The 72,089-nt window shown below is 40.1% G+C and overlaps 1 protein-coding gene across 1 annotated transcript; it reads left to right on the forward strand.

Moving 5' to 3' along the window:
- Positions 1–30,747: 30,747 nt before the first annotated feature.
- LOC122647320 lies at positions 30,748–31,125 on the forward strand. The gene has a single exon (XM_043840744.1). It carries the CDS (start codon positions 30,748–30,750, stop codon positions 31,123–31,125), a length of 378 nt encoding a protein of 125 aa, XP_043696679.1.
- The last annotated feature ends 40,964 nt before the right edge of the window (positions 31,126–72,089 follow it).

Here is a 72,089-nt window from a genome sequence, read left to right on the forward strand (position 1 = left end):
TAACTCCCCTTTGAAGCCCTAAAGCCCTCAAACCCTTAGGAGATGAAATCCTAGGTGAAAAACCAAAATCTCAGACTTAGTATTGGGTGGTTTTACATGCGGTTTTATATTCTGGGTAAAACCACCCATAAAATCGTCAGGGCTTAAAGGCCTTTGTTGGGAGTGGTTTTACCTGTGGTTTTAGGAATTGGGGTAAAACCAATAAAACCGCCCATCCCCAGAATTGCTGACAACTTGACCTTTGCCAGCTGTTTTGACTATAACTTGGTCTACTTGATATGTAAACTAGACTCAAAGGGCTACAATTATTATGAAGAAACATTGGACCCAATCAGTGAAGAAGGCCCTCGAAAGTGGGCCCAAACACTGAGGATATGTTTTGACAGCAACTTTAGAGCAGGATTTGAATTCGGTGGCCTCGCCCACGTCGTGGCTATTTGAGTAGGACTTGCTAAATTTTAATGGGACAATTGCAACCTAAGGTGCCCCTTAATTATACTAAGTAACCTATTGTGGTGCCAAGGTCTACCTTTGATGCCCTTAAACCCCCTTTCCCCTCATTGGTTTTAGCTTGGGAAACTTTGAAAATTGAAGTTGGACCTTGGGTTTCCACCTGAAACCCAGGGGGTGACCTTGGTTCAGTGTTGGACCTCATTAGTGAGGCATTGCCTCTAAGTACAACCCTAAAACCCCCTCCATGCAACCTTATTACTAAGTTTGGGTTTCATTATTCAGAACCCTAGAATGTGACCTTTAGGAGTTCAATCACTTAAATTCTCTAGACCCAATGAATTGAATGATGTAACTAGGCCTAGTGTACCCTAGGAAACCCTTCTCTTGTCCTTGAGATTTAAAGATCCAAGTGGGACAAATTGGGTTAAAGAACACCTTCAAAATTTGTATTTTACCTTGATCGAATACAAGGGCGGATACAAGGACTTGCTTGAAACTGCCCTTGGATCTGATGAATCCTGCATAGGCATATTGGATCGGAGGTAAGGCCGGATGCAAGGCCCTGCCTACAACCGGGCTTACTTTCTATGCTACCCTAAAGGCCTGCAGCCTATGTAATTTATGGGGTTTCCATAGGGGACTTTTCCCCACCCTTTCTAACACTCTTGTACACTATCCTAGGCTTTATTAATTATATAAGAAGAAACACTTAGCGGACATCGAATGACGAATCAAATCAACGAAACATGAACTATATTGTGAGTGGGGATTGGACCTTATCTTTATCTTAAGTATTTCTATGCTTAAATGATATGTCTGATGTATTCCTGTTATTTGCCATATTTCCTACATGATGCATATTTGCATTATTTAACTATGAATGTGTTCTTGTGTACGCTTGATGGCTATATGTTATGGTTGTGATTGGAAATGGATGAGATGATGTTGTGGTTTATTTGATGCCTTCATCATGTTCTATAATTGGTTTGTCATATGCCATGTCTTCTTGGTACCCGGGTGATAGATGGTATGGAACATCGACGCACCCGAAATACCTCTTGATACGATAGTTTCATATAACATTTTGCATATTGGGTTTATAAAAAAGGTGATTAATAGAGGTACAATGTGGGGAAAACCTTCCCTATCTCCATGATTGTTTTGATGATAACAAACGTGTTGGCACAAGCCATTGTGTAATAATATGTTAACAGGTTTGATGATGGAACCAAGAAGATCAAGCCAAGAAATTAAAGGACTTAAGCACAAGGATGTTCAAGACAAAGCTTGAAAGATCAATGCTTTGAAGACACCTCACCATTCTCACAAAAGAATAATTGAAGAATGAAGATTGAAGAACATCACATGAAGAAATCAAGTTGAAGACCTTCATGAAGATGCTCATATGCACATTCACAAATACACATTGTAGATGCTGGATTTTGCCACCCCCCAATGATGAGGACAATCGGACACGAAAGACTGGCAATGCCTTTTAATAACTCTTTTCCTTCGGAGTGACTCGGACACCCCCTATTCCACCTCGTTTCCACCCGCGGTTCCCCGCATCCCCGGAACAACCCTACTCAACACCCATGCCTGAAGCCATGATCAGGCGGCACCATGCACGGCCGTGACACTGCACGGAAGCACCGCACCCGGTTGTGGCACAGCACCCAGCAAACCCTGATCCCACGCCACCGCACGATGGCGGTGCGCCCCAAGCCACTGTGTCGTGGGGGACCAGAAGTGAAATTTTTTTTTAGTCCGGTGGCACCGCAACACGAAGATTTTGCCTATAAATACCCTCACCCCTCATTTCAACAAGTTCCAAATTGAGGAGAGGGGGGACCTCTAGAGCTTCAGTTTTTAGTTTTTTTCCTTTTCTTCAGTTTCGAGACCCTGCCGCACTATGATTTTGAGTTTTCGAGCCTCGTCCCTCTGTCCGGAGTCCGAGTCCCCAGACCCACCTTTCCTAACCCATTTCCGCCCAAAACCCCGAAGTCTCCCATGGCCTAGTCACCCTGCCCGATGTCCTAATCCCTAGTTTCAGAAGCTTTTCAATGCCATTATTCTGTCTGAGGTCCTAGTACCCGATACCCGTACGCCGTTACTCAGCCCGATATACGAGAAGCCTAGCTTCCAAAGCTTTCCGACACTGCTATTCTGTTCGAGGTCTTAGCACCCGACACCCGTATGCCATTATGCTGCCTGACATCTGGGTGATTATTCTCTGAAGGTTTTTCGACGCCGTTATTCTACCTGATATTCAGCCAATTACTTTCTAACGCCATTATTCTGTCCAACGAAGGACAAAGCCAGTCTTTTGCCTCCACCTGAGCTGGGGACGCGATCTGTCCCATATTGCATTGGTTTAAAGCATATAGGTATCTAATACTTTCATCGCATTTTAATTTTGTAATGATGTAGACTTTTAAATAATGCCCGTGTAGTGTACAGTAGTTAATTTAATTAAGCAGTTTGTGCATCATTTTAGCTATACATGTGAAAATAGGACATTTATGAAGGTAGAATATTCAAAAACCAGCATATAATAGAAAGACCGATTTACCTGGTCGAGGTGGGTGCCTAATACCTTCCCACTCTCGTAACCTGGCCTCTTACCCCGAATCTTTGACCAGACCAAACGAAGTCCCGTAGCCCTTCATAGGGCTACACCAATGGGTCCTAGGCCCTAATCCTAGGTGGCAATTCCATTTCATTTAATTGTATGACCTCCATCCCCTGATAAATCATGAACTTTGAGAAGACGCATTCCTTCTCTCTCTCTCCAATAGAGGAGCATAACCTAACTCACATCTGGACCAAGCGCTGTTTGGAATGCGCACGTTCCCAAAACGGAATGGATCCTCACAGTGGCGACTTCACTGGGGAATGATGGTCAAGCTTTCAATACTAGATGCTACCGTTGAACGCAAGAATATTCTTCCTTCTGCATTATTGATTGATAAAATGTTCGACTAACCCCTTTTGAGTACTAACCACATCATGCATTGTGTTCGAAGTGAAATCAAATGACGAGGGTACTCCCTATTGTGCCTCTACCGCTGGGGAGGTGGGACACATCATACTAAGTACTCTAAGATCGGATGATACCCGCTTCCGCCACCACTATCATGCACACACAACACTGCATGGAAACACACAGCCCCGTGGTTAGTTGTTGGGCCCCATATGTAGATATGGGTAATTTGTAGTGAAGCCATAGCCCTTGATATTTACTGTATGAGTTTAGAATCATCGACGAGGGTAATCACTAGTGTGCCATGGGTTACTTCGCTACTCAAAAAGGGCACTAGTTGGATTACTCTGAGATCATGCGACCTACTCTCCAGGTACATTAAAAGCACCACATGCCAACGATTCATGACCACGAGCGATAGGTATATCGGTTCTATCAAGGATAACCTTTTTCTGTCTTATCAACCTACCCATTGCATGCATCATGTAGGAAATTAGACCATATATGATTAGGATATGCCACAAACTAACATAGCAACCTTTTGGGGCCAAGAATGAGATTCTTGGCAGTATATCCTCCTTAATGTAGTTTACTCATCACGGGAAAGACCTCCATTTGTCCCTCGGATATCCCTCAATAATCCCTCTATAGTCCCTCGATGAAAGTGACACAATCGTCCGGGATGGTGTATCAAAAAAATTGTAGCCTCGATAGTCCCTCAAAAAATGGTATACTGCCCAGGATATTATGTCAATGATAGAGCTCTGGTTATCCCAAAATGGAAGGTACTCTACATTAACTAAGGATAGACTATCAGGAGATCCTTGAGAAAGCCTCCTCGTGACGATCCTAATTCAATCACTGGTAGCCATCGAATAAGGAAGGATTTTTGGCGAGATTGTATAGACCTATAAGGCCATAAGAGGCATTCCCAGGTCATTTTAGAGTCTGATGAAGATACCACCACTAATTACCTGAGTAAGGTGGGGCAAAGAGGTTAGAAACTGATCGTCACGCTACCCAACCATTGTTTGTATATTTGCTTTGTAAACCAGAACATAGATATGTATATATACATATATAAAGAAATAAAAAAAAGATCAAATCGATAAAAAAAATGATAATTTGTTTGTCACTCAAAATCTTAAAGCAATCTTTTGCCCTTACAAGGCACAAATCCACAACGAAAGAACCCTTTATTACCTGCTTGGGACCGTCAGGCTGACCGATTAACTCCGGCCCATCTCCACCAATCTCCATCCCCTTTGTCCAACAGAAATCCCAGCCCATTTTCTAGTCCCGCGAGGCAGAGTCTAGTACAGTCACCTCCTCTTACGAGTAACATGGATCCGCTGGAGGCCGGTTCTTCGAAAGAAGTTTTGAGTCAAGAAATGGTTAGCATGAGAAGAGAGATGACTGAGATGAGGCGCTAGTTACACAGATGGTTCAGGAAATGCAAAGTCAGTCTCGAGGAGATAATGCACAAATCCCCGAAGAACCTAGGGTGACGCTGATACCCAGGGTACAACCCAAAGTTGTGATAGAGGAAGAGGAAGTTGTGGTCCTTAACACCCCACACATCCCCCTGAGACTGAAAGAGAGAAACATATGAGGGAGAAAGTTGAAAAACTAGAGATTACTGTGCAAGGGAAAGCAGTAGCGAAACCAAAAGATGATTTGGTCTTCTTCCCGACAGGGAGAATACCTGAAGACTTCAAAAGGAAGCTTGACAAATTCAACGGGACAGGGGACCCCAAAGCCCATCTGAAGATCTTCATTACTGTGGCCATATCATGGGAGCTTATAGAGAATCAAATGGGTCAAGCCTTCCTTTACTCATTGGCTTGATCAGCTATGAGGTGGGTCACCCAGTTGGACCAGACTCAAACTCAAACCTTGTCGACAGTGGTGAAGGAGTTCACCAAGCAATATTCTTATAAAATTGAGTTAGATATTACTCGACGTGAGTTGGAAACCTTGAGGCAAGGAGCCGACGAAGGATTTTCCAATTTCATTATGAGGTTTCGTGAGAAGGCATCTAGGATATGGAAACGTCCGAATGAAGCAGAACAAGTGGAGATGATACTAGAGAACTTACATGGGGAGTACCATGACCGCCTCTACCTGTCAGCACATCAAAACCTTTGAAGCACTCATAGCTATAGGAAAGTGAATTGAAGATAAGCTCTTCAAAGGAAAGCAAGCCCAGGCTTCAACAAAAGAGGCCTCTGGATCTTACCCAACCAAGAACAACGAAGAAGAGGGAAGGGTCCCGAAGTGAACACAGTCACCATTGGTCAGTACACCGAGAAGAAGATTTCACCGATGGCCACTACATCGTTCGTTATCCAACCAGAATAGTTAGCTTATCCTAGATAATTCACTTTTGGTAATATGACTCCCACTTGCTTCTTCAAGCTCAAGAGGGAAGGGATGCTGGATGTCATACCACTGAGACATGTAGATTTGGCCAATCCACCTCCAAGATACAAGCCAGAGTTACATTGCTACTATCATAATTAGAAGGGTCACCAGACCGATAGATGCATACACCTCAAGCATGCCATACAAGACCTGATCGATGCAGGGAAGATAGCGTTGAAAGTGAAACAACAGCCCAATGTAACTACTAACCCTTTGCCAAATTATGGGGTGAATATGTTGTAAGAGGATGTCACTTGTGAAGGCCCAACATTCATAATCCAACCTATGAGACAAGGGAAGAAGTTAATGGATTCTTGAATTTACAGGGCTATCCTAATAGCCCAAACCCACGAAAAATGAGAAGAAAAGAAAAGAGTTGGAGGCTCTAAGGCAGAGGCTGAATGAAGGATTCTCCAACTTTGTCAAAAGATTCGTGAAGAAGCAGACCAGATGTAACCTCGCCCAATGAAGGAAGATCAAGGGATAATCCTGGAAAACCTGCATGGAGCATATCATGAGTATCTTGACCCCCAGAGGCGTGAGATACTGGAAGAAGTCGCCACCCTGAAGGGGTTGCTTGATGAAGATTAATTTGACTCCCCGAGATCATCTATTGAATCTGTAAATGCCTTGGAAGAAGGGATAATGGGTTTAGACCTAACCACTCTAATTCGGCCCATAGGGAGCTCCTTGAAGGAGTTAAAGAGAATTTGGAGGGATGAGGTGCATCTCATGTGGTAGATGGACCTCCCAGTAGAAGCCAGAACCAATATCAGCAATTTCCTAAGAGACATGTGCAGAAGAGAAATGATTGAAGCTCAGCCAACACCTATTCACGGCAGAAGCCGATACGCTTGAAAGAGGAGAGCGAAAAGGATGATGGTATGTGTCTATTGTGCAAGAACCAACTGCAATAGAAAATTCAAAGAAGGTGGACAGCAGTGTGATCGAGGGAAGGGAATAGCTATCGACCATTGAACGATGAAGCTGGAATATCTAGAGAATGGGTTAGATAACTTTGGGCCTCATACGCAATTGAGAAAGTTCGGGTTCACCGATTATGAGATCAGCCACATGAAATATGTGGAAAACTCAGAAGATGAAGAAGAATGCGCTAACTCGATGGTTCACATTCAACACATTGCGGGAGATCCACCTGAAGGTAATATGAAAATCATTGAAGAGGTCACACCAAGCTTGATCCAAACCGTATCTGTGCTGGCCATTGGTGAGACTCTCTCTGGAGACACTTTCTTTATCCAGATGGGAGGAAGTACCGATGACAGTGATGAAGAAGACTTCTAGTCATACTCTGAAGATGAGTTCTTCGTTGAAACTGCAATAAACAATATCAGAGCAAACAATGATGGGATGAATCCAACTGATCTTATCCAACCCATACCTCTGAGAAGTACCCTTGGGAAGTGGAAAAATGACTATGGGCTTGCATTCCAGCTCATTTCTGACCCATTATCCTTTCTTGGCCTGAAAAGAATAATCAACTGCATGGAGGCCTAAACGAATGCATACTTGCAGTCTGTCATATCCATCTTGCTCAGAATTTAGTCCTCTTTATAGCCATGGAAAGAAAAATGGTGACTTTACGTGTAAATTTGGACATGCAGCTCCTGATAGTCCAGAATAGCACAAAATAGCCCAAAAACTTGAAAAGCACAAGAAAGCACCAAGTAACTCAGTCCAATGTGGTAAAATGCATGCTTTATGCCCTAAGATTTCACACATAAATGTGCTCATCAACCGCATCTTCCAATTCTTTTAGGACTTGAGGTAATGGCTATTTCTCATTTATTGGTTGTTATTGTTATATTTCTTCCAGATAGCTTTTGTCTGAAAGTACTGCCTTAAAGATCATTTGGTGATCTTATCGACCATTCTATGGATCCCCTTGCTTCAAATGGAAGGGACCAAGCCCTTGGCCCACAGATTTCCTCATACTGGTTGACAGTAGGTTCTTTCTCCATTTCAGATGCTTCGCTGGGCAGTTCACTACCAGTGCCTTCATTCATTACTTCGTCGTTCAGACTTTCATTGGACATTTCTTCATCTAACTGTCCTTCAGAACCTTGATGACCTGGATCCTCTTCTTCTTTCCTATTGCTATCATTAGGGTGAATTCCTTTTGTTGGATCAAAGTATGGATCGTCGGTATTAACATTACCGACCCAATTTTCCCATTCTTCCATCATTCTTGGTAGACCTGCGTAGGGGAAATCATCCGAGTATAACATAGGATCTTGGGATGGATTCCCAAAGAAATCGTTTGTTAAGGCAAGATTCAACTAAGCCATGTTCCTCAGCTCATGCAACAGTCTCTGAAGCACATCTTCTTCTACTGATAATTCTATCTTTTCCATTTGTTCTGCCAAATGGCCACAAACCATGTTCGGGAAGCTGGAAGTAGGTTCGTAAATGATGTCATGGGTCGTGGATATTAGCTCAAGGATGTCTTGCACTTGATGGAAGATGCTCATGCACCATCTATCAAAGTCTTCTTCTTTGATGAACCATGCTCTTCTTGGATTTTCGGGAGACCTTTCTCCCTCACTACTGCTAGTTCCCTCAAAGAAGGCATTTCTAATCAGTGGTGGAGATCTACTGCAAGTATAGGACTATTTTGGTAATTTTCCAATCTTGAAGAGAGAGAAGAGCTGCTACCCACATGGGGGGAACCCACACTGTCAAGCTTCCACGATTTTTTGGGGTGCACCAGTGTTCCACGATTTTTAAAGGGTGCACCCTCCACGATTTTTAAAAGAGGACAGCTTGGGTATTTGATTTATTGTTGAGAGGAATCCTAGTCATCACCCTTATTCTCTCTCTCCTCCAACTTTTCAAGGGCACTTTTGGGATTTGACTATGGATAGATTTCTTTTGAAAAATATTCTCTTATCCTTGGAAGGTTGAAAAGTCAAAGATGTCTTGATCTCATTGCTTGGAGAAGACACCTACGAAGAAAAGGAAGCACATGAATAAATTAGAAAGTTACTTTTTGAAAAATAGAAAGTTTATGTAGCTAAGATTTATCTCTCTCCTTTCTATTTTTTCTCTTTTTTTTTGGGATTCAAGTAATGTAAAGGAGGAAGGAGAAGATAATATTCTATTATCATTGGATTTCTCTCTCCCATACTCTCTCTCCTCCACATTTTTTATAAGGAGAGAGGCCCCAAAACTGTGGAGGCCTCTCTCCCTCTTCCCTCTTTTCCCTACTCCTCTCCTTCCCCCTATAAATACCCTATCCTCTTGGGTTATAAGAGTGTGTTCAGCTTTTAACTCAATTCCTTAGTGAAATTTTCTCTTCTTCTCCTTCTAATTTTTGGCTTTCTAAGTTTCTAGTTTGATTTATGAGCTTAGTTTAATGGTTGTAATAGGTTTAATTCATGCTTTAATTTCAATTTATGTCTTCAATATGATTATAATATTTTAATTCGAGTTTAGTTTTAAAGCTTTCTAGTCTAAGTTCCTAAGTATGTAAGAAGACTAGGAGATTTAGAAGAGAAAGCCATGCAAGGATTAATCAAGTGTTCAAGCTTCATCAAATTACATTCATGCAAGGCCTAGTTAATTCATGCACTTTCAACATTGGTAGAAGGGAGTATCAAGTTCTTATTTTTATTTTTATGTTCTTCTTCTTAACCTCTTAATTCTTCTAGTTTCTAATTTCGTCTTCTTATTCTTTACCTCTTTCTTCTTCTATTAGTTTAATTTTATTAGTATTCTCATCTCCATTAATCCCTCCGTTCTATTAGGAATTTTCATTCTCCATTATTTTTTTTTCTCATTCTCTACCTCTCTAATTCAATCATGCTTTTAGGATTTTATTTTTTAATTACTATTATCATTATGCATTATGTTAGGATTTTAATTTAATTATTTTTGTTCTAATTTCAGATTTGGTAGCGCCATTTCAAGTGTGGTAGAAGCAAGTAATTTCAGTCCGGTTCAAGCACCTTCGGGTTTCAACTCTTTAATCTCTTAATCTCATTCTTCCTTTATTTTTTTTCATGTGGTTGTGGTGTGTGGCTGCAATTTATTCCTTCGAATCCGCGTTAGTATTGATAGATTAGATGCTTATGTGTTAGGACGCCAATTCAATTTGCTAGATGCTTGTGAATTAGGATACATTAATTTAATTATCGTTAGTTTAGTTTAACACTTTAATTTGGTTCACTTTGCATTGCTTTAAAGTAAGTAAAATAGAGTGGCGTACATCTCCTTGAGTTTGACCCGTAGCTACGATTGATCCCTACGCTTGCGGTTAATTATTTTTTACAAACAAGTTTTTGGCGTCATTGTCGGGGAGATTATTGTCCACTTTATTTTTCTGATTTTTAAGTAATTCAAAGTGCTTTATTTTCTTCTCCTTCTCCTCTTCTTCTTTAAAAAAACAAAAAAAGTTTTTGAAAACCTCATCTTGTTTCTCTTCTGTTTCAAAGACTGTGTGCCCAATCTAAAGTCCTTCATATGCCAAAACCCTACTTCTTTTGGTGTCCCTCATAGGATTAAGTTACCTATGACGCTACATCTTGACTTGGTTGGGTGGATTGACATGTGACTTATCTTTGGAGGTGACCAACTTTGATAACAGGAAAGCGACATAGTGAGTGCTATTGGAAACAGAAACGTATAGTAGTCCTCCCTCTACATCAGAATCCATTTGGAGTCACCCGTAGGTGGCTCTTGAAGACTATACGGGTTCCCTTGATGTCAACCTATATGGCAACCTTACAGCTTTGGAACCACTGTTTTGATTCTTAAGGGGCAGATGCACCATCTACCTTGGACTCCCTCTTGTTCTTGGTGATTTTCTCTAGTCTTTTATTTTTCTTTAATTTTTCTAAAGGAGACCTCATATATGTTTAGGTGGCTACAGTGTGGACTTGTGATTTATCCAACCGTCTTATTAGAATACCACCTTCTTCACCACCTTTGACCCAACCTTTAACCATGGGTGACCAACAACCCAAGACTCTTAAGGATTGGTTTTACCCTACCATGCTACACAACCTTCTTGCATCAATTTGCCAATTGCTACAGGGAACAACTATGAACTCAAGACCCACTTCATCAGTATGCTACCCCACTTCCATGGGATGGCTAATGAGGATGCCTATCTTTTCCTTAGGGAATTTGAGGAGGTCTGTGTTCTAATTAAGGTTCAAAATTTAATTGATGATGCAGTGAGGCTTCGGTTTATAACCTTTGCCCTGAAGGACCATGCCAAGAAGTGGCTCTATGGACTGCCAACTAATTCCATTTCTACATGGGATGAGTTCACCATTGTCTTCTTGAGAAAATTTTTCCCTCTTCACAAGACCAATAAACTCAAGAGTGACATACTCCAGTTCAGGCAAAAGCCACATGAGTCCTTCTCTAATTTCATGGAAAGAGTCAAGGACCTCCTTTTAGAATGCCCTCACCAAGGTATTGATTTGTGGCAACTCTGCCAAATTATTTATGAGGGCATAGACTTTCAGACCAAGCAGATTTTAAAATCTATGTGTCCTGGCTTTACCTCTTTTACTGATGGGAATGAGGCCTGGACATTCTTGACCAACTTGGCTGAAAAGACTAGGGAATGGAAATCCACCCAAGAGGCTGAAAGGACCACTAAGGGTTACAACATTGATGATATACCGGCCAAGGAAGCTAAACTGGATAGCCTCATCAAAAGGTTAGAGTCCATTGTCCCTATAAAGCCTATACCGGTTAACCTGGTCAACCATGTGTCAATATACAGTTTGTGCCATACACCTGGACATCTTTTGGAGGAATGCCCCAACACCTTTGTGGGTAATTCCAACACTGCGAATGTAAGTGCTCTCTACCAACATGATCTATATAGCAACACTTACAATCCAGGATAGAGAAATCACCCTAATTTCTCCTGAAATTAAGGGAACCAAGCAGGCCCACTTTCACAATCAAGGCCAGCTTGGTCTCCAAAGGCCCAACTTTGCACCACAAAATCAAGGTATGTCTCCTCACCCCTTTCCCCCTCATCCTCATTTAGAACCCACTATGAATTCTGCTAGGCCACCTCTCCTTGCACCTTATCAGCAACCCCCCAGGATTTATCAATACAGGAGAAGTAATAAGAATGAGTGAGATGAAAAACAGGATAGCCCTTCTCATGACAAGCCATAATAATATGGAGAAATAACTCACCTAGCTTGTCACAATCCTACATGAGAGGGAACCAGAGTAGTTGCCTAGCCAACCTGAGCCAAATCCTAGACATCAGGCTCTAATACAGCAAGGTACCCAAGCTCCTCAGCTCAATGTTGCACTAGGCCAAAAACATCAAGGGCCCTCCAGCCAGGTAAATGCAATATATACTTTGCGGAGTGGCTTTGAGTATCAATAGGTTAGTACCGCTCAGTCTTTACCATCTCATACTCCTATTGATTCTCTCCCTTCTAAAGAGGCCGTTGTAGTGCATTTTGTTCCTGGTTCGTCTGATGAACCTGAACAGATTCCAGATGATTTGGTTGAGGAAACCAAAGATGATTCTATTGAGAAAGAGAAAAGGACCACCCCTAAAAGGGTTTATACCCCACCTACCCCATTCCCGAAGAGGTTGGTTAGCAAGAAGTCTCCTTCTATGGAGAAAATATTGGATGTTTTTAAATAGGTTCAGGTGAATATTCCTCTATTGGATGCTATAGCCTAGGTCCCCACTTATGCTAAAGTCCTCAAAGACTTATGCACCCAAAAGCGGACCACCAATGTGCCCAAAAAGGCATTCTTGGCTGCTAATAATAGTTCTCTCATCGCACAGCCAATAGCAGCCAAGCATAAGGACCCAGGTAGCCCCACCATCTCTTGCACTATAGGCAACATCACTATTGATCATGCCTTATTGGTCCTTGGTGCAAGTGTGAACCTAGTGCCTTATCTTGTCTACCAACAGTTGGGATTGGGAGAGTTGAAACCCACTAGAGTCACTCTTCAGCTAGCAGACAGGTTGGTAAAAGTTCCTAAGGGGATGATTGAGGATGTCCTGCTAAAAGTTGGGGAATTCATCTTTCCTGTGGATTTTATTGTGTTAGATACCCAACCTACCGCCAACTTTAAAGACCAAATCCCAATTATCTTGGGCAGACCATTCCTTGCTACCAGTAATGTCTAATCAATTGCAAGAATGGTCTCATGAAATTATCTTTTGGCAATACCTCTATGGGCTTCAATGTGTTCAGGTTGGGCAGGCAACCTGATATGGATGAATAGGTACATGTACTTCAGGGATTCCCCGATGAGGTTAAGACTTTTTTTGAGATTGATTTTGATTCGGGATTTCAGGACTGTACAAAGGAATTGGAAGGTGTTGATGATACCACCTTATCTGAGGTCTGGAACATCCAGCCCCTTGGATCCCTATCCACCTCCATTCCTAAGCCCTCCAATATTGATCAATTCCTAAGCCCAGATAATTGTCATTCTGAGGATTGTATTGTCCTGTATGTTGATTGGTCCAAACTTCCTAGGTTTGATGATTTTATTGAGGAGGACAATGTTAGTCGTGATGCTCTTCAAGCATATTATCGTGATCCTTATTTGGCAACCCAAGTTATGGAAAGGGCGGATAAATTTATTGCTAGGATTGATTTGAGTAAACCTCCCATTTTTTATGATTATCTTGATGAGGTTACTAATATTCATGATCCTTTTGATGCTTACTGCGACCCATTCTTGGTTGGTTTTTGCGATAATGACATACATTCTGCATTGACCATAGGAGGGAATGGGAGGATTTGTCTATATGGACTATTTTTCATTGCCTTCATTCTCCACAGTCCCATGAGGATAGATTTTCTTGTTGGATATTTATCATTTGTGCTTAACTTCCATGTTATTTCTCGCTTTACTAAAATTCATGGTTGAATATTTTCTGATTCTGAAGCTCTTTCTACATTTACCGGCCATGGATTGAGATTTCTGTTGCGGCCCCTAGCACTTTTTGTAGAGCTCATGACTCTTCATGATCCTCCTTGTTGATTATATCTGGTAAGCCCCTTCATCTCCTCCCTTGTCCTTCTTCTTTATTTTTTGCATGCATTGAGGGCACTGCATGAATTAAGTGTGGGGGGGTGTTGGGCTTAATTGGTGAAAGAGGGAATTAGGTGCCCTAGCATGCGAAATAATAAAAAAAATCCCTTTTCAAGGACGGTAATTGGTATGTATCCGATGATGGGGATTGAGTTAGAAAATATGAGCATTATTTCATTTGATGGCTAGATTCCTCTATGTGTTTTATGGCCCCTTTGATCTTTTGGCTAGTAGTTGAGACCAATTTATTTGTGACAAGGCAAGGCAAGGCATGAAAGTGAAAGTGAATGAAAAAGGAAAAAAAAAGAAAGAAACAAGAAAAGAAAGTGGAATTCCTTGGGACTAGATAGGGCACTGTTGCCTTAGGAAGCAGGGTGACTTGTTCGAAATTCCTTAGAAGAAAACTCTAAAAACTCTGCATCAATGTCTCAAAGTCTTTATAGATATATGTAAAAAGCAAAGCTACCAAATATTAGGGTGTCTGGTGTATGCTCCACCATGTCATTCAGGGAATAGTAGTGGAGTATAAATAGAGTTTACTGTTGAGAAAGAAAAGCTACAGCCTTAATGCCTGAAAAGAAAGTATGGTAAAAAATGCTCAAAGCCTACGTCTTTGGTTCCATCGATGCTATGAGTGGTTTACCTGAAGGTGAGTAGTGTTTAGAAAATATGAGAAGATCCCTTAATCTTGATACACGCTTGTTGCTTGAATTGATGTGGGGTGATAAAATTCAAGTGTGGGGGAACCTTTGGCTCCTTGATCTTTAGTTGAGCACTTTTAGGGCTTCTGTGCACTATCCTACTTATGCCATGATTAAAATTTACGGCATTCTTTCTTATTGAATTTTGGGTGTACATTCACTGCAAACACCCATGAGACTAAACTCGTCCATTAAGGGTAACCTAGGGGTTCAAAGGCTTATTGCACATGCTAAGTGCAACCGTGATTCCTACGAAAGTGAGTTAGGATTTTTTGCATTTTAGATTAGTTTTTGTTTTTGTTTACTTGAGGACAAGTAACTTTCAAGTGTGGGGGAATCTAATGAGCACATTTATGTGTGAAATCTTAGGGCATAAAGCATGCATTTTACCACATTGGACAGAGTTACTCGATGCTTTCTTGTGCTATTTAGGTTTTTGGGCTATTTTATGCTATTCTAGACTATTGGGAGTTGTATGTCCAAATTTACATGTAAAGTCATCATTTTTCTTTCCATGGCTATAAAGAAAATTAAATTTTGAGCAAGATGGATGTGACGGATTGCAAGTATGCATTAGTTTTGGCCTCCATGCAGTTGATTATTCCTTTCAGGCCAAGAAAGAATAATTGGTCAGAAATGAGCTGGAATGCAAGCCCATAGCCATTCTGCCACGTCCCAAGGGTACTTTGACATTAAAGAAGGCATTTCTAATCAGTGGTGGAGATCTACTACAAGTACAGGACCATTTTGGCAATTTTCCAATCATAAAGAGAGAGAAGGGCTGCTACCCACATGGGGGGAACCCACACTGTCAAGCTTCCACGATTTTTTGGGGTGCACCAAGGTTCCACGATTTTTAAAGGGTGCACCCTCCATGATTTTTGAAAGAGGACAACTTGGGTATTTGATGTATTGTTGAGTGGAATCCTAGTCATCACCCTTATTCTCTCTCCCCTCCAACTTACCAAGGGTACTTTTGGGATTTGACTATGGATAGATTTTTTTTTTTAAATATTCTCTTATCCTTGGAAGGTTGAAAAGTCAAAGATGCCTTGATCTCATTGCTTAGAGAAGACACCTACAAAGAAAAGGAAGCACAAGAATAAATTAAAAAGTTACTTTTTGAAAAATAGAAAGTTTATGTAGCTAAGATTTGTCTCTCTCCTCTTTGTATTTTTTCTCTTTTTTCTTGGGATCCAAGTAATGTAAAGGAGCAAGGAGAAGAGAATATTCTATTATCTTTGGATTTTTCTCTCCCACACTCTCTCCCCTCCATGTTTTTTAGAAGGAGAGAGGCCCCAAAACCGTGGAGGCATCTCTCCCTCTTCCATCTTCTCCCTTCTCCTCTCCTTCCCCCTATAAATACTCTATGCTCTTGGGTTGTAAAAGTGTTCAGCTTTTAATTCAATTCCTTAGTGAAAATTTCTCTTCTTCACCTTCTAATTTTTGGCTTTCTAAGTTTCTAGTTTGATTTATGAGCTTAGTTTAATGGTTGTAATAGGTTTAATTCATGCTTTAATTTTAATTTATATCTTCAATATGGTTGTAATATTTTAATTCTAGTTTAGTTTTAAAGTTTTCTAGTCCAAGTTCCTAAGTGTGTGAGAAGACTTGGAGATTTAGAAGAGAAAACCATGTAAGGATTAATCAAGCTTCATCAAATTACATTCATGCAAGGCCTAATTAATTCATGCACTTTCAGCTTTGGTAGAAGGGAGTATCAAGTTCTTATTTTTATTTTTATGTTCTTCTTCTTCTTAACCTCTTAATTTTTCTAGTTTCTAATTTCTTCTTCTCATTCTCTACCTCTTTCTTCTTTTATTAGTTTAATTTTATTAGTATTCTCATCTCCATTAATCCGTCCATTCTATTAGGAATTTTCATTCTCCATTATTTTTTTTTCTCATTCTCTACCTCTCTAATTCAATCATGCTTTTAGGATTTTATTTTTTAGTTACTATTATCATTATGCATTATGTTAGGATTTTAATTTAATTATTTTTGTTCTAATTTTAGATTTGGTAGCGCCATTTCAAGTGTGGTAGAAGCAAGTAATTTCAGTCCGGTTCAAGCAACTTCGGGTTTCAATTCTCTAATCTCTTAATCTCATTCTTCCTTTATTTTTTTTCATGTGGTTGTGGTGTGTGACTGCAATTTATTCCTTTGAATCCGTGTTAGTATTGATAGGTCAGATGCTTGTGTGTTAGGACGCCAATTCAATTTGCTAGATGCTTGTGAATTAGGATACGTTAATTTAATTATCATTAGTTTTGTTCAACACTTTAATTTGGTTCACTTTGCATTGCTTTAAAGTAAGTAAAATAGAGTGGCGTACATCTCCTTGAGTTTGACCCATAGCTACGATTGATCCGTACGCTTGCGGTTAATTATTTCTTGCAAACAGCGGTCTCGCTCATGTTCGCTCTGGCAAAAGATTTGTGCGAAAGTCCTCCAGCATCTCCAGACCATGGAAGTGAGGAGTATCACGAATGGGCACAAGCACATGATAGGTTGTACCTGTATAAGGTTCCAAAAGTTAGCCAGTGAAATCTTTGAAATGATCCAGTAGATGATGCCAGTCGGCCTGCGAAAGCTTGATGTTGACCAACTTATTGGACACCTCTGCAGAAAGCAAGAGGCCCTGTTTAAGATCTTGCAAAAGGCCCAAAGGACGATCGTTGCCTTGAAGGCAGAAAGCAAAGTCACTCATCCAAGAAGGAAGAGCCCAATGGTAGGAACCCTTGTGATAACTAAAAGTAACCTAGAAGATGACGAGCTGTGCCTAGTAGAGCTCATTATCAAGGGAAAAGAACCTGAAGTATCAAAGACCTGGAGTGGAAGAAATTTCAAAGATAAATGTCTGATTGTAGAGAAACCGTATGCACCTGCCTTACTGCAAAGCAAGTACGAGCTAGAAAATCAAGTGTTGAACCAACTAAAGAAGATACAAGCCAACATCTCTGTCTGGAGGATGTTGATGGCCTCTCCGCCACATCAGGAAGCAGTCCTGAAAGCACTCAACAAAGTTCAGGTACTGATAGAAATGGGCCCAGAAGAGCTTTCAAACATTGTGGGGGCTACCTATACCACGTATTCTCTCTCATTCTCCGAAGATGATCTGCCACCTGGAGGGAAGAATCATAATCGGGCATTGCACATTACCGTAGAATGCAACAGGAACTGGGTCCCCCAAATCTTGATAGATAACGGATCAGCTCTCAACGTCATACCTCTCAAAGCTGCAAGCTGCATGGGGCTAGACCTTACTCGTATGAAACCCTTCGCTCAGACCATCTGAGCCTATGATAACACAAGAAGAAAAGTTCTGGGAGTTTTGACCACTGATATCTGAGTCGAACCTATCCAGTTCACAGTAGAATGTCAAGCATTATTCAACATGTTATTGGGGTGACCCTGGCTACATTCTGTAGGGACAATAGCCTCAAGCCTGCATTAGAAAATGAAGTTTATCCATGAAGGGAAGATGATCACTATCTTTGGTGACCCAGATTTAGTCCACACCTTAGCAAGCATTGAGGTAGGAGTAGAAACTCCAGAAGATACCCAGCTAGGTGGATTCGAGATTGGGGTAATCGGTGTGACAACCTCAGAAGTAAGAGAGATAATCCCATTCGGATACCCATCCACATGGAGTCAGTCAACTGTGAAGATGATGAACATTATGGAATATTTCTCAGGGCTTAGACTGGGAAAGAATCAGCAAGGGATTCCAGAATTCCCTGAATTTCCAACTTACAGCAATCATTATGGACTGGGATATGAAGAACCAAGAAAGAAAGGCAAACTTGAAAATAGCTTGAAATGTGAGAAGGCGATCACTGCCATGGGACCATCTCCATATTTCAAAACTCTAAACAAGTATTTTGTCAAGGAAGGAGAGAACTTCCCATACTGTGGCAACATTGAGCCGTGGTTTGATCACGACAAAGGAAGCCTCCAACCGGGATTTGAAGTATTCTTTCAAGACAACATCGACTGGGTGGCACTAGAAGTGGAACAAGTAAAATTGAAAGTTGCTGAAGAAGATTTGAGCATCAGAGAATTGTTCGAGATAGGCATGATTTCTGTAGGGGATGAAGAAGGGCCGAAACCATTCCGAGTATGTCTCTTCTTCTTCTTTCGATTCATCTTCCGATGATGAGGATATCCTTGAATACCATCACTTAATAAAACAACTAAAGCAAAGAAAAGCTGAGCCAGTCCAAGAGGACACATGTCTCATAAATTTGGGAACAGAATAGTATCCTCGAATGGTTAAAATCGGCTCCTCACTCGATAAGGAGGAAGTTGGTCAGATGATAGCCCTGTTGAAAAAATTTCAAGAAGTGTTCGCATGGTCCTATGAAGACATGCCAGGCATCGATCCAAGGATAGTACAACACCAACTGCCCACTTATCCAGACGCTCGGCCTGTCAAATAGAAGCCCAGAATAATGCGGCTTGAATGGAGTGAGAAGATCAGGGAGGAAGTCATCAAGCAGTGGAATGCAGGATTTCTCCAAGTGGCACAGTACCCTCAATGGTTGTCCAATATTGTCCCAGTCCCCAAGAAAGATGGAAAAGTACGAATGTGCATGGATTTCTGAGATCTCAACAAAGTCAGCCCCAAGGATGACTTCCCATTGCCCCACATTGACTTGTTGGTAGATAACATAATAAAACATGCCCTATTGTCATTTATGGACGGATTTTTTGGGTATAATCAGATCAGCATGTGTCCAAAGGACAGAGAGAAGAGAGTGTTTACCACACCATGGGGAACCTATTGTTACTGTTGGAAAACACATTCCTCCATAAACTAATTTTGATGATAACAAACATTAAGAGTAATACTAATAATCCAATCTTTAAGCAAAGTTCATAGTCAGACGTTGGGAGCATCAAGCATCCAGGAAAGACTTGATCAACGGAGCTCACAACAGAAGAGTTAAGGAAAAGAAGAAATTTGAAGATTGAGGAACATCTTCTAAAGGAAGCCAAGACAAAGACTCTCCAAGAAGATTCAAGTGCATTAGAACACATTTCATTACATGTGCATATCACATTACACACACATTGCATTCACATGTAAGAGACCCTAGGAGGAACTCATTCCCATGCCCTAGACTCAAGAAACATGGCCATTAAAGTGTTAGACAAAAACCTATGAAGTCCCCAAGCAAGCTGGACCAAAAATCCCCTTGACAGACAATCAAAAAAATAGGATGACTATCTGTCGGTCGACCTACAGACTCTGTCGGTCGACCTACAGAATATAAAAAATACAGGCCTGTTTCCAGTAGCCTGTCGGTTGCAACCGACAGATCTATCGGTCGACCGACACCTGTAGGTCGATCCATAGGTCGACCGACACCTGTAGGTCGATCCATAGGTCGACCGACAATTGACCTACAGCCCCAAACTTGGGCTCAACGGCTAGTTTTCAACGGCTAGATTTTTTATGGTCGACCGACAACTTTTATAGGTCGACCGACAGTCTAAAAATATGATAGTTTTATATCCGTTGGAGAACAAACAAACTCCAACTTTTGGCTCTATAAAACACATCCAAACAAGGAACAAAACACATCTTTTTGATAGAAAAAGTGCATTGTACATTTGAGAAGGTACAAAAGTGAGAATTTGTCATTGAGCTAAATTATTCAATTCAAGCTCTTCAAAGAGATATTACCAAGCTCTTAACTCTCCACTCTCTCCAACTCATGCCATCAAGGAGAGTCATCTAGGAGACTTAAGGTGCATCACTCTCATTCATATCATTGAGCACCATCACTCAAAGGGTAAAAGTGTCACTACTCTTTGATAGGTATTTATACCAAACTTCAATTGTATTTACTTGTTTATACTTTTGATTTGATAAAGCATTGTTGTATTAATCTAGACTGTACTTAGATTAGTACAAGGACCCTCTCATCCTTAAGAGATTGAAAGGATACTCTTGTCCTGAAACTAAGATTGTAAGGACCCTCTTATCCTGTTAAAAAAAGTTGTAAAGGTGTCATTTCCCCACCTATTGTATTGAAAGGGAAATACTAGTGGAATTCTCTCAAGGTTGAGAGGAGTGGATGTAGGCTAAGTTAGCCGAACCACTATAAATCTTGTGCCTCATTTACTTCTACTTTTTGTATTTAATATAAGTGTGCAACCAATCGAAAAAGAGGCAAAATCCACTAGTGGTAACCTATTCACCCCCCTCTAGGTTACCCAACAATTGGTATCAAACCGGGAGCTCAAAACTAAGACCATATTGTCTTTATATTGTGCTAAAAACGATCCATGACATCATCATCATCTACACACCAAATTGAGGGGCTCAACACTTCTAGGCCACCATACTTTGATGGTGAAGGATTTGCCTACTGAAAGTGTAGGTTCAAAAATTATGTGTGTGCTCATGATATTGATGTATGGACTGTGATTGAGGAAGGTCCCTTCCAAATCACAAAAGAAGTTGGAGGAAGAATTGTACCTAAGGAGAAATCCGAATGGACACCATCGGATAAAACACACATACAACAAAACTACAAAGCTATTGCATTCCTGCAATGTGCTCTTAGTGAAAAAGAATTCAATAGAACTAGTATGTGTAACACAGCTAAGGAGATGTTTGATACTCTTGTGGTTACCTATGAAGGAACATCACAAGTTAAATAACTCAAGATTGACAAACTTGTTCATGAATAAGAATTGTTTAAAATGCTTGATGATGAAAGTATTTCTAACATGTTTACTAGGTTTACTAACATTGTTAACAAGTTGAAAAGCTTAGGAAAGGAATACACCAAAGCGGAGAATGTAAGGAAGATCTTGAGATCACTACCCTCCAAGTGGAGACCAATGGTGACCGCCATCAAACAAGCAAAAGATCTAGAGGTTCTACACATGGATGAATTGATGGGTACTCTACAAACCCATGAAGTTGAACTCCTTGAAGATGATAAAGTCATAGAAGTAAAAGAACTAAGGAGAAAGTCCATCGCACTCAAGACCTCTTGCGAATCCGAAGAAGAAGAAAGCGATGAAGAGGATATAGAGAAAGAAATCTCTCTAATCACAAGGAAGTTCCAAAAATTCCTAAGAAAGAGAGGAGGAAAATTCTACAAAGGACAACCATCAAAAGAAAACAAAGGTAAAACATACACAAAGGAAAAACCCTTCAATACTAACAAGGCCATTGTGTGTTATGAATGTAGAAAGCCCGGACACTTCAAAACCGAGTGCCCCAAGCTAAAAGGAAAGGAAAGCAGAAAGAAAAAGGCTTGCACCGCCGAGATATCATGGGATTCAAGTGATAGTGAAGAAGAAAATAATGAATCCGATGAAGAGACCGTCAACTTGGCACTAATGGCTCACAACAATGATGATGACGAGGTAAACTCTCCCTATCATAGCTCAGTGTCAATTTGCAATGATGATTTAGAATATGAAGAACTTCAAGAGGCCTTTGAAGAACTTTATAATGTAAGTCTCCAAGAGGAAGCTTCTAAAAAGGCCTTAGAAAAAGAAGTAGCCAATCTTCTACACAAAATTGATGAGTTGACTTCACATGCACACAACCTAGAAGAAGAAAATAAGAATCTAACTTCCACATTGCACACCTTTACTAAGGGCCAAAAGACCTTAGATACATTATTAGGAAATCCACAAAAGGGACCTCATAATAAAGAAGGTCTAGGCTATGATGGTAAAAGACCACATCAAGCCAAAGGAAAGGGAAAGATGAGAACTCCAAGATGGAGAAAATCAAACCAAGGCCAAACCTCACATCCCATTGTATGTGAAAAATGTCATTTACCCGGACATGAAACTTGCATCGGTGCCTATATTGATGGTAAGGTAATATATAAAGAATCGGATACAAAAAGGAAGCATCATGCATTCTACTATACTTCTCAAAAGAGGACCAACAAACCTCAAAGAGAATTTGTGCCCCAACGGCCACAAAGACAATATCCCAAGCCTAAGCCATTTCAACCATATAGGCAAAATGCTTCATATATGCCATATGCACCCCAAAGACCTCAAAATCACTATAGACCAAACACATACACTAGGCCCTATGATCACCAAAGGGCCTACATCAACAATAAGTCTTACACATCACAAAATTACTATATTCCATATAGACACTGTGAATTTCAAGGGCCAAGAAGAACCCAAAGATCATATGGACATCGAAAACCTACACCTACAATACAAAGTCAAAATTCTAGAAGAGCTTGGATACCTAAGGGTATGATCGATCCTAACCTCAATGGACCCATGAGATTATGGGGACCAACATATAATTGATTGCTTTTGTAGGTATGCTTGAAGAGCAGTGAAGCAATTGAATGGTATATTGATAGTGGATGCTCCAAGCATATGACGGCCAACCCCAATCTATTCACCAAGTTAAACAAGTACAATGGAGGAATGGTGACTTTTGGGGACAATAGCAAAGGAAAAATCATTGGCATCGGTGAAATCACCATTGGAGGTACAATCATATCCAATGTATGCCTAGTTGACAATTTAAAGTATAATTTGCTTAGTGTGAGTCAACTGTGTAATATAGGATATAGTGTCATTTTCAAAACCTCTCATTGCTTAGTAAAAAATTCAAATGATAAGACTATCTTGAAGGGAATTAGGAAACATAATATCTATATCTGCTTATTGGATGAAGCAAATTCTAGTAATACATGTCTTGTGACAAATGATGTTGATCCCTACCTATGGCATAGGAAACTAGGACATGTTAATGTAAAAGTGGTTAAGACCATTGCATCTAAGAATTTAGTTAGAAACTTACCCAAACTCAAATTTGGAAAAGACCATGTATGTGATGCTTGTCAAAAAGGAAAACAAACCAAGGTATCTCATAAATAAAAAAATGAAGTGTCTACCACTAGACCCTTAGAACTACTACACTTGGACTTGTTTGGACCTATTACTACACCTAGCCTAGGCGGTTCAAGATACACCTTTGTAATAGTTGACGATTTCTCTCGCTTCACATGGACTCTATTTTTAAAACATAAAGATGAAGCCTTTGATGAATTTGCATCTCTATGTAAGAGAATACAAAACCAAAAGGGATATCTCATAACAACCATTAGAAGTGATCATGGAGGAGAATTTGACAATCTCAATCAATTTGGGAGTTATTGCAGTAAACAAGGCATAACCCACAACTTCTCCGCTCCTAGAACACCTCAATCCAATGGGGTGGTTGAAAGAAAGAATAGATCACTCCAAGAGACCGCTAGAACAATGATAAATGAATACTCTCTTCTAAAATATTTTTGGGCCGAAGCGGTCAATACGGCTTGCTATGTGTTAAATCGTGTATTAATTAGACCTATATTACTCAAAACACCCTATGAACTCTATCATAATAAACTACCTAAAGTTGATTACTTTAAAGTGTTTGGGTGTATATGCTATATATTGAATACTAAGGATAACTTAGGAAAATTTGATGCTAAAGCCGATGATGGCATTTTCCTTGGATACTCTTCAAATAGTCGAGCCTATAGAGTCTTCAATAAGAAAAGCTTGATTATTGAAGAATCAATGAATATAAAATTTGATGAATCTCTTCCTAAAGATAGAAACAAGCCATTGGTTGATGATGATGATACACTTGTTGAGATTAGGGAGAACATAGAAAATCTCTCTCTAAGAGAACCCGAAAACCAACCAAAGGATCTACCCAAAGAGGTTAGACCTTGGAAAGACCATCCCTTGGATCATGTCATTGGAGACTTAAACAAAGGAATCCAAACTAGATCTAAAACTCAAGACATTTGCAACAATGTTGCTTTCATATCCAAAATTGAACCTAAAAATATAAAAGAAGCATTGGAAGATAGTGATTGGATAGTAGCTATGCAAGAAGAGCTCCATCAATTTGAAAGAAACAATGTTTGGGAGCTTGTCCCAAAACCCAAGAATCATTCTATTATAGGAGCCAAATGGGTATTTAGAAACAAACTTGATGAAGATGGATCAATCATTAGAAACAAGGCTAGATTAGTTGCCAAAGGATATAATCAACAAGAAGGGATAGATTTTGATGAAACTTATGCACCGGTAGCAAGACTGGAATCTATTAGAATGCTACTTGCTTTTGCATGTCATAAAAATTTTAAGCTATGTCAAATGGATGTCAAAAGTACTTTTTAAATGGCTTTATCATGGAGGAAGTATATGTTGCACAACCTCCCGGATTTGAGGATACACAATATCCGGATCATGTCTTCAAACTTAACAAAGCTCTCTATGGACTCAAACAAGCTCCTAGAGCTTGGTATGAGAGATTGAGTGAATTCCTAATCCAAAGTGGATTTCAAATGGGTAAGGTTGATACAACCTTGTTTGTGAAACATAAAGGAAAAGACTCTATTATCGTGCAAATATATGTTGATGATATTATATTTGGATCCACCAATGAAAATCTTTGTGTTGAATTTAGCAAATGCATGAGTGATGAATTTGAAATGAGTTTGATGGGTGAACTTAATTTTTTCTTAGGACTTCAAATTAAGCAAACCAAAAATGGAATCTTTATATGTCAAATTAAATACACTAAAGAACTTCTCAAGAAATTTGATTTTGATAGTCAAAAGTCATCTAGCACCCCCATGAGCACCTCTCTAAAGCTATCTAAAGATGAGGAAGGCACTCCCATAGACCCTACACGCTATAGAGGCATGATTGGCAGCCTTCTATATCTCACCGCTAGTAGGCCAGACATCATGTTTAGCGTGTGTGCTTGTGCTAGATTCCAAGCCAACCCAATGCAATCCCACTTTAGTGCCGTTAAAAGGATCTTTAAATATCTTAAAGGTACTACAAATGTAGGATTATGGTACCCAATGAACCAAAATTTTGATTTAATAAGCTTTTCGGATGCCGACTTTGCAGGGTGCCATCTTGATCGCAAGAGTACAAGTGACACATGTCACTTCTTAGGATCTTGCTTAGTTTCATGGTATAGCAAGAAACAAAACTCTGTTGCTCTTTCCACTACTGAAGCCGAGTACATTGCGGCCGGCAGGTGTTGTGCCCAAGTCCTTTGGATGAGGCAAACTCTCATGGACTATGGGATACATTTTAGTTCATCTCCAATTAATTGCGACAATACAAGTGCAATCAATTTAAGCAAAAATCCCATTCTCCATTCAAGAGCCAAACATATTGATATTAGGCATCACTTTCTTAGAGACACAGTTCAAAAAGGGAAAATTGTTCTAAAATACATTGAAACTGAAAAACAACTTGCAGACATACTCACCAAGCCATTAAGTGAAGAGAGATTCTGCTATTTGAGGAGAGAACTCGGGATTTGCAACCCTTTTGAGTAAAGTGAAATCCTCAAAAAAGCCCAAAAATCAGGTTGTTAGAGAATTCTGGGCTAAAATCCCATTAATCCCTGTTTTTGACCTGTCGGTCGACCGACAGACTCGTGTAGGTCGACCGACACGGAAAAATTTCATTTTTAAACATAAACCGAGAGGATTTTTTCATTTCTCTCCTCTTATGTTCGAGACCTCTCCTCTCCAAAACCCTTTTTCTCTGAACTCCAAGGCAAAACCCTGCAAAAACCCTTGAGATTTCACCAAATCCAAGCCCCAAATCACTCTTCCTACACAATCTACCCACTTCCAACCCAAAAATCTCTATTTCTCTCTATTCTCTAAAGCCCTAGGTTTCAAATGGCTCCAAAACAAAGCAAGGGCAAGCAACCAAAGAAGAAAGCCAAAGTTGGAGAGAGCTCTGCAGCATATGACAAGTCTCTCTTCATCTCAGAAGAAGCTTCCATTCTCTGGGGGAAGATTTGAGAAGAGAAAGGTTGACAAGGAAAGAACAGTAAGAGTTTCTCAATTTCTTGAATATGACATTGAAGAATATTTCAACTATTTGGGTTGGGAAAATACTTTAGTTTATGTTGATCCCTGCTATCCTGACCTTGCTAGACACTTTTACTGTAATCTGAGAACCCAAATAGTGGATGATAGGCTTGCCATCACATCCCTAGTAAAGGGTGTTCCCATCATGTTCACTTATGAAGATCTAGGAGAGATCATGGGAATTCCCACTGTAGGAGATATGAGCTATCTTCCTCCCAAAGGGGATGCCAAAACCTTTATGAATGTTGATGAAGTTTATGGTGCCATCATGAAAGACTATGTTGGGTTTGAACCAACTGTTAAAGCTATAAAACTTCATGAACTACCCAGGATGATCAGCTTCATTGTCAGCTACAACATCTTGCCCAAAGGAGGCCATAGAGACCAAGTCAATCCCTTTCAAGCCTACATTACTTGGTGTCTTGTCACTGCCACTCCTATCAATCTTCCATATGTGATTATGAAGACCATGGAATACTGTGCAGTACCTCATTATAGGGGAAACCTTCCATATGGCAGACTCATAACTGCCATCCTTAACTTCCATAAAGTGGATCTCTCTGGGGAATTCATTGACCCAAAGATGATTGACATTGACTCATCCACCATCAAGAAGATGAAGCTGGGATTTGTTGCGGCTCCTCCCTCACACCAAGCCCGAAGGAAGCGAGCTACCCAAAGATGTCACAGTGACGGCGAGTCACAAGAAGAGGACGACGTGAAGATGAAGACTATGTTGGTGAACCCTCAGGGGACTATGTCACCAGAGAAGAATTTTCAAGTTTTCGCCAACAACTTGACACCCGCCTGAAGGGCTTTGATGATCACTTCACCTCTCTCCACAAAGATCAAGCAGAGATTCTTCGCATCCAACAGGAGAACCAAGTGATCTTACAGCGTCTCAATCTGCATTTCTTTCCTCCTCCTCCCCAGTAGAGATAGTTGACATCACTGACTTTATATTAGAACTCTTGATCTGTACTTTTATGGCATACTTTTAAACCATGGAACTTCTATTTTGAAGTATGTGATGCTTTTAAAATTAACACTTTATTGGGCCTCATATTATTTGCTCTCTGTTCTTCTAACCATGCAGGAAGTCATTTTCTTAGGGGGAGCCACCCTAAGATTGTTTGTGTTTGCTCATGGTTACCAGCACTAGCTTAGGGGGAGCCACCCTAAGATTGTTTGTGTTTGCTCATGGTTACCAGCACTAGCTTAGGGGGAGCCACCCTAAGATTGTTTGTGCTTGTTCATGCTCTACACCTCCTTTTTGTGTTGACAAAAGGGGGAGAAGTTATTATGATTCAAATATTCATATTATGTGATAATGCATACCTTGAATTATGATGTATGATAATACAAATTCATCTTGAGTTACATGCCCACATGAATAATGCATATATTTATCTTAACTGCATATTTTGAATCACATGTTTGTCATCATCAAAAAGGGGGAGATTGTTGGAAAACACATTCCTCCATAAACTAATTTTGATGATAACAAACATTAAGATTAATACTAATAATCCAATCTTTAAGCAAACTTCATAGTCAGACGTTGGGAGCATCAAGCATCCAGGAAAGACTTGATCAACGGAGCTCACAACAGAAGAGTTAAGGAAAAGAAGAAATTTGAAGATTGAGGAACATCTTCTAAAGGAAGCCAAGACAAAGACTCTCCAAGAAGATTCAAGTGCATTAGAACACATTTCATTACATGTGCATATCACATTACACACACATTGCATTCACATGTAAGAGACCCTAGGAGGAACTCATTCCCATGCCCTAGACTCAAGAAACATGGCCATTAAAGTGTTAGACAAAAACCTATGAAGTCCCCAAGTAAGCTGGACCAAAAATCCCCTTGACAGACAATCAAAAAAATAGGATGACTATCGTCGATCGACCTACGAGACTCGTGGTCGACCTACAGAATATACGAGCCTGTTTCCGTAGCTGTCGGTTGCAATCGACAGATCTATCGGTCGACCGACACCTGTAGGTCGATCCATAGGTCGACCGACAATCGACCTACAGCCCCAAACTTGGGCTCAACGGCTAGTTTTCAACGGCTAGATTTTTGATGGTCGACCGACAACTTTTATAGGTCGACCGACAGTCTAAAAATATGACAGTTTTATATCCGTTGGAGAACAAACAAACTCCAACTTTTGGCTCTATAAAACACATCCAAACAAGGAACAAAACACATCTTTTTGATAGAAAAAGTGCATTGTACATTTGAGAAGGTACAAAAGTGAGAATTTGTCATTGAGCTAAATTATTCAATTCAAGCTCTTCAAAGAGATATTACCAAGCTCTTAACTCTCCACTCTCTCCAACTCATGCCATCAAGGAGAGTCATCTAGGAGACTCAAGGTGCATCACTCTCATTCATATCATTGAGCACCATCACTCAAAGGGTAAAAGTGTCACTACTCTTTGATAGGTATTTATACCAAACTTCAATTGTATTTACTTGTTTATGCTTTTGATTTGATAAAGCATTGTTGTATTAATCTAGACTGTACTTAGATTAGTACAAGGACCCTCTCATCCTTAAGAGATTGAAAGGATACTCTTGTCCTGAAACTAAGATTGTAAGGATCCTCTTATCCTGTTAAAAAGAGTTGTAAAGGTGTCATTTCCCCACCTATTGTATTGAAAGGGAAATACTAGTGGAATTCTCTCAAGGTTGAGAGGAGTGGATGTAGGCTAAGTTAGCCGAACCACTATAAATCTTGTGCCTCATTTACTTCTGCTTTTTGTATTTAATATAAGTGTGCAACCAATCGAAAAAGAGGCAAAATCCACTAGTGGTAACCTATTCACCCCCCTCTAGGTTGCCCAACAGTTACAAGGTAATGCCCTTTGGTCTGAAGATTGCAGAAGCAATGTATCAAAGAGCAGCTATGGTCATCCTACATGACATGATACACAAAGAAGTACAAGTGTATGTGGATGATATGATCGTCAAATCGATCACTCGGCAGGGGCATTTCCTGGCATTGAGAAAGTTTCTCGAGCAAATAAAAGAATACAAGCTCAGATTAAACCCTAAAAAATGTGTATTCGGAGCAACGATAGGGAATCTTCTAGGATTTCTCATCAGTGAAAGAGGAATAGAAGTGGATCCCGACAAAATAAAGGCTATAACAGAAATGCCATCATAAAAAATAGAAATAGAAGTCTGAGGTTTTTTTGGGTCGCATCCAATATATAAGCGGGTTCATAGCATGCCTAACCGCGACATGTGAACCCATCTTCAAGCTCCCAAAAAAAGAAGAACCAAAAGCATGGAACGATAAGTGCTAAGAGGTGTTCAAAAATATAAAAGAGTACTTGACTCATCCGCCAGTACTTGTCCCACCAATACTGGGTGAACCGCTGCTGTTATACTTATCCATTGAAGAAATGACAATGGAATCAATGGTAGCACAACTTGATCAGAAGAATGGGGAAGAGAACGCAATGTACTACTTGAGCAAGAAATTGCTAGAGTACAAAACTCGTTATACCCCTTTGGAAAAGACATGTACCACCTTGGTTTGGGTGCTTTCGCATCCAATCTGACTCATCTCAAGGATGGACTCGATAAAGTATTTGTTTGAAAAGCCAGCGCTAATCAGAAGGATGGCCAGATGGCTGTTGTTATTATCGGAATTTGACATAACATATGTCAACCAAAAGTCTATGAAGGGGCGAGCAGTATCGGACCATCTAGCTGCCCATCCGGTGGAATTGGATTTGCGACCAATAGAAGATCTTTTCCCAAATGAGGACTTAGCATGCATGGAAGATGAAGAATGCAAAGGCTGGTGGCAGTTGTTCTTTGATGGCACAGCCAATCAAAGAGGGTATGGGGCCGGAATATTGCTGGTAACTCCAGAAGATCTTTACCTCCCTTCTGCTTTCTGATTAGAATTCCCATGTACCAACAACATCGCAGAGTACAAAGCATGTGTAATTGGCCTTGAGGCAGCCATGGCATTGGGAATCAAGAAGTTGAAAGTTTATGGGGATTCGTCAATCATAATCTATCAAACTCAAGGGAAATGGAAAATGAAAGATGAAAAGCTGAAACCCTATCAGGAACACTTGGAAGGGATAATCAAGAACTTTAAAGGAAATTATGTTCAAATATTTGTCAAGAGTCAATAACAGATTTACAGATGCTTTGGCCACCCTCGCTTCAATGGTTGAATGCAGCTCAGATACCCAGATCCGACCATTTCTGGTGGAGAAGAGATGTGAGCCGACATATGAAGAATCAGTGAATGTCTTGACAGCTGATGGAAAAATATGGTTCACACCCATAATTGACTTCATCAGAGAAAAGAGGTATCCTAAACAGTTCACTGTGGGAGACAAGAAGCGGCTACAAAAGTTTGCCACACAATTCATTCTCCAAGGAGACTTATTGTACAAAAGATCTTATGATGGCATACAACTGCTCTGTGTAAATGAGGAACAAGCTCAAACAATCATAAAGGAAATCCATCAGGGAATCTGCGGACCGCATATGAATGCTAGAATGCTCGCCAAGAAGATCCTAAGGCTGGGATATTATTGAGCAACCGTGGAAGAAGATTGAGTCACGTTTGTGAAAAGATGTCACAGGTGCCAGATATTTGCCAACATTATTCACATTCCTCCCACGGAACTCTATTCACTGAATGCTCCCTGGCCCTTCTCCACATGGGGCATCGACATCATAGGGAAGGTGACGCCAAAAGCGTCCAACGGACATGAATTCATCCTCATCGCCATAGATTATTTCACCAAATGGGTGGAAGCATAGTCTTACGCCATCTTGACGGCTGCGAAGGTAGCAAAATTCATCAAGGAAAATATCATATGCAGATACAGAGTGCCACATCCCCTCATATCTGATCAGGGAGCACATTTCTTGGGAAAAACGGATAAGTTTTATGCCAAGTTTGGTATTAAGAGGCACTGGTTGCCGACTTATAGACCACAGACTAACAGAGCAGTGGAAGCAGCCAACAAAAATGTTAAAGTCACATTGCAAAAAATGGCTGATACTCATAGAGATTGGGCAGACAAGCTCCTATATGCATTATGGGCTTATCGGACGTCCATTCAAACCACTGCTAGGGTAACTCCTTTTTCATTGGTCTATAGAATGGAGGCAGTATTACCTGTGGAAATCCAAGTACCGTCCCTCAGAGTATTGATGGACTGCAAATTACCCAAAGGAGAATGGGTGCAGGAAAGGCTTGATGAGCTCAACCTGCTAGATGAGGGAAGGAAGAAAGCCATGGATCACCTTAAAAAGTACCAACTCAGAATGGTGAGGGCCTTCAACGAAGGAGTTCGCCCGCGGAACATCGAAGAAGGAGATTTGGTTCTTCAAGAGCAAAGGGCACCAGTCTACGACCCAAGGGGTAAGTTCAGGCCGAATTGGAGCAGACATTATCAAGTAAAGGAAATCCTAACCGGGCAAGCTGTTCAACTCGTGGATATTAATGGAGAAGATGTCAAGGGCCTTGTCAACATGGGCCAACTCAAAAAATATTTCATGTAGCCATCAAGTTTACATGAACTACGTTTGACCTGATTCCTTTTCAAAGGATACGTAGGCAACTTAGCATGCTCACGTGCAGTTACAACAACCCTTCATCAAGGGCATATTCCTAAATCTGCAACCCGGTAATCTCCATCACCCATCAAAGAAAAATCCCGCCGTCAAACAAAAATATGCCATCGGCACCCTCTCATGTGTGACTAATAGGAGTTGACTATTCCTTGAGTCCAAAAAAAAAAAAGATCTTTTCCAGTTTGCTAAGAAGTTCTTTGATTGGGTACAGACAACATGCATCCCCCAAAGAGGGCAACTCTCGACGAGACCTTAAGTAAATGGACCGTAGACATGAGCTCGGAAGATCCAACCACTTTGGAAGATGTACATTTACCGATCCTTAGAAGGATTATGTATGTGGAAATCCATCATGACATGCTTCGGCAAGTATACCAATGTTAGGATCCAGTACTGCATGTTTTTAGATTTGGAGGTGTGAAGACAACCCCCATAGTTGAAGAGTTTCGAGTTTGCATGCTCTCACTACCGTTAGGAAGACTTTTTTGTCCCCCTCTACGCAACAACTATGAAGAAGTTTTATAAGATTTCTTTGGATGGACCAAGAAGGAAGTCAAGAAGGTCATGGAATATGACAGAATTGACACTATGAAAGTAACAAGAATATTTTCCAAGCAGGAAAGCATCGGATAAACTCAACAAGATAACAGAAGGAAAGCATATTTATTTTGCATGATTGAGAGATACTTACTGCGCACCCCGAGAAAAGGTGTTCTCCTGTGATAGCCGACGTTGTTCAGCACCTTTTAGAAGGATGTGATATCACCCCTACAGTGCTAGCTGAGACTTTTAAATGTTTGGATGACATGAGTGCTTCTTAAAAATATGGCACAGAGTACTGCGCAGGATCGCCTGTAATTTTGTAAAGGTGGTTGCTGGAAAGGTTACGATTGATCCAACCAATACCCAACACTACGCTACACTTGAAGCATTTTTGAATTCGAAGAGAAATGATAGAGTTCCATGCGATCAAGGATCAGAGGAAATATTTGGAAGAAAGAATGGACGAGAAGATTTAGTGGAACTGCCATTGGTGGAATATAGAAGCCCCGATCTCAAAATATAGGACTATGATTATGTGTGGTTAATGGGTTTGATTCATACCATCTTCTACCTGCCTCATTTTGTACCCATGCAGTGCCATTTGGCTCCGAAAGCATCAACGGTGAAGGTTCGACCACTGAAAGAGCTAACGTTGAAGATCGTAAATCTACTGGACGAATTGTGGATGAAATATATAATTGTGGGTTGATCTTATTGGACTATGCCTCATTTCCACCACTCTCTTTTCCGTTGCCTTACCATTCACATACATGTAACAATTAGGGATCAAATGAAAAATGTTTGGGATTGTGCCTTGCGAAGGAAAAGTAAAAGTTTCAAACTAATTAACCTATTTTGTTCATAAGATAGAATGAAGAAGAAAAAAAACTACAACGTCTAACATCCAAACAACCCATCTAAAATCCATACAATATCTAAAATCCATGCAACTTTCTAAAATCCATACAAAAAAAAAGCATGTTTAACAACCGAGGAGAAGGAGAATGCTAATTCTTGCTGCCGAAGGATGAAGGGTCGCTATCTGCCTCCGGGATGAACTCATCATCAAGACCACCATCCTCACCATTGTCATCATCGTCACCCCACGCCGCGGATGGTGATGAAAAGAGTCCTGCACACACTAGCTACCTCCGAAGGCACCTGTTCTCCTCAGAATACTGCTGACAGCAATTCTCAAAGTGGTCTCAAGATTCCCTCATCTCATTGAGCTGACAGCTCTAGAAGCGAAAAGGATTGAGATTACTTCAACAAAAGTGAAAGGATCCCAAAGAAAAGAAAGGAAACATTGAAAGACATAGAAGAGGAAGTGCTCGCCAACCGCTGGATATTATGTATCCACTCTAGGAACTCGACATCCACCCTTGCCTGCATCTAATAGATGTCAGTGTATCTTTCAGCACTAATCTATTACGATGATACCAAGCAGAGGTCAGCACCAAGACCAAGGGATTAATCATAAAGCAAAAGAGAAGAGAAGAGGTAACATACCCCAACAAAGGGAATCGGGAGTCCCAAATTGTGATAAAAAACCGGCAGGCAGGAAGGACAATTTGGAGACTGATATCAAATCTGGAAGGGATGGTCCATCCCCTGTACCCTGGGATGAGGTCACCCATTTGTGCTATAGGCAAGTTAGCACCGGCAGTATGGGAAGGACGAGAGCTCACACTGTAGCCACGTGAGGGAGGTAACCCGTACTCACCAGGAATCAGACGGCAGCCTGGGTACTGCAAAAAGGAAGAAAGAAAAGAAGAGACAAGATTGTCAATTTAAAAAAAAAATAGAAAAAGTCACAAAGGGAGATAAGATTCAAGGAAATACCACAGGACCCTCCCAGGTCAAGCGAACGCAGACTGTCTCTCGATAAAAGAAGTCTTGGTAATTCTTATCTACCATAGTTAGCTTCGAAGCTGAGATCCTAGCCCTCAAGACCTCAATATTAGGAGATAATAGAGGGGCATGCATATAAGTAGGGGGAGGTCGAGGCACCATCTAAGCATAATTCCATTGGAGGGTCAACCTCTCCCTGAGATAGAGCTCAATTCCAGAAGGACCCTCAAAGGCTATACACTTCTGGACAAGTCCAGAGACATACTAATACTTGTCCTGGTCATCAGGATCATTAATCTACTCCACGTCATATGGTCTCCAGTGGATCTACCAACGGGATCGATTCGGTTAAACCAAGCAAAGGAGGACCAATTTTAAAAAAAAAAAGAAGAGGGGAAGTTTCTTTAATTACCCGGTTGACTACCAAATCATTGAGATGAAGGTGTACTTGCAGCTCATCAATAAAAGAACACCCAACCTTCCCCAACGAGTTGCTCAGGGGATGTAAGGATCCGCTTCATCAGGGAGACAAGGGGCATGAACCTCTAGAACCTTATAACACCATAGCTATCAAAAAGAGAAGAAAACAATATCAAGGACCAAACAAAGATTGAAGGCTACAAAAGGGGCCAGGGGAGCGAAGCATACCCAAAGAATGTAGGCACAACCAATCAAGCCAGGCGTGCTGAATGCAAGGCGATCTAACATCTTCAAGAAATGGGCATAAGCAGACCCGCCCCAGTCGAAGGATGCTGCCTCCTCAAAATCTTCAAAGAAACACGCAAGAAGGGTATTTGTGCGGCCTCGTCCGTCATAGAAGAGGACATTGGAGACAAGATAAAGGAGAAAACTCCTAGCAGCCTAGTCCAATAACTCCTTAGAGGAGTTTTCATCAATCAAATGGTTGTCCCACTCTTTCTTCAAGGTGGATAAGAGAATGATGCGAGAGGTCACTTTGAAACCCAGGAGATCACCAATCTCCTCAAGGGATTTCGTCTGAATGGATGGAGTCAACAAAATAGGTCTCTTAGAGAAAGGGATCCCCGTAATCATGAAGAATTCTAAAGGGGTGATGGTTACCTCCCCAGCAGGTAGATGGAACATGTGGGTTGACGGCCACCAACAGTCCATAAGAGCCTGAACTACCGGTGTATCAACCTTCAGTGAAACTACCTGAGCAATACAACCCAGGCCTGTCAGGTCCACCCTATCCCTCATAGCAGGATGGAGTCACTGGTACCATGACAAAACGTCATTGGTACAACAATACTTCTTATAACTGGGGGAGTAAAGCTCCTACAGGATAATGGGCATGAATCAAATATTGAACAAAACATGTGTTGCATGAAAAAGAAGAGAAGGCAAGCACCACTTACCTTCTTGAGAGCTTGATCCCAAATACTGCCGGGGTACCATTCTGCCTTTAAGTCATCGGTCACCTCAGAAGAAGAAGACGATGGCCTACCCCGCTTTGATGAAGACATGGCAGAAGGCCAAACTCAGAAGATAGTAGGGAAAACACAAAGAAGAGAGAGAAAGATGAGAGAGGGCAGACCTCTAATGGAAAAACCAAGCCGAGAAGAAGGAAAAGTGGGAAATGAGGACCACCCCCTTATTTTAGAAAATGGATGTCAGCTGCACCGTGCGGCAGCACTACAACCTCGGTTGTAGCCCCACGTGGTACCACCACATAGGCCCGTGGCCCCGCATGGCACCGCTGTGCAAGTCCACGGTCCTGTATAGTAGCACCGCACAGAATCGGCGGCCCCGCGTGGCAACGCTACCAAAAAAAAAAAAAAAATTTTTTTTTTGGGTGGTGATGCCATCTCATCATACATTTTTTAAAACTCGGTCACGATGCCGTCTCATCGTACAGTTTTCCAAATTGGTGACAATGCCATCTCATCGCACATTTTTCTAAACTGGTCGTGATGCCATCTCATCGAATATTTTTTTAAACTGATCGCGATGCCATCTCATCGCATGTTTTTTAAAAAGTCGGTCACGATGCCATCTCATTGTACGTTTTCACAAACTTGGTCGCGATGCCATCTCATCGTACATTTTTCAAAACTCGGTCACGATGCCATCTCATCGTATACTCCCAAGAGAAATTTAGTCACAATGCCTTCCCAGTCAAGCGTTGCTCAAAAACAGATTTCCAATCGAGCAATGCTCAAACTCTAAACTTTGTTGAGCGATGCTCAAAACCAAAAATTCCTACCGAGCATTGCTCAAAATCAGATTTTCGATCAAGCAATGTTCAAAATCAAAACTTTGTCGAGCATTGCTCAAAATCAGATTTCCGATCAAGCGATGCTCAAAACTTTGTTGAGTGATGCTCAAAATCAAATTCCAATTGAGTGTTGCTCAAAATCAGATTTTCGATCGAGCGATGCTCAAAACTTTGCTAAGCGATGCTTAAAATCAAATTCCAATCGAGCATTGCTCAAAATCAGATTTTCGATCGAGCGATGCTCAAAACTTTGCTGAGCGTCGTTTATATCCAAAAATTCTAATCGAGTGTTGCTCAAAATCAGATTTCCGATCTAGCGATGCTCAAACTCAAAACTTTGCTGAGCGTTGCTCAAAATCAAATTCCAACCGAGCATTGCTCAAAGTCAGATTTCCTACCGAGCATTGCTCATAAATCAGAATCTAATGGAGCATCGCTCAAAACCATTACCCTTTTTTGATCTGTTGATCACTCGTGGTCATCCAATTTTTGGAACATCCATTGCCATTGGATCTGTTGATCACCCATTGTCATCTAATCCCTGGATCACTCGTTGCCATTTGACTTTTTGATCGTCTGTTGTCATTTGATCTTTAAATCGCCTGTTGCCACTTGACCTTTTGATCACCTATTGTCATCCGATCTTTGGATTGCCCAATTGCCATTTTATCTATTGATCATCCATTATCATCTGATCCTCGGATCGTCCGTTGCCATTTGATCTGTTGATCACCCATTGTCATCCGATCTCTAGATTGCCCGTTGTCATTTGACTTTGTGATTATCCGCTATCATCCGACCTATTGATTGTCCGCTACCATCAGATCTTCGATCTCCCGTTGACACCCGATCCTCTAGATCTACTAATTGTGCACCAGTTGCTATCGGTCGATTTGCCAAGATAGGTTTGATCATTCAAAATAAGAGATTTCATCGGACGGTTTGCCGAGATAGGTTTTATCGTTCAAATTAAAAGATTTCATTTGACGGTTTGCTGAGATAGGTTTTATCGTTCATAACAAAAGACTTCACCGAGCAATTTGTCGAATTAGGTTTTATCGTTCAAAACGTCGTCACCTATGAGCAAAGTGGCGATAGTAGTTGCTCAACCCAAAGAAGTTTACCGAAAGGTTTACTAAGGGACCTCCATTACCTTTGAGCAAAGTAATGGAGTAGTTGCTCGACCCAAGGAGGCTCACTGAAAAGTTTATCGAGGGAACACTGTCACCTATGAGCAAAGTGACGGTAGTAGTAGCTCAAAAGATTTGTTAAATGATTTATCGAGACGCGATTTTATTGTTCAACTCCGCCACCTATGAGCATAGTGGCGATGATGCATGCTCCTTGTGACAAAATCAAGCGATCTTTTATCTTTGCCGGCTGTTGGCACAGGTCTCGGCCAAAGAGGGGCAAACTGTAGACGTTGGATTTTGCCACCTCCCCGAGCGATGATGACAACGGACACGAAAGACTTACAATGCCTTTTAAAAGCTCTTTTCCTTTGGAGTGACTCAGACACCTCCTGTTCCACCTCGTTTCCATCCGCAGTCCCCCGTATCCCCAGAACGACCCCACATGATGCCCTTGCCTGCAGTCATGACCCGACGGCACCATGTGCGGCCATGGCACTGCACGACAGCATTGCGCCCAACTTAGGCATTGTATGGTAGCACTGCACCTGGCTATGGCATTGTACGGAAGCATCACGCTCGACTGCGGCACTGCCCGATAACACCACACCCGATGGCAGCATTACGACCGGCCATGGCACAGTGCCCAACAAATCATAGTCTAGCGGCTTCGCGCCCTAAGCTGCGACATCACGACAGATCTGAAGTGAAATTTTTTTGGGTTCGGCAGTGCCACATGTTTCATCGCGGCGCCGCCAGACGAAGATTTTACCTATAAATACCCCTACCCCTCATTTCAACAAGTTCCAAGTTGAGAAGAAGGGAGACCCCCAGAGCTCCAATTTTCAGTTTTTTTTCCTTTTTTCAGTTTCAGGGCCCTGCCCCAGTCTGATTTCAAGTTTTTGAGCCTCATCCCTCTATCCAGAGCCTGGGTCCCTCGGACCCGCCTTTCGTAACCCATTTCTACCCAAACCCCAAAGCCTCCCATGGCCTAGTGACCCTGCCCAATGTCCTAATCCCTTGTTTCAGAAGCTTTTCGACACCATTATTCTGTCCAAGGTCCTAGTACCCGACACCCGTACGCTGTTACTTTGCCCGATATTTGAGAAGCCTAGCTTTCGAAGCTTTTCGATGTCGTTATTCTGTCCGAGGTCTTAGCACCTGACATCCGTACGCTGTTACACTGCCCGACATCCGGGTGATTACTCTCCACATGTTTTTCGACATTGTTATTCTACCTGATATTCGTGCAGTTACTTTCTAACGCCATTACTCTATCCGACAAAGGACAAAGCCAGTCTTTTGCCTCCACCTAAGCTAGGGGACGCGATCTGTCCCATATAATTGTATTGGTTTAAGGCATACAAGTATTTAATATTTTCATCGCATTTTAATTTTGTAATAATGTAGACTTTTAAATCATGCCAGTGTATTATATAGTAGTTAATTTCATTAAGCAGTTTATACATCATTTTAGCTATACATGTGGAAATAGGACATTTATAAAGGAAGAATATTCGAAAACCAGCATCTAGTAGAAAGGCCGATTTACCCGGGCGAGGTGGGTGCCTAACACCTTTCCACTCTCGTAACCTGACCACTTACCACGAATCTCTGACCAGACCGAATGAAGTCCTGTAGCCCTTCATAGGGCTACACCAATGGGTCCTAGGCCCTAATCCTAGGTGGCGGCTCCATTTCATTTAATTGTATGACCCCCATCCCTTGATAAATCATGAACTTTGAGAAGACGCATTCCTTCTCTCTCTCCAATAGACGAGCATAACCCAACCCCCATCTAGACCAAGCGCCGTTTGGAATGTGTGCGGTTCTTGGAAAGGAATGGATCCTCACATATACTTGCATACTTGTATTTGCATTTGCATAATATTAATGAAATTGTATTTACATCATGTAGAGACCTTTGGAGGTTGTCATTTGAACCCACATTACCTTAGGAAATGTTGGAAAAAGGTTAGAGCAAAGCCCCGTAAAACCCCACAGTCAAAACTATTAGAATCAAGCCTAATAAGGGAACGGGACTATGATCTGGTCGATCGGATCTTAGAGCCCAGTTCATCCGAATGCTGGCAACAGCATCACAAGAATGTTCCCATGACTTAGTCGGGTCGACCTGATCAAGTGGGATGATGGTCCAGTCCACTGGGCTGCGACAGGATGAATTTTTGCCCTCCAATGGCTATTTTTCACTGGATCTATTTCTCTAACGGCTATGATCTGGTCGACTGGATCATCCTTCAGGTCGATCGGATGGCCCAAAAATATATCCTTTAGGGCACATTTTGCACATGTTTTTAGAGCCTTAAATGAGCCTGTAAATAGAGAACACGTGAGAGCTTTTCACTCATCCACTACCATCCAAAATACTACTTTTGTGAGAGATGAAATGTCATTCTAAAGCTCTATTGATTAAAATCTAGTAGTCTCCATCAAGATCATCCAAGATTGACTTCAACACTCCAGACCTTTACAAACTTTCATTCTAAAGAGAAGTTCTAAAGAAGGTCAAAGCATTAAGCATCATTACATATCATTCATCACTTGTAAGGAATACAAGTCAAACTCCTTGCCTAGGTAATTCTTACATTTTCTTTATTGTATTCACTGTTTATATTTTTTATTTGAGAAAGAATTTGGGTATTAATCTAGACTGTACTTATATTAATATATGGGATCCTCCTACCCTAGTAAAAAGATTAGGATTCTCTTATCTTGTGAAAAAGAGTTAGGATCCTCTTATCCTGTGTAATTGATTGTAAAGGTGTTCTTCCTACCTATTGTATTGAAAGAAAGAAACTACTAAAATTCTCTCAAGGTTGAGAGGAGTGGATGTAGGCTAGCTTAGTCGAATCACTATAAATCTTGTGTGTTCTTCTTTTGAGCATTTATCTTTATCTATTTTATTTTAATTGAAGAAAATTTAAAAAGGCTAATATTTCACTAGTGATAACCTATTCCCCCCTCGAGGTTATCTCACAATTGGTATCAAAGCGGGAGCTCAATTCTTGAGACTTGAAGATCCATGGGATCACACCATCCTAATGCACTTAAGGGGCTAAATGTTTCTAGACCTCCATTGTTTAATGGTGATAATTTTACATACTAGAGAATTAGATTTAAGAATTTCACTTGTGCACACAACCTTGATGTGTGGCATGTTATTGAACATGGACCATATGTCTTTACCAAAAAAGTTAATAAAGAAAATGTGTCCAAGACCACAGATGAACTAATCTCTGTTGAAAAAGAGACAGTTCAACATAATTTTAAATCTATCACATTTTTACAATAGGCATTGAGTGAATCTGAGTTTGATAAGATAGCTATGTGTGAATTTGCTAAAGGAATTTAGGATACACTTATTGTTTCCTATGAAGGAACCACACAAGTAAAAGAATAAAAATTGGATAAACTTATTACTGAATATGAACTATTTAGAATGTTAAAAAATGAAAATATTGCTAGCATATTTTTGAGATTTACTAACTTCATAAACAAGTTGAAGGGCTTAGGAAAGACGTATACCAAGTTCAAAAATGTTCAAAAGATTCTTAGAACATTAATTCCCAAATGGAGACCAAAGGCAACGACCATAAAGGAGTCAAAGAATCTCAACACCATCAGCATGGACAAGTTTATGGGATCCCTTCTAACTCATGAAGTTGAGTTAAATGAAGATGATAAGTGAATAGAGACCAAAGAACCCAAGAGGAAAATCATCGCACTCAAAACTACAAACAATTCTGATGATGAAAGCGATGAAGATGAAAACCTCAATATCTCAGAAAAGGAGAAGTCTCTAATTACTAAGAAGTTTCAAGAATTCCTCAAAAAGAAAGGAGGAAAATACTTCAATAAGGGACAAGCATCAAGGGTGAATAAATGTAAAAATTTCTTTAAAGAAAAACCTTATTCTAAGAAAGATATTTTATGCTATGAATATAGAAAATCCAGCTATTTCAAGACTGAGTGCCCAAAAAGTCAAAACAAAAAGAAAGCATATGCTGCTGAAATTACATGGGACTCAAGTGAAGAAGAAGAAGAGGAATCCGATGAAGAAACTACAAACTTAGCTCTTATGGCACTTAAAGATGATATACTAAGTTCAGTCTATCTCAGTTCTAATTCTAGAAATAGTGACTCACTTGATGTTATAGACACTGATGATATAAATAAGAATGATATTAAAAAAACCTTTGAGGATCTCTATGAGGCAAGTCGTAAACTAGAGGCTTTAAACTCTATACTAGAAAAGGAAGTTATAGGTTTACATAATAAAGTAGATAATTTACATGCCTATATTACTAAACTTGAAGTGAAAAAAGAAAAATTAACGTCGGCTTTGCTTACCTTCACCAAAGGACCAAAATCTTTAGATGCTCTTCTTGGTAAACCACGAAAGACACAACAAAACAAAGAAGGACTTGGCTACAATGGGAGAATTCCATTTCATGTCAAAGAAAAAATAAGTAGTGTACATAGAAGAGGAGAAAGCAAAACAAGGTCAAACGTCAACTTTTCATGCACTTCCCTCAAGAAACAAAGGAAGAAACAATCAAAGGTATAGAACTTAAAATCATCATGCTTTTCAATACACTTTTCAAAGAAAAAATTGGCCTCAAAGGGAGTATGTACCTCAAAGGCCATAAAGGCAATTCTATCAGCCTCAAGCTCCATACATGATGGAAAGAAAGACTAGATCTCGACAGGCTCATAGGCCATATTTGGATTATTATCCAAGGCAATATAACTCTTATAGATCTTATGCACCTCAAAGACCCCAAAGAAGTAGAAGAACCCAAAATTTCTTTGATCTTCAAAGATCTTAAAAACAAGAAAGGGCACCATCTCCATTTAATATCTATGATCCTAGGTATCAACGACCTAAGAATTATATTCCAAATAAGAACAATAATTATAAGAAAGTTTGGAAAACTAAGGGAACTTTTGATCCGAACAATGACGGACCCATGAGATTATGTGGACCAATGTATGTTTGAAACTCTATTTTGTAGGTATGCTTAAAGAGCAAAGGTCAAGTTAAATGGTACATTGATAGTGGCTGCTCAAAACATATGACAACAAATGTAAAACTCTTCACAAAATTGAGAAAATATGATGGAGAATAGGTAACATTTGGAGACAACGGTAAAGAAAAGATAGTTGACATTGAAAACATCGATATCGGAGGTACTACTATCTCAAATGTTTGTCTGATTAACAAACTTGCCTACAATCTACTAAGTGTTAGTCAACTCTGTAGTGTTGGTTTAGGTAAATTTTGATGTATCTCATTGCTTAGTTGTAGATGCAAATGATAAAATAGTGTTGAAAGGATCTAGAAGAAACAATATATACACTTGTGTTATTGATGAAGCAAGCTCTAGCAACACATGCTTAGTCTCATATGATGAATTAAATATATGACATAAAAATTTGGTCATATAAATATCAAATTAATTGAATCTATTGCATCTAAAAAATTAGTTTGAAATTTACCAAAATTAAAATTTGACAAAAATTATGTTTGTGATGCATGTTAAAAAGGTAAGAGTGTCTCATAAATCAAAAAATATTGTTTCTACAAATAGACCTCTTGAATTGCTTTATTTAGATCTTTTTGGTCTTATACCTACTCCAAGTTTGAGTGGTAAAGTATATACTTTTGTTATTGTTGATGACTATTCTAGATATATTTAGACTCTATTTCTTAGACATAAAAATGATGCATTTAATGAGTTTATGACCCTATGCAAGAAAATTTAAAACCGAAAAGGTTACTTGGTAACTATCGTAAGAAGCGATCATGGCTATGAGTTTGATAACTCAAACCAATTTGAGAAATTTTTTGATGATGAAGGTATTACTCACAATTTCTTAGTCCCTCGAACTCCTCAATCTAATGGGGTTGTAGAGAGGAAAAATAGATCTCTTCAAGAGACTGCTCGAACCATGCTTAGTGAGTATTCCCTACCAAAATACTTTTGAGCCGAAGCTGTAAATACAGCTTACTATGTTTTGAACCATGTTTTGATCAAAATTTTTTTGTCAAAAACACCCTATGAATTGTATTTTGAAAAGAAACCAAAAGTTGATTATTTTCAGATTTTTAGGTGTAAATGTTCTATTTTAAATATTAAAAATTTCAAAGGAAAATTTGATGAAAAATTTGATGAAGGTATTTTTTTCTTGGGTACTCTAGCAATAGTCGTGCTTATAGAGTATTCAACAAAAGGACCTTGGTTGTGGAGGAATCAGATTTGATGTATCCCCTCCGAAGGAAAAATACAGACCATTGGTTGATGATGATGAGGATATTATATCTGAAATCATGAAAAGGGTTGAGACCATTTCCTTAGAAGAAAATGATAATTCTCCCCTAGAATCATCTCAGGAAAACTCAATGGAACTACCTGAGGAAATCAGACCTGTAAGAGACCACTCCTTAGAACAAGTCATTGGAGACTTTGAGATAGGTGTTCAAACAAGATCCAGAATCCAAAATACTTGAAATTATCCTACATTCCTATCATTATTTGAACCTAAGAGTACTAAAGAAGCATTATCTGATAATGATTGGATTTTGGCCATGTAAGAGGAATTGCATCAATTCGAAAGAAACAATGTATGGGAACTTGTGCCAAAACTCAAGAATAAAACTATTATTGGTACTAAGTGGATTTTTAGAAATAAGCTTGATGAAAATGGAATGGTTGTTAGAAATAGGGTAAGACTAGTGGCCCAAGGCTATAATCAACAAGAGGGAATTGACTTTGATGAGATGTATGCCCCTGTTGCTTGATTAGAAGCCACAAGGATGCTACTAGCCTTTGCTTGTCATAAAAATTTCAAATTTTATCAAATGAATGTCAAAAGTTCTTTCTTGAATGATTTTATTGCTGAAGGAGTTTTTGTCTCTCAACCCCCAGGCTTTGAAAATCCCTCTTTTCCATATCATGTGTTCAAATTAAAGAAAGCCTTGTATGGACTCAAGCAAGCCCCTAGAGCTTGGTATGATAGATTAAAAACATTTCTAATTGAAAATGCATATACTATTGATAAGGTAGACATTACATTATTTGTTAAGCATAAATGCTCAAATTTAATTATTATCCAAATTTATGTAGATGATATCATTTTTTGTACTACTGATGAATCTCTATACATTGAGTTCAGCAATTGTATGAAAAGTGAATTTGAGATGAGTTTAATGGGTGAATTAAATTTCTTCTTAGGACTTCAAATTAAACAAATTGAAAGTGAAATTTTCATTACTCAGTCTAAGTACATTAAGGAATTATTGAAGAAATTTGATATAAATTCTCATAAATCATTTAGCACTCCCATGAGCGCATCAATCACTTTACCAAAAGATGAACATGAAACTCCTTTTGATCCTACTCACTATCGAGGTATGATTGGAAGCTTATTGTATTTAACTGCAAGTAGACCAGACATTATGTTTAGTGTTAATGCTTGTGCAAGATTCTAAGCTAGTCCTATGCAATCTCATGCTAGCGTGGTTAAGCGTATTTCTAAATATTTAAAAGGTACTATTAATGTAGGACTTTGGTACCCTATGCACAATAATTTTGATTTACTTAGCTTTTCTGACGCTGATTTTGCTGGCAGCTATATTGATCGCAAGAGCACTAGTGAAACTTGCCACTTTCTCGGATCATGTCTTGTCTCTTGGTTCATTAAGAAACAGAACTGTGTTGCACTCTCTACTACCGAAACTGAGTACATTACAGTAGGTAGGTGTTGTGCACAAATCCCCTAGATGCGCTAGAATCTCACTGATTATGGGGTCAGTTTCACCACTTAAAAAATTCTTTGTGACAGTACAAGCACTATCAATCTTAGCAAAAATCTCATTTGCGCATATAGACACCTACCACAATTTTCTTCGTGACACTGCTTAGAAGGGCAAAATTGTCCTTGAACATATCGACACTGTTAGGTAAGTTGTAGACATTTTCATAAAACCCTTACCCAAAGAAAGATTATGTACTCTTCGACGTGAGTTGGGCATTTATAACCCATTTGAATAAGTTACAAATCTTCAAAAGAGCCTAAATAACCAATCCAAATGGAGCCCAGTCGAACTGGCTTACAATTGAAATTTTAAGTCATCCGATCGACCGGATGGTCGCAATCGATTGACCGGATCATGAATAGTAGGCTTTTTAAACCCAATCCGTGGCTCATTCACTCATTCTCTCTTAACTCTCTTTTCATTTTCTCTTCTCCAAAAATCCTCTTTTGGATTTCTAGGGCAAAACCTTGTCAAAATCACTCCATTTCTTACTCTATTAGAGATCAAAACTTAGTTTTCACCCCAAATCCCTAAGTTTTACTCTCTTTTTCCCTCTTTTGCTCTTTCCCTCTTCTAAATCCTTTGAAAACTCTCTTCTTCAAACCCTAGCTTTTCTTTATTGTCAAATGGCATCCAAAGGAGAATCTTCAAAAAAAAGAAAGAGTGTTGCTTCAAAGAAAGATCAATATGATGAAAATTTGTTCATCTCCAAAGAGGCATCCATCTTTTGGGCTATCTACTCAAGGAAGAAACTCATTAGGAAAAGATTTGTAAGTGTCTCTCAACTCAATAGTGTTCTTCCTTCTGAGATTAATACTCCTTTTGAAATGTTGGGTTGGGATGCTATTCTCTATCCTATACCATTACCTCCTATGTCAATGGGAAAGAAATTACTTTTGATATGGATGACCTTGCCCAAATTATTGGTGTTAGTGACATTGGAGAACATAAATATCTCAGAACCAAAACCAGTCATGATGACTTCATGAATATCCATGAGGTTTATGGTTTTATTTTTAAGGATTATCAAGGAGAAACCAAGGGACTCATTGCCATTCATCTTCATAACATCTCTAGGAGACTATACTTCCTACTAGTGGACATAAGGATGTAGTGACACATTTTCAAGCCTATCTTTTTTGGAGTATTGCTACCTCCAATCAAATCAGTCTTCCTTACATTATTATGAAGAGTATGGAAATTGCCACTGAGAGACAACAAGGGAGGCCTTCTCTACAGTCGTCTCTTAACCATTATCTTTAAGCACTTTGAGGTAGACTTCTCTGAAGAAATTTCTACTACCAGACCATGTGCTATTGATTCCTCTACCCTGAAGAAAATGGGTATTCCTTCTGGCTCATCTGCTCCTCCTCACCAAGCAAGGCGCAAGCAAGCTTCCGAACCCATCATTGAAAGTGAAGAAGACATAGAGGATGAAGACGCTGATGGTGATTATGTGACAAGGATAGAGTTTGCTGCATTTTAAGAGAAGCTTGACACCTGCCTTCAAGGATTTGGTGATCAGTTTACTGCTCTTCGTGGTGATACCAAGGAAATCATGGCACATCTACGGATGCTCACTCAACACTTTCACCTGTCTACACCAACTCCACCTCCACCTCATGCAGAAGATTAGTTTCTTTGCTTTTATCTTGTATTTTAGGACAGTGTGTACTTTCTTTTGAACCTTTTTAAGTTACTTGTTTAAGCTGTCTAATCTTTAAGCTATTGGTTTTATGATGTATGACTTCAAAACTTATTTGGTGTGATGCATACTCTTAGGGGGAGTATGGTATGTAATTGCCTATGCTTATAATTGTGCTTATTATTGACTAAATGATATAATTTGCCCTATTTTTTTGCTACATTTGATTCTCTGATGCAGGGGGAGTTTCTCTACTCCTTCTTGTTGTTGATAAAAGGGGGAGAAAATTGAAGAATTATGATTTGGACTACCTTTTGGGAGAAAAATAATTGAAAATTTATTTGATTTGTGGATGCATATTGAATTGGAGAAAGTAAATCTTATATTTTGTTTAATGATTTAAATTATAATGGTTATATATAATGCATTATTATATGTTTCTTATCTTAATTGCATCATACATATTTTTGCCAAATCATTTATTTGTCATCATAAAAAAGGGAGAGATTGTTAAGAAAACCTTCCCTACCTCTATGATTGTTTTAGTGATAACAAACGTGTTGACACAAGTCATTGTGTATTAATATGTCAACAGGTTTGATGATGGAACCAAGAAGATCAAGCCAAGAAATTAAAGGACATAAAGCACGAGGATGTTCAAGACAAGCTTGAAAGATTAAGGCTTTGAAGATACCTCACCATTCTCACAAAAGAATAATTGAAAATGAAGGTTGAAGATTGAAGAACATCACTTGAAGAAATCAAGTTGAAGACCTTCATGAAGATGTTTGTGTGCACATTCACAAATACACACTTGCATACTTGTATTGACATTTGCATAATATTAATAAAATTATATCTGCATCATGTAGAGACCTTAGGAGGTTGTCATTTGAACCCACATTACCTTAGGAAATGTTGGAAAAAGGTTGGAGCAAAACCCCGTAAAACCCCCCAATCAAAATTATCGGAATCAGGCCAAACAGGGGAACGAGACTGTGATCTGGTTGACTAGATCTTAGGGCCCAGTTCATCCAGATGCTGGCAATAGCATCACGAGAACATTCCCATGACTTGGTCCGGTCGATCGGATTAAGTGGGATGATGGTCCGATTGACCAGACTGCGACAGGATGAATTTTTGCCCTCCAACAGATATTTTTCAACAGATCTATTTCTCCAATGACCATGATCTTGTCGATCGGATGGACCAAAAATAAATTCGTTAGAGCACATTTTGCACATGTTTTTAGAGCTTTAAATGAGCCTATAAATAGAGAACATGTGAGAGCTTTTCACTCATCCACTACAGTCCAAATTACTACTTTTGTGAGAGGTGAAAAATCATTCTAAAGCTCTATTGATTGAAGTTTAGTAGTCTCCATCAAGATCATCCAAGATTGACTTTAACACTCAAGACTTTTATAAACTTTCATTCCAAAGAGAAGTTCTAAAAAAGGTCAAAACATTACGCATCATTACATATCATTCATCACTTGCAAGGAATACAAGTCAAACTCCTTGTCTAGGTAATTCTTATATTTTCTTTATTGTATTCAGTGTTTATATTTTTTATTTGAGAAAGACTTTGTGTATTAATCTAGACTGTACTTATATTAATATATGGGATCCTCTTATCCTGGTAAAAAGATTAGGATTCTCTTATCTTGTGAAAAAGAGTTAGGATCCTCTTATCCTGTGAAAAAGAATTTAAAAGTGTTCTTCCCACCTATTGTACTGAAAGAAAGAAACTAGTGAAATTCTCTCAAGGTTGAGAGGAGTGGATGTAGGCTGGGTTAGCCAAACCACTATAAATCTTATATGTGTTCTTCTTTTGAGCATTTATCTTTATTTATTTTGTTTTAATCGAAGAAAATTTAAAAAGACACATATTTCACTAGTAATAACCTATTCACCCCCTCTAGATTATCTCACATATGGGTGGTAGATGTGTTAATTCCTACACCGTGATTGCCTAAATGTGATAAAAGGGATACGAGTGGTAGTTGTGTTAATTTCTACATCGTGATCGCCTTAATTGGTAAACCAGCTCGAGTGTTCGATGAGTGAATTCCAAAATCGTGGTTGGATTTATCAGAGGTTTGTCAAGACACCGATGTGTGTCCATGATCGACAGGCTTTCACACGCAGTTTAGGTCATTATTGCTGGGTGTCTGACAAGTAAATTCCAGAACCAGGGATAATGCCTACAACGTTATAGATAATTTTATGGCATGCATGTCCTACATCATAATTCATTGCGCATCATATATAATGATTTATATTGCATTTTGAACTGTTGCATATGATGTATGGCTACAAATTGAATTTGATGTGCGAGTCATCATTGGTGGAATGGGACGTCAATGATGTTTGTTTATCAGGTTCGGCTTGTAGTCAAATAATTGTTTGTGAATTCACCTAGAGGAGGGGTAAATAGGTGAAGGTAGTGGAATATAAAAACTTATGCAAAAATTAAAAAGTTCTCAATAAAAGACAATTAAAATTGCAAAGATAACACAACAAATTATAGTGGTCCGGCCAAAACTTGCCTACGTCCACTCCTCTCACCTTAGAGAGAATTCCACTAAAATAAATCTTGAGTATGAGCAAGAGAACTCGTACAAATCTTGATTGAGAGCAAGAGGACTCAACACTACTCTTGATTCCGAGTAAGAAGACTCAACCTACTCTTGATTCCGAGCAAGAGGACTCAAACAAATATCTAAAATATAAGGTACTAAAGATTAGGATTACCTGAACCTTAGTAGAGTTTGCTACCTTTCAACTTTGAAGCTTAATGCTAAGTGAAGGAGCTTGTGAGAGAGTGTGCTTTGAAAGAATTCTTGAATTCTCACATGAAAGTCACTTGTATTGGAGGCTCTTAATTATATTTTGGAATAGTGTTTAGAGCCTTAAACAAGTGAATATTTATAGGCTAGATGGCTTAATTTAATTAGGAATCCAAATTAAGATCGGATTTCAAAAGTCATATATAATTCGGTATGCTGGATTCTAATCCGGTATGCCGGATCACCTAATTTCCTTATTCAATAAAGGAATAACGGTCAAATTATAATAGCCTTTTATTGATCCGGTATGCTGGATTACAATTCGGCGTGGGCTGGAAGGCTACTGCAGACAATTTCCTGAGATTGCAACACTGATCCGGTATTCCATTTCATGATCCGGTATGCCGGTTCACCTGATCCAGTATGCCTTTTCCTGATCCGGTATACCTTTTCACCAAATTTCTGCTGAAATTTATTAAGTCCTTTATTAGACTTACTTGGATGATTCCAATTAGGTTTGGTCACATGGATTGGGTTTAATTTAAACCTCCTAAAGTCCATCTAAATGAATGTCTGCATGTGTGTGCATTACATCAATTGTGACTTAAAATTATGATACAACTAGATACAAGAATAAACAAGTTCTTGAGGTCTTGTATCTCAAAAAGTTGCTTGAATAGAAGTCTTGAAAGTAGTCCTTCACTTCACAACATTCTTTGAAATCTTTGTCTTGCTGCATCAAGCTTTTACATGCTCCCCCTTACTTAATGCTCATCTCTTATGAAGTCTCTCTATACAATATAACACAGGTTAGTACAACCAACTTATTTGTTATCATCAAAACCATAATGGGTGATGTGTGGAATTTACCCTAACAATCTCCCCCTTTTTGATAATGACAAATAAATAGTATCAAATGATATAAAGAGATAATATCAAGACAATTTATGTTCAAAAGATAAACTACAACTTTATCTCCCCATTTCTCTCCCACTTTGGCATTTTCAGAAAGCGGGGATAAAAAAAACTTCATAAAAATTTGGTACCCATTGTATATTGGGTCCGTCAATGTCAGTATCATATATTCCTCTTGGTCTCCAAAGCATTTGGTTTCCATTTACCCTTTGGTTACCATACCAATTTGGGTATGATTGGGGGTTCCAAGATCTTTGCACCTTAGGTGAAGTTCTAGTAGGTCTTTGCACCTTTGGATGACTCCTCCTGTTTTGACCATTGTAAGGTCTTTTTAGGATGGTGGAAGGTTTGCTTTATGTAATAACATTCCAAGATAGTATGTTCCTTCTTATTGCAATTATTGCATACAATAATTTGAGGGATATAGGGAGTCTTCCCTTTGGGATTGGGTTTGCTAAATTGAGGGCTCTTCTTTCTTGAGTAACATTCCTCAAGAGAGTGTCCTTTGTTTCTACAGTAATTACAGTATTTATTTTTCTTTGCTCCCTTGCTTGCTATCTTACTTGAACTTGGCTTTTGGGTTTGCTTTGAACTCATATTCACATCATAGCCTAGCCCTTCCTTGTTGAAAGGTGCTTTAGATGAAAATCCAACTAAAATATCAAGATTCTTTTTATCATTAGTAAAAGATTCTAAGTCTTTACAGAATTTTTGTTTTTCTTCTTCGAAGTTGTTAACTTGAGAAGTTAGAGTAGTGTTTTGGTCTTTGAGGATATTTATCTCTTTTAAGAGATTCTTTTTAGTAGTAGCTAACTCCATGCTACTTTGGTAGAGATTTTCAAAAGCTTCTTCTAATTCTAGAAAGTCTTTATGAGATGGAGGAGTGGGAGTTACCTCATTTTCACTTTCTTCATCTTCAATAGCCACAAAAGCAAGGTTGATTTGCTCTTCTTCTTGAGATTCTTCGTCTTCCACTTCTTCATCGCTTAAATCGAATGAGTGTTCGGCTTTGTATACTTTTTTGTGTTTCTTTATCTTCGAACAATCTCCCCTATAGTGTCCTGGTTTCCTACACTCATAGCAAACAATGTCTTTTGAGGAAGATTCATTATTCTCTTTAAAAACATTCTTACCCTTTTGATCAATTGAGAGTCTCCTCTTGTTGAATGAGGTTTTGTATTTGTTCTTCAGGAACTTTGAGAACTTCTTTAAGAGATATTCGATCTCATCATCGGATAGTTCTTCTTCATCATTACTTCATGGTATGATTTGAATGCTACAACTTTCTTCTTTGGTTCTTTTGGTTCATCCTCCTTGGTGTCCAGTTTTAGTTCCATCTCGTGGATTTGGAGTGATCCCAATAGCTCGTCTAGACTTAGCTTGTCAATGTCTTTAGATTCTTTGATTGTAGTAGTCTTGGGTCTCCATTTTTTTTTGAGAGATCTCAAAATCTTTCACAATTTTCACCATTGGAGTAAACTTTTCCTAAACCTTTCAGCTTGTTCACAATATTAGTAAATCGAGTAAACATAATATATATATCTTCATCATTTTTTATTTTAAATTGCTCATACTCATTTACTAGCATATCAATCTTAGATTGCTTGACTTCAGAAGTACCTTCATAGGTAATAATAAGTTTATCAAACATCTCCTTAGCGAAATCACACATGCAAGTTCTATTGTATTCCTTTTCTCCTAGAGCACACTGAATGTAACTTATAGCTACAAAATTAAGTTGAATCTTAGCTTTTTCAGCTGCGGTCCACTCTTCTTTAGACTTGTCTATGATATTTGGTCCTTTTCAATTACTTCTCATGCGTCAATATTATTGGCACACACGAAGTTTTTGAAGCGATTCTTTCAATAGGAGAATCCTTCACTTTCAAATAAAGGTGGTCTAGTGATAGTGTATCCCTCAATCTTACAATTGGCAGAGGATCCCATGGTCTTAAACTCCTAATTGGATTATAAAAATCACGGTCTTGAGCTCCCACTGATACCAAATGTGAATTCACCTAGAGGGGGGGTGAATAGGTGAAGGTAGTGGAATATAAAAACTTATGCAGAAATAAAAAAGTTATCAACAAGAGACAATTAAAATTGTAAAGATAACACAACAAATTATAGTGGTTTGGCCAAAACTTGCCTATGTCCACTCCTCTCACCTTAGAGAGAATTCTACTAAAACAAATCTTGAGTATGAGCAAGAGAAATCGTACAAATCTTGATTGAGAGCAAGATGACTCAACACTACTCTTGATTCCGAGCAAGAGGACTCAACCAATCTTGATTCCGAGCAAGAGGACTCAAATTACTTTTGATTCCGAGCAAGAAGATTCAAACAAATATATAAAATAAAAGGTACTAAAGATTAAGATTACCTCAACCATAGTAGAGTTTGCTACCTTTTAACTTTGAAGCTTAATGCTAAGTGAAGGAGCTTGTGAGAGAGTGTGCTTTGAATGAATGCTTGAATTCTCATATGAAAGTCACTTGTATTGGAGGCTCTTAATTATGTTTTACAATGGTGTTTAGGGCTTTAAACAAGTGAATATTTATAGGCTAGATGGCTTAATTTAATTAGGAATCCAAATTAAGATCGGATTCCAAAAGCCATATGTAATCCGGTATGCTGGATTCTAATCCAGTATGCCGGATCACCTAATTTCTTTATTCAATAAAGGAATAACGGTCAAATTATAATAGCCTTTTATTGATCCAGTATACTGGATTACAATCCGGCGTGGGCTGGAAGGCTACTGCAGGTAATTTCCTGAGATTGCAACATTGATCCGGTATGCCGTTTTATGATCCGGTATGCCATTTCACCTGATCCGGTATGCCTTTTCCTGATCCGGTATACCTTTTCACGAAATTTCTATTGAAATTTGTTAAGTCCTTTATTGGACTTACTTGGATGATTCCAATTGGGTTTGGTCACATGGATTGGGTTTAATTTAAACCTCCTAAAGTCCATCTAAATGAATGCATACATGTGTGTGCATTACATCAATTGTGACTTAAAATTATGACACAACTAGATACAAGAATAAACAAGTTCTTGAGGTCTTATATCTCAAAGAGTTGCTTGAATAGAAGTATTGAAAGTAGTCCTTCACTTCACAATATTTTTTGAAATCTTTATCTTGGTGCATCAAGCTTTTACATGCTCCCCCTTATTTGATGCTCATCTCTTATGAAGTCTCTCTATATATTATAACACAGGTTAGTAAAACTAACTTATTTGTTATCATCAAAACTATAATGGGTGATGTGTGGAATTTACCCTAACATTGTTGTTGTGTGTGTGGTTCAAATTTCTGCTTGCTGGGCTAGTGGAGCTCACCCCAAGTGGAACCCTTCTTTTTAGAATGTGATGCAGGTTGTAAGATATGGGTGGATGATAAAAGACCTGGTATAGGATGTGGATGCAAAAGTTGGTCTATGACCGTTGATGCTTCTTTTACTTCTTGTTGCTTTTGATATTGTATTTTCTTGATATATGATTTCCTTTCTTTCCTTGTACTTATGAAATGACTTTTATTGTATTAACTTTAAATTCAAGGATAATCCACCTTATGTATTTATTATCATTTTAGTTTTCCCTTATAAAAACCAGTGGCCTTATTTTAAAAAGTCTTCCACTACTCCGATGTTGTTTATGATTCTCGATTGTGTGACTATGAGGTAAGCCACTACATCCGTGATCCTGGAGGCGGTTTGGGATGTTGGGAAGCATCCCAGTAGTACCAAAACCCTAGGGTGGGGATTAGGGTGCGACAACATGGTAGCAGAGCAATGATGCTTTCTATTAACTCATAGTCCAGCTGAACCTTAGGTGTACTGATTTATAATAAAGGTCCTAACAACAAACACGAACAATAGTAAAGGCACATGGAACAATGTGCATAAAACTAAACTTTGCTTGTATTGATGATCATGATTACATTATAGCAATCAACATAGATCATACTACATTGAGTGCAAACTTTCAATAAGGACAGTAAGAATAGTATAACTAAAACCCCATAGAAATAAAGAATTACATAAGGAAAAGGCCATAAGGCATTAGTGCAAACTAAAGACCCGAGTGACACCACCACTCCACTGCATAGGTACTTCTTCTATGCATACTACAACCTGTGATATCTATTATACTTGTTTATTACCTTTGTTTATTGGTATAAGTCCTTTGATAGTATTTTGCTATGGCTCACACCCGTTCAAGTAGGAGTCCATCTCCTCCGAGCGAGCAAGATGCTAACCCTTCTACCCAAGCCAATCTAGACGTGGCAACTGTATTGGGAGATTTGCTGTGAAATATGCAACAAGAGAATCGATCATTCATGCAGACCTTGGTTACTCAGTTATTGACTATTTGTAAGAGAGAGAAAGGTATCCAGTACCTCCGATAATCGAGTGGGTTGATGACTCCAAGTTGACTGAAAGGTTCCAGAAGCATAAGCCCTCCACTTTTACAAAGATGATGGCTAACTTCTTCTATTCAGCACAATGGATAAGGGACATGGAGAGGATCTTCGAGGTACTTTGATGTGCGAACAAAGTCAAATTCAGGTGTGCAGTCTTTCAATTTAGAGGCGAGGCTAATTCTTGATGGCAGTCAACCAAGGAGAACGTTAGGGGACTGTATCCTAACCCTACATAGGGTCAATTCACAGAGATTTTCTTGGGAAACTACTTTCCTCAGAGCTTTCATGATCAAAATGAGGCTGGGTTTATGAGCCTGACCCAAGGACCCAAGTGAGTCCTTAAGTACCAGCAGTTTTCAAAGAGCTCTTCTATTTTGCTCCCATGCATATGAAACCTGATGCTGTCAAGGCTAAGAAATTTGAGAAGGGGTTGAGACCTAGAATTAGCACATCTGTGGTGTTGTACAATCTCCTCTCTTATGCACGCGTGGTCCAGGCCACCAAATTGATTGAGGACAAACATTGAGAGAACTACCGTGCTCTCAAGATGGCACGTTAGAGGCCAATGGTGTTCCCAGATTCTAGGGGACCAAGTGAGGCACATAAGAGGGCATACCTCAGCTCAACTTAAATACAAACCAGTATACCAGAAGTGGACCAGACGTTCCAGTCATCCCGTCCTATAATTGCATCTTAGCCGATTGGACAGGACATCTGTTGCTATAGGTGTAAGCAACTAGGGCACACGCCCAAGAGTTGTCGGCATTGCAAGCCCGTGAACACACCATATATACAACCCCTGTTGAACATTGTTTTTGTATTTAGTTGGATCATAAGTCTAGGAGCTGCCCACAAGGATAAACCCAGTTATGGTGGCAGGTACATCACGTGACTTGCTATACATGTTTATGCTTGTAATTGTATTTATATATATGTCTAGCATGAGGACTATTTTAGTTACGTGCAAGATAACTTTACCTGCTTGTGTATCATTATTACCTGTGCATGTTTATTGATGTTGGGTGTGAATTTTACTATTTAGAGTTTTTGTGTTGATTATATATTATATCTAGTGTTAGTATGGTTAGTACGATCGGGAATGATGTGAGACTGGAACTGAATAATTTGACAAAACTTTACTCAACTATAGGTAAGAGTGGAGTAATAGGTCACCGATGCGTTCTCCCCGTATTGGGAGTGAACAATAGAAGACTCCATCAAAATTCCAATTCATTCTAGAGTTGAGTTAGGTGTTGGAGAATCAGAAGTGAAAGTCTTTAGAGCAAAGGCCTTGTGAGAAAAGTAGTACAAACCAAACCTTACAACCCAAATAATGGAAGTGTAATACTGGGCGTGGTACAGAGGATTAGTTGGACATTTTATTTCCTTAAGGTTTGTGTCTGAAGATCAAAACCCCCTGCCTCTTGTATACGCTAACCTTTGACCCAATTGAGCATGGGATCATCTTAAACCACATCCTTAGAGGTGACGTGGTTCTGTAAGAAGGAGAGGTTGTGAATCGTTGACCATTAACATACAGAACTGTCACTGCCCCACCTTGTGGTAGAGTCCATGACGTATTCCAGGTATAATGCTGAAATGAACATCTCAGATTTTACTCACGCCTCGACTCAGAGATCACCTGAACTGATTATCGCCTTGAACTATAAAGAGAACTTGGAGAGAGACTGGGGTACTTGTCAAGGAGCATTGGGGCTAAGCCTTGAAGAGGAGATGAAAGGGTGGTCGAAGCATCCTCACCTATTCGGATCCCCAGGTATGTCAAATTTCAGGGATGAAATTTCTTTTAAGGTTGGGGGAATGTTATACCCGTGCCCAATGTACACCCTAAATTTCCAAGCTAAATTGATTTTCTATTGGTAGATGTTGTGATGCTGCCAACGGTCAACACCTGTGACCTTGGGTCGTGGCAGTCAAGGGGATAACTAGAATAAAAGGATGGAATTCGGTTTGATGGGCGATGTGACCGCACGAAGGTGAGCATTTAATCCTTAAATATCATGTGTGCATGCTCCCTTTGAAGTACTCGAAGTACGGGACAAAGCCAGGGATGTTTGGAGTGAAAAATAACCCATCTTTGCTTGCGCGGTTTATCATATGGTTTTAGGTACTGAGTAAAACCACCCATAATACCACCTAGGCTAAAATAACTGTAAATTGAGTGATTTGTTGTGGTCCCACTTACCTTCGGAAATGTGTAAGGGACTGGTGTCCCCATACCTTGTGGACCCCATCCACAACCTTTTCTCTTCTTGTGGGACCAATAGGTGGACCCATTTAACCATTATAGCCCAATAATGGGGTTTGACCTATTTCTTATCCAACCAAATGGACCTTAGGAAGGGCTTAAGTTATAAATAGGAGCTTGCATTCCCTTAGCCATTTCATTCCTCCTCCAACCAAAAACGTGGGAAGAAGGGAAAGAAGAGAAAGAAATAAGAAAGGAGAGGAGAAGAAGGAAAGAAGGAAGGGAAGAAGAATAAGGGAAGGAAGGGATCCCTCACTGTCCGTCCCTCAAAGCTCATCTCATCCCATCCTCCCCTCTTTAAGGCCAAGCTAAGAGAGGAAGCTATGGAAGGAAGGAGTGAAGAAGGTGAAGGGACTAGGGAATTGGCTGAAGATTGAACCCACATCCCTTAGTGGCCAAATCGTGGAACTCCTTTCATTGGTAAGGTAAGCCATTAACACCTCCTCCCCCTCCCTCTTTGATCGATTTTATGGTTTGGGAACTTGGGGTAATGGGAAGACCTTGACCTAGGGTTCCACTTGGAACCCAAGGATCGATTGAAACTTCTACCTTATGCCTATATGGGGTCAATAACCTCTATACATGACCCCAAAGACTCATCCTTGAACCCTACTAGTAAAACCTAGAGTTTCGCCAGGGGTTCTCCCATTGAATCCTTTAGTTTAATGGAATTAACAGGATCTTGGGACCCTATAAGACCATAGGGTAGCTCCCCTTTGAAGCCCTAAAGCCCTCAAACCCTTGGGAGATGAAATCCTAGGTGAAAAACCCCAAAATCTTGTACTTAGTATTGGGTGGTTTTATATACGGTTTCATATTCTGGGTAAAACCACCCATAAAACCGCCAGGGCTTATGGGCCTCTGTTGGGAGTGGTTTTACCTATGGTTTATGAATTGGGGGTAAAACCACCCATAAAATTGGCCATCCCCAGAACTGCTGACCACTTGAACGCTGCCCGCTGTTTTGACTATAACATGGTTTACACATATCATATTGAAGCGATTCAAATTGAGCTGTAAACTAGGCTCAAAGGGATACAATTAATATGAAGAAACCTTGGACCAAATCAGTGGGAAAGGCCCTTGAAAGTGAACCCAAACACTGAGGTTGTGTTTTGATAGCAACTTTAGAGCAGAATTTTAACCCGGTGGCCTCACCCACGTCGTGGCTATTTGAGTAGGACTTGTTAAATTTTAATGGGACAATTACAACCTAAGGTGCTCCTAATTATAATAATTAAGTGACCTATTATGGTGCCAAGGTCTACCTTTGATGCCCCTAAACCCCCCTTTCCCCTCATTGGTTTTGGATTAGAAAACTTTAGAAATTGAAGTTGGACCTTGGGATTCCACTTGGAACCCAAAGGGTGACCTTGGTTCAGTGTTGGACTTCATTAGTAAGGCCTTGCCTCTATGTCAAACCCTAAAACTCCCATTCTTGCAACCTTATTGCTGAGTTTGGCTTTCATTACTCAAAACCCTAGAATGTGATCTTTGGGAGTTCAATCACTTAAATTCTCTAGACCCAATGAATTGAATGATGTAACTAGGCCCTAGTGGACCCTAGGACACCCTTTCCTTGTCCTTGAGACTTAAATATCCAAGTGGGACCAATTGGGTTAAAGAACACCTTCAAAATTTGTATCTTGCCTTGATCAAATGCATCGATGGATGCAAGGACCTGCTTGAAACTCCCCTTGGATTTGATGAATCCTGCATAGGCATATTGGATCGGAGGCAAGGCCGGATGCAAGGCCTTGCCTGCAACTGGGATTGCATCCGATGCTACCCGAAAGGCCTGCAACCTATGTAATTTATGGGGTTTCCCTAGGGGACCTTCCCCCACCCTTTCTAACACTCTTCTACACTATCCTAGGCTTTATTAATTGTGTGAGGAGAAGCACTTAATGGACATCAAACGATGAATCAAATCAATGGAACACAAACTATATTATGAGTGGGGGTTGGACGTTGTCTTTACCTTAAGTGTTTCTATGCTTACATGATATGTCTGATGCATTCCTGTTATTTTGCATATTTCCTGCACGATGCGTGTTTGAATTGTTTAACTATGAATGTGTTCTTGTGTATGCTTGATGGTTATATGTTATTTTTGTGATTGGAAATGGATGAGATGATGTTGTGGTTTATCTAATGCCTTCATCATATTTTATAATTGGTCTATCATATGCCGTGTCATACTGGTACCCGGGTGATAGACGGTATGGGACATCGATGCACCTAGAATACCTCTCGATACGATAGTTTCATATAACATTTTACATATTGGGTTTGTAAAAAGGTGATTAAAAGGGGTTTGGGTGGTAAATGTGTTAATTCCTACACCATGATTGCCTAAATGTGATAAAAGAGATATGGGTGGTAGATGTGTTACTTCCTACATCGTGATCGCCTAAATGTAATAAAAGGGATACGGGTGGTAGATGTGTTACTTCCTACACCATGATCACCTAAATGTGATAAAAGGGATACGGGTGGTAGATGTGTTAATTCCTACACTGTGATCACCTTAATTGGTAAACCAGCCCGGGTGTACGATGGGTGAATTCTGGAACCATGGTTGGGTTTATCAGAGGTTTGCCAAGACACCGATGAGTATCCATGATCGATAGGCTTCCACACGTAGATAGGGTCATTATTGTTGGGTGTCTGACGGGTAAATTCTAGAACCAGGGATAATGCCTACTGCATTGTAGATAATTTCTTGGCATGCATGCCCTGCATCGTAATTCATTGTGCATCCTATATCATGATTCATATTGCATTTTGAGCTGTTGCATATGATGCATGGCTACAAATTGGATCTGATGTGCGAGTCATCATTGGTTGAATGGGACATCAATGATGTTCGTTTATCAGGTTCGGCTTGCAGTCAAGCAATTGTTGTTGTGTGTGTGATTTAATTTTCTACTCATTAGGCTAGTGGAACTCACCCCACGTGGAACCCTTCTTTTTAGAATGTGATCTAGGTTGTACGATACCGGTGGATGATAAAGGACCCGATAAAGGATGTCGATTCGAAAGTTGGTCTATGACCGTTGATGCTTCTTTTACTTCTTGTTGCTTTAGATATTGTATTTTCTTAATGTATATTTTCCTTTCTTTCCTTGTACTTATGAAACGACTTCTGTTGTATTAACTTTAAATTCAAGGATAATTCACCTTATGTATATATTATCACTCTAGTTTTCCCTTATGAGAACCAGTGGCCTTATTTTAAAAAGTCTTCCACTACTCCGAAGTTGTTTATGATTCTCGATTGTGTGACTGTGAGGTAAGCCACTATATCTATGATCCTGGAGGCGGTTTGGGATGTTGGGAAGCATCCCAGTCATACCAAAACCCTAGGGTGGGGATTGGGGCATGACAGAGCAAGTCCTAGGTTAGAAATGGGCTGAAAACCTCTCTTCTCCATGAGCTCCTAGCTCCTAGCTTGGATCTCCAGCTGGTTGAGTGAGGTTTGCACACAAGAGGGGCAATAGGGTTGGGGCTCCTCCTTCTCTTCCTTCTTTCTCAGCCTCCCACGTTTTCTCTCTTCTCTTGAATGTTAGAAATGAGAGAAATGAGGGAAAGGATAGGGTTTTGGGGTGGTTTAGCTAAGTGTCCTAAGGTGTGTTTGGTTGGGGTTCTTTAGGACATAGAATGGGTTTTTAACTTCATAGAACCCCAAATAGATTGTAGGGTTTAGTTGGATCACCTAGGTATTAAATAGGTTGGGTCAACCTAGGGTGGAGTCCTAGGCTCGAACCCAAGTGGTCCAGGACAAACCCAATCTGATCTTGGCAGATTTAGCCTCTGCGGAGGCTCCTTGTTACCTTCGCGGGCTGCCCAAACCATCCTCCGAAGAGGTGATTTTGGTCAGGTTTGATCCCAATGGTTTGGAGCTTTTGATCATGGGAGTATATGCATAAGAGAGGGGTATTAATGGGTATGCATGAAGTACTATAAGGTAGGGGTTTGGGTGTGGGTGTAACACAAGCAAGTTCTCTAGGGTGCCCTACTCATACCCCACAATAGTGTACTATAAGCATGCTGAGACAACATAGCCCACCTAGCCTACTTAGTCATCAGCTTCATCATTACCTGCTGGGGGCAGTGTGTGGTATTTCAATTGCAACTAGTATGGACATATCTCCAAGGGCTGCCTTTGTAAACTCGAGGCTTCTTAGGTAGGACTCCAGCCCACGGCATTGTGGCAACATATTCTAGACCTACCGGACGACTATCCTTGCATGCACTGGGTAACAGGATTCTGGGCTAGGCATATGTGATGACTGATTGCGAAGCAGAGGCAACCCCAGGGGTTCTGACATGTGAAACCCTAGCCTTTAGTGACACTATTTTTGATTGTGCATCATGTCATCACATTTTATACATAGTTGATTCTCCTACATTTGTGGCAGGTACTATTTCCATTGCATCTATTCCAGCTTATGTTCTTTTTGATTCGGGTGCTTCGCACTCTTTTGTGTCTCCCTCTTTCGCCAAAAAAATGGGGATTATTCCTAAGAGTCTAGCTCAGGGGCTAGCTTTTAGCACACCAACTTGGAATGTGGTCAGCTTAGATGTAGTTTATGAGCCTAGTCCCGTGCGGATATGTGGTCAGAATATGATCGCACAACTTGTTGAGTTGGATATGAGGGACTTCAATGCAATCTTAGGTATTGATTGGTTGGCAGCCTCATGGTAAGGAAATTTGTATTCAAACCTCATGGTAAGGAAATTTATCTTTTTGAGAGATAAAAGGAAGCGATCCAAGAAGCATATTATCTTGGCCCTCCAAGCTAAGAAGCTCATGGATCAAGGGCGCGAATGCTATTTAGCCTCGATGTTTGACACAGAAGCTAAAGTGAAACCCTTGGAAGAGTTGAGGATTGGGAAGGAATTTCCAAATGTATTCCCAAAAGACTTGACAGAGCTGCTTCCCGATCGAGAGATCGAGTTCGCTATTGACTAATTACTTGGAGCGGCACTAGTGTCTAAAGCACCATACTAGATGGCACCAACCAAGTTGAAAGAACTACCAGTCTAGCTCTAAGACTTGTTGAAGAAGGGATTCATTAGACCAAGTGTGTCTCCTTGGGGAGCACCAGTCCTCTTTGTCAAGAAGAAGGATGGTAGCATGCGGATATGTATTGATTACAAGGAACTCAACAAGTTAACTACAAAGAACAAGTATCCACTACCAAGGATTGATGATTTGTTTGACCAGCTACCGGGAACTAAGGTGTTCTCCAAGATAGACTTGAGATCAAGATACCACCAGCTGAAGATTAAGGAACGGGATATTAGTAAGACCGCGTTCAGATCACGCTATGGTCACTACAAGTTTCTAGGGATGTCTTTTGGGTTGTCTAATGCCCCAGTGGCATTTATGGAATTAATGAACTGAGTCTTCCAAGATGTCCTAGACAAGTTTGTGATAGTATTCATTGATGATATTCTAATTTATTCTAAATCAGAGGCAGAGCATGCAGTGCATCTCAGGATGGTATGAGAGAGAAGAAACTGTATGCGAAGTTTAGTAAATGTGAGTTTTGTCTCACATAGGTTGTCTTCTTGGGTCATGTAGTTTCAGCTGAAGGAATCAAAGTTGACATACAGAAGGTGAAGGTAGTGATGGACTGGGAAGCTCCAAAGAATATGGGGGATATCCATAGCTTTTTGGGATTGGTCGGTTACTATCAGCATTTTATCAAAAACTTCTCACGAATATCATCCCCCATGACCAAGTTGACGCGAAAGGGAGTGAAGTTTGTTGGTCCGATGAATGTGAGAAGGGTTTCCAAGAATTAAAATAGAAGTTGAGCACAGCTCCAGTTCTAACCTTACCTGATGGCACTGGGGGAATGATTGTCTACAGTGATGCTTTGAGGTTGGGACTTGGATATGTGTTGATGCAGAATGGACTATGAGAAGAACTACCCTACTCACGACCTAGAGTAGGCAATAATGGTTTTGCATTCAAGATTTGGCATCATTACTTATATAGGGAGAAGAGTGAGATCTACAGTGACCACAAGAGCCTAAAGTACATTTTTAAACAAAAGGAGTTAAACATGAGGCAGAGGCGGTGGCTGAAATTGATGAAGGACTATGACTGTATGATCCACTGCCACTCTGGCAAGTAAATGTGGTAGCGGATGCTCTTAGCCGAAAGTCTCGGACTGTATCCTTAGCGGCATTGACTACATGCGAGCAGTTGATTGAGGAAGCTCGACAGATGGATTTGGTCCTATTGATTGATGATTCTATCTCGTCTCTAGCAGCCCTCATGGTGCAACCATCTTTGATTGAGAGAATCAAAGAGGCTCAGCCCACTGATCCTGAGCTATGAGAGTTGATGGATAGAATTCAGACAAGTAATCAGATGGATCCAAATTTCACTATATCTAAGGATGGCATACTTAGATTCTGGGGCAGGATTTTATTACCCAGTGATGAGGAGTTGAGGAAAGAAGTATTGAGCATGGCCCACAGTTCACCATACTCGGTGCATCCTGGTAGCACCAAGATGTACAAAGATTTGAAAAGGAACTATTGGTGGAGTGGCATGAAGGTGGATGTGGCCACTCATGTTAAAAGGTGTCTTGTTTGTCAGCAAGTTAAGGCAGAGAGGCAGCAACCGCATCGGTTACTTCAGTGCATACCTATCCCAGAGTGGAAGTGGGATCACATCACCATGGATTTCATCACTGGCTTGCCCCGTACGACCAGAGGTATGGATTCCATTTGGGTTATAGTCGATCGACTGACCAAGGCAGCCCATTTCATCTCCATCAAGCAGACATTTATAATGGACAAGTTAGCCAAGCTCTATGTTGATAATGTTGTTCACCTACATGGAGTGCCGGTTAGCATCATTTTAGATTGAGACTTGAGGTTCACATCGAGGTTTTGGGAAGGTTTTTAGAAGGCCATGGGCTCCTTATTGAACTTTAGCATGGCTTTCCACCCTCAGACCGATGGGTAATCAGAGCGTACAATTCAGACTTTGGAAGATATGCTTAGGGCATGAGCCATCAATATGCAAGGGAGTTGGGATGAACATATTTTGCTCATCAAATTTTCCTACAACAACAGCTACCAAACATCCATTAGTATGGCATTGTTCGAGGCTCAATATGGTAGGAAGTGTCGTACGCCACTATATTGGGAATTGGTAGGCGAGCGGTGTATATTGGGGCCAGAAATGATTCAAGCCACTTGTAAGAAGGTAGATTTGATACGAGAGTGTATCAAGGTGGCTCAGTCGAGGCAAAAGAGCTACGCCAATGTCCCGTGAAAGGATTTAGGGTTTACAGTTGGAGAAAAGGTTTTCCTTGTGTGTCGCCCACTAAAGGGGTGATGAGGTTCGAAAAGAAAGGGAAATTGAGACCAAGATTCATTGGAACATATGAGATTTTGGCACGCATTGGACAGGTGGCCTATACTGCCACCAACCTTAGCAAGGGTACAAAATATGTTTTACGTGTCCATATTAAGGAAATATGTTCCCGATCCAACCCATGTGCTATCCCAAGAATTGCCAGGGTTCACGAAAGATGTAACCTATGAGGAGCAACAAATTATGTTTTAGATTAGAACGTACTTCACCTCCGCAACCGTCATATCACTTACATGAAGGTAAAATGGAGCAACCATTCCGATAAAGAAGCATCTTGGGAGGCAGAATCTAAAATGTAGGCAAAATTTCTAGAATTCTTCAGCCTATCAGGTGAGTCAATTTTGAGAACGAAATTCTTATAAGGTGGGGGGAATGTTACACCTATACCCCAACCAATGCTAATCTAACAACACATTAATAGATTATACATATAATTATACACCAATGATACCCAATTATACCCCTCTTGTATGTATGGACTCCCTCAAGAAGACCCCACTCTAGTTGGAGTGGAATTGCTCTATGTTGATCATGCAACCGAAACAAGTGGATGATGCATATCATTTGCAGACCTATCATCCGTTTTGTGTAAAATGCCCAGAATTCATATAGCCTTGTCTTGGATCATCATGGCTCAAGCCTAGGGCTCCACCCAGGGTTAAGCCAACCCACTAATGACCTAATGTGACCATCTAAACCCTAAGATAGGTACCCTACACCCTATTTGGGATCCCATGTGTTTAAAACACATTTTGGGCATTAAAACCCCCCCAAACCAAACACACCCTAGCTTCCTTAGCTAAGCTAAGCCAAACCCTACCCCTCCTCTCATTTCTCTCATTTCTAAACCCTAAGGAAGAGAGAAAAACATGGAGAGCTCAATTTGGAGGGAAGAAAAAGGAGTAGAGAAGGAGTAGATGAGCAGGATTCTAATCCCATCTTGAGCTACCCATGAGCTCACCTCACTCCCTCCACCTAGTCTAACACCTACCTTGGACTTGGAGCTCATGGGAGAGGTGGATTGAAGTCCAAATCCAACTTAGAAGCTTGCTTCCTTGCTGTATGAAGCTCACCACATTGTAAGTAAGCTAGACTATGTATTTCCTAGCCTAATCTCCTTAGTATTTGATTGGAATATTACTTAATCTCTAGCCTAAGCGTAGGGCTTCTTGTTCTAAGGGCTTCTGGTTCTACTATAATTAGGACTTTAATTGAGTTGTCTTAATGTCAATTGATGACCTCAAATGGCTAGATCCTTAATCCATAACAAAACCACCATGAAACCCTATGTTAGGACCTCCCAAATTGGGAATTCTTGTTGATTGAAACCCAAACCTTCATAGGGAATCCTAATTGGATCAAGTCCCTTGGTATAATAGCTTCCTTAGAGGAGCATTCCCTCATAGATTCCTGTAGGCCCCATGGCCATTGGCCAAGAATTGGATCGAGCTCAAGCCAAATTGCTGCCAATTTGAGCAATTTGGCCTGAGCGGAGGATATAGTAAGCAGACGATGTATCATCCGCTGTTTCCAATGAACCCACTGACTGTACAGTTCGCTGGCCTGCGGATGATGTACATAGTCTGGTCTATCCTCTTATCCGCTCAGTTCATTTGATGCTGACTTGGAGTTTTGACTCCAGACTTGGTACCCAGACCCTCTCTCACCTATTGTATGCTTGTGTAATGACATGTTAGGGTAACGTACACCTACGGTGGAGGGCGTGCACTACACAAAACCCATGATTGCTTATGCTTCGATGATTGTGAGTAGATTAGACATTTGAACTATTTTATAGAATGTTTTTCATTAGGCATGTGAATAGGATATGCATAATGATGTAGTATGGTTACTATGCAAGCTATGCCTCATGAAATAATGCGAATATCATGAGATACAATTATGCTAGATGATAAGGCTGAATCATAAGGCTGAATCTTTATTTTGGATACTATGTGATTGATGATATGAATGGTATGGATTGTGAATGTAAGATGGAATCGAAGTGCTGTGAGTGGGTGTCAGACTTGTGACATGTGAGTGTTCTGAGGAGAGTATTGTGAACATATAATGATTATGATTTGTATGATGGATTGGGTTGGGTTGTGACCGACCGACCGGTTTCGGTATCACACCGGCCATACTATTATTATCTAGCGTGTGTGTGTAAGCTAAAGGTGCGAGAGGATAGCCGGGCCACCATGTTGGGCACTATAGACTCGACCTTTAGGCTATGCATGTGCATACCTTTCCATATCAATAGTTGTTTGTTGGCTAGGATATAACTTATCCAGTACTACAACTCTTACCAACAGGGGTTTAGGTGTAGAGCAAGCCCATGGGTCCCGACCATGTTTTCGGGGTAGTCCACTGTGAAGTTCAAGTGTCGACGGTAGTTTGGGCTGGACACAAGGATGGGGTTTGTATCGGGGGTTTACGGATAACTTAGTGAAGAGGTCCAATCTCGTAGGCTTCCATTTAGTATAAGTTTGACATTGTCGGATTGTCATCCGGATTATGGCACTGTTTATCGATGATGCTACCTATGTTATAGTAGTACTTAACCCGACTTAGAATCTTGTTGTTAGGGGGAAAATGAAGGAATGCATTCATATGTGATGTGCATACTTTAGCATGCATTGTTGATATATCTATTGATGTATGTGTGTGTGTGTGGTTTAATCACTCACTAGGCTTGCGGAAGCTCATCCCTCGGGAATCTTTGTTTTTAGATGATGGTATAGGAACTGCTACGAAGACTGATGAGGAGTCTCGATGGCCATACTTAGCTGAACTAGATATCTGGGGAGACCCTAGTTGGACACTTATGCCCGATCATGATATTTGTGGGAGGCCCACCGAGGAGGGACATGATGGAGAGCAAACTTATGAGATGGATACTCATGGAGAGTAGTGGTTTGGGCTAGAGGCCCAATGGATGCGAGACTTTATTATTTTATCTTATCATGAGAGAACTTTGTGGATGATTGTAATTAATTTTAGACTACTCTTTGATATTCTATACTTGCCTATAAGATATTATGGGATTTGAAAACATCAGGAATGCTTGAAATAAAATGCCACATATGTACTTATGATGTCATTTAGAATTCTAAATCATATCTTATTATTTTTATCCTTGATTACTTCCGTTGCAACTCTGATTTTATCCTTGGTTATTACCTATGGAATTATGGTGAATATGACACTGCAAAGTGTCGATCCTGTGGTTAGGTGTGGACTATAGGGGTATTCCCATCACATTACCCTTGTTTTGGGTAGGGGTCTGACAGTAGGTGTACGCTCTAGTTACAACCCTGTGGTACAGGGGTCGGGGTGTGACACCTTTGTATCAGAGTGCGATGCTCTACACTAGAACTAACTCATAGTTCAACTGATTCAACTTACGTTGTGTTAGGATCGAGTAATAAAAATCATAATAGCACACAATGTAATAGGAGAACAAGTTAGGGAATGAACTTAGATAGGTTCAAAATCTGTTGCATTGATAATAGAAATTTAGTACAACTTTTGAACATTATATAGATAAACCAAGTACAGAAATAAACAGAAAGGAAATTACATGGGAAACTAAAGGACCTACTATAGAAACAAGAACCGAATGTTTAATAACATAAGCCATATAGGCAAAACAAAAAAATATAGAAATAACTCCTAAACTATCATTACTACTCCTCTGGTGGGGTGGTGTATCAGGTGAACCGGCATGCCTTGAGCGATGCTCTATACAGACTACTCGTTCACAAATCTCCTTGTATAGGCCCTCGACATCTATTACTCGTCTGTGAAGCTCCTCAATATGGGTGGAGCTATCTAGTATCACACTGTGGTCGTGGTGGCCAGTGGAGTAGTAACAAATACTCAACCAGGCTCTTGTACCCTAAAGGACAAGGCCTCAGAATCATGAGTGCCAACTGGGTAAATACGTCCTCTACTTTGGCGACCACCTGGAGGAGTAGGCTCTCTGATATGCTGACTACCCTGGACCTGAGCCGCCTCTATGTCATCATCCACTAGGTCATCATGTGGCTCTGCCACAGTCGGTACCTCCTCCTCCTCACTACCATCCTCTTTGCTGAACTCATTACTAAGAATGGGAACTTCCTACTACCATCCCTCCTATTCATGTTCATTTTCCTGATGGACGTGATGTTGAATCTTGAGTCCATTGGTTCACCTACATCATCCTCATCAAACTTAACCTTGAAGTGGATGAAGACCCATGTCAATAGTCTCCCATAGGGAAAATTACTTTCATCAAGTCTACTAGCCTTATATACCATGTTTTAAACTATGACATTAGTGAGGTTGAGGTGATGACCACTATAGAAAAAAAAGGAGATGTACGCCTGCATCAAAGTCGCCTCATGTAGATGGCCGATAATAGGGATGATTTTGTGCTGCACCACTCCAGCAAGTACCTTGATTGATGGATGAAACTAACGGACTTTTAGTTTTCCTCCCCTGCCATCATGCCTCAGTACCCGACTGATGTGATCATAGTCCTCCATGCTCATGTACCTCAATGGTTTGGACTTGGGTGGAAAGTATCTCATCTTCCCCTCACGGGAGATGATCTGGCGGATCTAAAGTCTATTTGTCTCCTCTTTTTTCTTTATTTTAAGTCTGATAAACATATGTTACTTTGGTTTTTTAGTGTTTTTTTTATAACATGTTATTTCATTTGGTCGGTTCGAAATAAGGCTGTTGTGGCACTGGAATCGCCAGACCCAATTTGGGTTTTAGATTGCAGATCTTAACATTTTCCCCCCCACCCATTCTTCCTTGCTTGTAACTGATAAAGATGATGCGTTGTCTGTTCCATCTTTGCTTTTTCATATACCTCTGTTTAATTCACCTATTTTAATATGTGCAGGATACTCTAACACAGGCATGAATTCAGCAGGATGGTCCTATGCTTTTTTGGTAGATGGCAGGCAAAAATTTTTTGATACAGAAACTCTCTCTAACACTGTCAAAATAGTAGCAGTTCTTTTTGCAATCCGCAAAGGCTGTGATCGATCGGCATGCATTCGGTTGAAGATTAAAGAAGTGTGGGTGGATCATTAACTGATTACCGATACTCTGCCATCTCCTACCAAATGCCCTTGGCCGTGGTTCTTGTTCCAAGACTTTCTCTATATTTCTAACCATACCCAGAATGTTAGGTTTACTATGGACGGTGATAAGTTATGTCTAACCTTAGTTAAGAATATGGCTAAGAATGCTTGCTGGAACGCTTGAACAAATGATGTTACTTAATGCTATCCTTTTTCTTTTCCTCATCAAAAAAAAAAAAAAATACATATGTAGAGTCGGTGTTTATAATGTTGTATAAACCTAATAACCTCAATGTGGACTAACATTAACCAAAGAATGGGGCCCTAGAATTGGGAAAAGGGGGAAAACCCCAAATTTGGTGGTTGGGGAAAAGGCAAGTACCATCATAGTAGTAATCATACTATAGGAATGTGTGAATGTGAGAAAATATACAAAACAATAGATATGACCTCACAAATCAAACCCAACATTCTAACCCCAGCCCAAAACCCTAGATTTAGAAGAATTGGTAAAAACAATCAAGAAAATGAGGATTTTCAATGCTTGATACACGAGTGATGGCCTTTGTGTGCCAAAGTACATACAACATTGATAGAAGAGGAGTTTCATACAAGGGTAATACCACAAACATGGAGAGAATCGAACCTCTCATTAACACAAGCAAGGAAAACCAAGAACCTAAGATTAGCATGAGAAAACTTACTCGGATGCGAAATTGAGTGATGAATCAGCGTTCCTGGACCTTTAGGAATTCTTAAGACAGCAAGGGAACTCCTTCTATGGTCTTGGGGAAGAGTCTCTCCAAGTGTGGGAAATTAGGTTGTATTGGGAAATACCCACACCAGCAGATAGATTTGGCCTCACCAATAGGAATCTATTTGTCGGACATTGTGGTGACTCTTGTCGGACACTCTCTGCCTCCCACCGATAGGAATTTCTACAAGAATGCATCTACCGCTCAAGCAAAGTGAATCTTCTGGTCAGGGTAATTAATGCGTAAATCGATTTTTGCTCATGCTTGGTGGTAGAGCCCCCAATTTTATTTCGGGCATCAAGGCATGATGGAATACACTATTCATGCATGATTAATTGTGCACAGTATGTTAGCTACAATTATTTTCGTGCATCATTCTAATAATGTTCATTTTTTTAGGAAATTGAAAATGGCTCGAACTCGGAACCAGAATTCTGGGAATCCTGCCACACCCGGCCGAGAGATTATTAGACTTTGGATCTGGCCATCCTTTGTCCTCCTCCTCTACCTGACCGGTACATTGCTAGAACTTTCAGCACAGCTGTCCTCCTCCTCCCCGTCGGGATTGTCAGCCTATGATGTCACCACACTTGTGGGCAACGTACTTAGAGATTTCTGGGAAGAGTAAAGGCAGCAATTGGAGACTATTGTAGCACAATTGGAACAATGACAAGAGCACCTCGTGGCTCAGATTGGGGTCCAATTTCAAGCAATTGGACAAGCACCATCGGTGCTAGGTACCCCTTCACCACTAGGGATTCCACCAGGGTTTGCTACACCTCCTACTCCCTTAGTACCCCAGGTACCTCTAAAGGGTCAGTGCTATATCCTCACCTGGGTCTGCTATTTATTTATAATTTCTCTCCCTTGTGACATGTAGATACTGTTGCCGTGTATGTCGGAGAACTGTTCTCACTGGTGGTCAAGCCCATCTACAAGATCGTTGACCAGTTCCTGGGCCTGCCTGTCGAAGAGAAGTTCCTTAACCGACAGTGGGGGAGATTTATCGATGGTGGCTTC

The sequence above is a fragment of the Telopea speciosissima genome, unplaced genomic scaffold, assembly GCF_018873765.1.
Source record: "Telopea speciosissima isolate NSW1024214 ecotype Mountain lineage unplaced genomic scaffold, Tspe_v1 Tspe_v1.0023, whole genome shotgun sequence".
Classification (NCBI taxonomy): Eukaryota; Viridiplantae; Streptophyta; class Magnoliopsida; order Proteales; family Proteaceae; genus Telopea; species Telopea speciosissima.

Coding starts and splice junctions, on each gene's coding strand:
- LOC122647320 (XM_043840744.1), top strand. CDS start 30,748: ATGGTTGAATGCAGCTCAGATACCCAGATCCGACCATTTCTGGTGGAG.